The 71,455-nt window shown below is 43.9% G+C and overlaps 2 protein-coding genes across 4 annotated transcripts; one reads left to right on the top strand and one right to left on the bottom strand.

The window, feature by feature from the left end:
• Positions 1-10,135: 10,135 nt before the first annotated feature.
• CETN2 (centrin 2) lies at positions 10,136-14,570 on the bottom strand. The gene is made up of 5 exons (XM_049644444.1): positions 14,459-14,570; positions 13,332-13,490; positions 12,665-12,793; positions 11,164-11,301; positions 10,136-10,714 (listed from the first exon to the last, which is right to left on the bottom strand). The coding sequence occupies exons 1-5, from the start codon at positions 14,555-14,557 to the stop codon at positions 10,625-10,627; spliced, it is 615 nt and encodes a 204-aa protein (XP_049500401.1). The 5' UTR covers positions 14,558-14,570; the 3' UTR covers positions 10,136-10,624.
• Positions 14,571-14,733: 163 nt separating this feature from the next.
• On the top strand, positions 14,734-44,211 carry NSDHL (NAD(P) dependent steroid dehydrogenase-like). 3 transcript variants are annotated; one of them, XM_049644441.1, is made up of 8 exons: positions 14,734-14,869; positions 22,935-23,046; positions 26,516-26,674; positions 34,987-35,133; positions 38,802-38,930; positions 41,199-41,341; positions 42,468-42,570; positions 43,653-44,211. In XM_049644441.1, exons 2-8 carry the CDS (start codon positions 22,975-22,977, stop codon positions 43,983-43,985), a joined length of 1,086 nt encoding a protein of 361 aa, XP_049500398.1. In that variant the 5' UTR covers positions 14,734-14,869; positions 22,935-22,974; the 3' UTR covers positions 43,986-44,211. The 3 variants fall into 3 exon arrangements, with proteins under 3 accessions (XP_049500398.1, XP_049500400.1, XP_049500399.1); XM_049644443.1 differs by lacking the exon at positions 38,802-38,930 and having other exon boundaries at positions 14,738-14,869; XM_049644442.1 differs by lacking the exon at positions 22,935-23,046 and having other exon boundaries at positions 14,738-14,869.
• The last annotated feature ends 27,244 nt before the right edge of the window (positions 44,212-71,455 follow it).

Below are 71,455 nucleotides of genomic sequence, written 5' to 3' on the forward strand. Positions count from 1 at the left end.
CCTCACCCTACACCACACTGTATTTACTGTAGTTCCTTCCCTTTAAACATTCAAACATTCTCAAGTTTCTCCCATTAAAAATCAAAACAAAGCAAAGCAATTCTCCCCATGCCACTTCTGCATGACCACTAGCTACTATTCCTCTCTGACCCTTTTATAGTAGTCTACTTTCTCACCCACATTCCACTCCTAAGCCACCACAGTCTGATTTCCACAGACATTGCTCTAAGATCTGTCTCTTCTCACAGTTTTCCCTTGCTTCTGTGACATTCTTGCCGTCACCTTCCTTATTTTCAGTGTCTTTGCTTTCCCTCACCTTCTCTTCCCATTTCTTAAACACTGAAGCTCCTGGGACTTTGGTTTTGGGCAACTTTCCCTTAGCACACACGATACACAGTTGCCCTAGGAGTGCTCCCCCCATTTATATTATTTATGACATTGGTGATGCTACATGTTCATCAAACACCATTACCTTTTCCTCCTTTATTTGTACCTAGACCACATTTCCCAGAATCCTTTGTGATTCAGTGTACTTATGTGACTGAGTTCTGACCAATGGGTATAGGAAAAAGAGATGTATGACATTTGCAGGTCTGGCCACTCAAGCCTCACACATGGTCCTCCAAGATCTTTCTCTTCACTCATCTGCCAGCCAGATGCAAAGAAGCCAGAGGAGGCCTTGGAGTGTCTAGGGCCTCTGCAGCTACTGGTCAGAAGGAAGCTGGGTCCCTAATAGCCTGCATAGAGTAGAGCCCAACCCCCACTCCACCCACCCCCACTGATTTTGAACTACAACATGAGTGAAAAATAATAGTTTATTGAGTCGGCTCACTGAGACACGAGATTCTTTGATATGGCAGTTAGCCTGCCCCAACGAATACACTATCTCTATGCTAATGATAACCAAATATGTGAATTCCAGGCTTCTAATTCTCTTTGTACACAAAATAATTGACAATGGTGCCCAAAATGATAGGACAAAAAATGTTTTTAAATTTTTTTAGATGTTTATTTTTGAGTAAGAGAGACAGAGCGTGAGCAAGTGAGGGGCAGAGAGAGAGGGAGACACAGAATCGGAAGCAGGCTCCAGGCTCTGACCTGTCCGCACAGAGCCCAACATGACACGGAGCTTGAACCCACGAGCCTTGAGATCATTACCTGAGCCAAAGTTGGACACTTAGCCAACTGAGCCACCCAGACACCCTGAAAATGTTTTTTAAGGTAGATTATTAGCAAGTCACAGATATTCATTCATTTAATCAATGCATATTTACTGAGTGCCTACTGTGCACCAAACACTGTGCAAGGCTCTAAAGTTGTAATGATGAGCAAAGATAAATTTAGTCCCCACTCTCATGGAGTTTAGCATGAAGTGGCTGACAACGAATTCCCACATCTCCTTATTATATTCCAACTGTCAGAAACTTGCTCAGCACTTGCTGCTTCAAACACATCATCCATATAACTGAGGCCTCTGTAGTCCCTAGAAGCCACTCTTCTCTCCTTTGTGAAAGGAGATCCCTTGTGTATCTAAATAGTGCAACACTTGTTTTTTGTTTGTTTCTTTCTTTGTTTAAGAATTGTTCAGGTTTTTTTTTACTGTGGTAAAATATATATACCATAATACTTATTATTTTAACCATTCATAAGTGTACAACTTAGTGACATTAAATATATTCACACTGTTGTATAGCCATTACCACTACCTACACTCAAAACTTTTTATCATCCCCAGAAAAACTCTGTACTTATTAAATAACAGCTTCTCCTTCCCTCTTCTCCCAGCCCCTGGTAACCTCTTCTTTACTTTCTGTCTCTATATATTGGCTTATCCTAGGTATATCATGTAAATGGAACTGTATAATATTTGTCCTTCTGTGTCTTGCCTTTTTTCACTAAGCATAATATTTTCAGGATCCTAACACTATAGTATATATAAAAATTTAATTATTTTTATAGCTAAATAATATTCCATTGGGTATGTATACCACATTGTGTTTATCAATTCATCTGTGTATGGACACTTGAGTTTCCACCTTTTGACCATAGTGAATAATGTTGTTATGAACATGGATGTGCAAATATCTTTTCAAGTCCCTAACTTCAATTCTTTTGATAACATATTTAAGAGTGAAAATGCTGGGAGGCTCCTGGGTGGCTCAGTCGGTTAAGGTTTTCAGGGGCACACAATCCAGAAATCGTAATGAAAAAAACTGATCATTTAAATGCACTTACATTAAAAAAAAATTTTTAAAGCGGGGTGCCTGATTGACTCAGTTTGTTAAGCGTCGGACTTCGGCTCAGGTCATGATCTCACGGTTCATGGGTTTGAGCCCCACGTCGGGCTCTGTGCTGACAGCTCAGAGCCTGGAGCCTGCTTCAGATTCTGTGTCTCCCTCTCTCTGACCCTCCCTCGTTCATGCTCTGTCTCTCTCTCTCTCTCTCTTTCTCTCAAATATAAATAAACAGTGAAAAAAACATTAAAGAGTGAAATTGTTGGGTCATATGGTAGTTTAATGTTTAACCTGAGAAACCACCAAACTATTTGGCAAAGTGGCTGCACTATTTTACATTTCCACTAACAATGTATCAGGGTTCCCATGTCTCTACATCCTCACCAACACTTATTATTTTCTGGCTTTTTTATTATACCATCCTAATATGTGTGAAGTGTTATTTAATAATATTTTAAAAATATAAGTCATACTGCGATACAATCTTGTTTTAAGAAATTCAAACCCAGAACAGAATAAGAGGAAGAAATCCATTTCCCATAGCCCACCAAGCACCTTCCTCTCTCCAGAGGAAACCACTATTAAAAGTTTGGTATGCATCTTTCCAGACCTCATTCTCTGCATTTATATTTTACATAGGTATGAATATAAGATTATACATAATGTATACACATAAACTATGTCAGTAATATCATTTTCCATCCTTCTCTCCATTCATTCCCTTTTTCTTTGTGTTAGAGAAATTCCACCTGTGAAATCTGGCCCTATAGCTTATCCCACTGATTATGATGTGGTCTTTGATTTCCAGCAGAACTTTGGTGTCTATCTCATGCAGAAAAATCATGATGTCATTGTCACTGTAATAAGCCTGTTCTGGGGATGACCATTTCCTATCACATATACCAACAGCTCTTTATGCTCCTTTCTCCCTCTGAAGTTACCTTTCTTTTGTCTGGAAGGAAAAAAAGAATTAGAAAGATTTTCTCCTTTTTAAAGAAAACAATTGTCTGAGTTCCAAGTGGGAAACAGACAATGTTTGATGGGAGATTGCCCTCTGCTGGCTGTATTAGTTAGAGTTCTCCAGCGAAACTGAACCAACAGATTATACATATACATATAATTAATTATATCTATCTATCATCTATCTATCTAGACAGAAACAGAGAGACACAGAGAGAGATTGATGGATGGATGGATGGATGGATGGATGGATACATGCGTAGATTATAAGGAATTGCCTCACATGATTATGGGGACTGACAACTGTCAAGATCATCAGGATAAATCAGCAAACTGAAGACCCAAGAGAGCCAATGGTGTAAGTTTCTGAGTGTGAAGGTCTAAGAACTAGCAGAACCAATGGTGCAATTCCAGTCTGAAGGCTGGCAGGCTTAAGATCCAAGAAGAGCTGATATCTCAGTTTGAGTCAGAAGGCAGGGAAAAAGCCAATGCCCCAGTTCAACGGAGGAATTCTTTCTCTGTTACTAAGAGAAGGGTCAGCCTTTTTGTTAAATTCATGCCTTCTACTGATTGGATGAGGCCCACTCACATTAGGAAGGGCAATCTGCTTTTCTCAGCCTATAGATTTAAATGTTAATCTCATCCAAAAACACCATCAGAGAAACACTCAAAATAATGTTTGACACCCCATAGCCCAGTCAAGTTTTTACATAAACTTGATCACTGCAATAGCCAAGTGAATGTCTTTGGAGACCTAACCCCATAGTAGGAAGCTGTAATGCATTTAAGTAATTGCCCTGATGGGTGTTGTAGGCAATCAGAATTCTAAGTGAGAAATTAAGATAGAAATCGTGTAAGCCAAACCAGAGAGAAAGAGATAAACCATCCAGCTTCCACTTAAAAGTATTTAAACTCCTTGAAATAAGAATCAAATTGTTTTACTTAGCAGAGTGATAGAGTAGAAAGAGCATGAGCTTTAGAGTCAAACTCTGAGCTTCAGTCTTGGCTTTCATGCTTAACCTTCCTGAGCCTTAGTTGCTTTATATGTAAAATGGGGTAATAATTATCACTGTGCAACACTGATAATACAAAGATCAAGTCCTTTCTAAACCATAAAGAGTTTGGGAAATCCTAAGTCTGGGAGTTATAAGCCACTTTCCCTAGAATGATCTATTAAACCTGACCAGCAAGAGAGAACTGACTGTGGCTGAGAAAATAACCAGAACTTGAGAGAAAATAATAATGACATTTTGAAGTTCATAATAATAATAATAATAATAAACCCATTTGGGTAGACATTAGCTATAAGCTTAGACTAGAGGACCCGAGGAGGCAAATTCTGGGAGGAAACAGGCAGGAAGCTAAATAGCACGGAGTATAATCTGTGATCCCACTGCTAGAGACTCTAGAAGGGAATGTGGCTCCTGAAAGATGGGAATTCTAAAAAGGAGAAATCTGCCTCTAATGATTCATATTCCATAACAAAACTTGCCCCAGAAATTTCTCAATCTCAAATAATCCAAATTAAAAAAAAATGTCTAAGTCAGCCATGTAGCTATGCAGGGAGACCTTTAAATGAGCTCATACTGTGAAAAGATACATACTCTCATAGGCAATTCTCAACACAGCTGCCAGCATGAGACTCCGGTGTAAGGCATGTTACTTTCCTGCTCAGATCCCAGTGCTGACCACCACCCCCATCACCCACAGAACATAACCCTTACTTTGGGGATTTACAAGGCTTTAACTTACCCAACTGCTGCCTCCTTCTGCAACTTGCCATTTTTCACTTTGGTGTGAGTGAGGAACAGCTCACTGCTGCCTCAGGGACTTTGCACTTGGTGTTTCCTCTGCCTGGGTACTCTTTCCCCAGATCTCCACATGGCTTCAGGTCTTTTCTAGAATGTCACCTCTACAAGGAGGTCCTGTCTACCCTGTCTAAAATAGCACCCCTTCAATCCTTCACTAGATTGTAAATCCCATGGGGCTCCTGGGTGGCTCAGTCAGTTAGGCATCCGACTTCGGCTTGGGTCATGATCTCATGGTTTGTGGGTTTGAGCCCCGCATCCAGCTCTGTGCTGTCAGTTCAGAGCCTGCAGTTTGCTTCGGATTCTGTGTCTCCCTCGCTCTCTGCCCCTCCCCCACTCTTGCTCTGTCTTCTCTGTCTCAGAAAATGAATAAATGTTAAAAAAATAAAAAATAAATAGACTGTAAATCCCATGAAGCTAGCAACTGTGTGTTTCTTTTTCACTTCAGACCCTGGGTCAAGGCCTGAGTGCTCATTAAGTATTTGCTGAATGAACAAATGAATGAATGAATGAATGAATGCAAAAGAAAGGAGAGAACAGATCTAATAATGGATTTTAAAAAAAAAGCAATGATGTGGATCCCAAAGAAAAAAAAATCAGGGAGGTTAAAGCTGAAAATGGATTGAAGGTTTCAAAAACTGCTGAAGACAGATAGGTAAACAGCCTTTTAGTCAGTGCAAGTAAGAAAAAAAGCAACTTTCTGAAAGAAAATAAATACTCTTGTTGGCATATTCCTTGAAGAGGATTGATTTTTCAAGCTAAAAAAGACTGGAGGGAAGGGAGGGAAGATCGCAGGAAGTCCAGGTGAGTGATGAGGTTGCTGGGTCCAAGGAGTGACTAGTTGCCAGGAAGTCTAAACAGGGGCAGATACAGCATTGTAGAGATCGCAGGTCCCACAGTGACAAGGAAGAAAGGACATTATAGCAATCCAAATTTGGGTTGAGGTGGTAGTTTCAGAAATGAAAAAGAAAGGGGTGCATCACAATGACTACTACAGGGAAATCTTGGTGACATAATAGACTTTTGGGGCAAAGAGGAGAAAGGAAATGAAAATCACAAGCCTCTAAATGGTAGCTAGCAACCAGAATCAAAAGGAGAAAGGCAGTGGTTACTAGGAGGCTTAGAAGAGATGACTGGCAGTCAGCAGGGAAAAGCTAGAAAAGACAAGTTCTGGTCGTAATATTTTAGAAATGGGCTTGGAGCCTCTGTGAGAGTCTTAGGGGCCACTGATGGAGATTTGGGTCACTAAATATGTCTGATATGTCACAGCATGGCACACTAGAATGATGTCACTGTTTCACAGCTGTGATCAATGCAGAGTGATTACTTTTGCTACAGCTGAAGATGTGCAGTAGTCCAGTGGCTTCTAGAATACAGCCACTAGAATACAGTGGCTTCTAGAATACAGGGGGCGCCTGGGTGGCTCAGTCGGTTGAGCATCCGACTTCGCTTCAGGTCATGATCTCACAGCTTGTGAGTTCAAGCCCCACATCAGGCTCTGTGCTGACAGCTCAGAGCCTGGAGCCTGCTTCGGATTTTGTGTCTCCCTCTTTCTCTGCCCCTCCCCCGCTCATGCGCGCGTGCACGCGCGCGCTCTCTCTCTCTCTCTCTCTCAAAAATAAATAAACATTCAAAAAATTAAAAAAAAATTTAATTAGAATATAGGATGTTGAGCAGAGCAAGTTCTGAGACATGGAGTGGACGAGGGAGCCACTTGCTACAAGACACTTATCACAATGGCCATGGAGGGCTCAGAAACACATAGCACCTAGACTGTGGGCGAACTTGGCTTCGTGAGGGAGCATCATCAGGGAGCAAGCAGTTCTAGTCAAAGCGATATATCAATGCATAGTGGGATGGCTGTGGAGATGTGACAGAGTTGTAATTGTTGGTAAAGTGCTGCTTTGAGTGTATTACTCCCTTCGAGTGTGCTGCCAAAACTCAGTATTTGAAAGTGTGACCAAAACAAGCATTTAAAATCTGATAGGAGGTGAACAGACCCCAGAAGATGCCCCCAGGCAGCCAATGTATATTTCTGCCCTTTGATGTCCCGTCAACATCCTGGATCCAGCAGCTCTTCCATGTCTGAAAGATGGGGACTGAGCTACCTCCTTTCTTTAAACAACTTTCTGAGATAGATTTTACTTATATCAAGCCTGAGTATGGCTATTGATTAAGACAGCTGTTCCTAGCAGTTGGAATGCTTTGGAGCAAAGAAAACACTATTCCACTGGAAAGTTCCTTCAAGGAAATCCAGTATATCCCTCAGTTAGTATGGAGGCCCACAAGGCCCAACAGGAACTGGCTTTTTTTTTATCCCACCCATCTCCCCCCACCCCAAAGCCCCCATTCCCACCATCTCCCTGGATCTCTCTGCTGGATTCTCGTAGGAAGTGACCCCAGCTCCCTCTCTATCCTCACCCCTCCTCCTCCCTCCACCTGTCTGCTCCAGCTCCATATGAAGATACTTCTGATCCCTCTTTATCTACATGCCTGCCATCTCCCTATGACTCTCTCTTGTCCATCTTACATCAACCAACTTCAGCTCCCTCTCCTTTCCAATACCCAGCTCAACATGAAATGCCCTCTCTTGCTCTCCATCCTACTACACCCCTACATTTTTCTACTACCCCCTAACATGAACTAACCTCTGCTCTCATTCCCCTCAGCTCCACATGAAGGAATCTCGCCCCCCACCTCCCCTTCCCAACTCTCATGAACAAATCTCTGTGCTATGTCAAATCCCACTCCACTCCTCTACAGCTCCCTGGTCCAGCTCCACATGAACTGACCTCTGCTCTCCCCATCACCCCCAAGCCCCTACATAGAAACTATGGGCTGGGCCATGTACATGGAAACTATGGGCTGGGCCATCTACATAGAAACTAATTCTTGCTCCCTTTCTCTCCCCTTTCCTCCTCCCCCTACCTGAATCACTCTTTCCTGCCCTCATAGACTGACTTTGGGCCCTCTACTTCCCAGCCACCTCTCCTCAGGATCTAATTCATCCCCAATTGAACTGACCTCTCCTACCTCTCCCATTCCACCCTACCCTACTCTCCATACATCTCCATCGTTGGTTCCTGTTCCCTTTATCTCCCTTCCTATCTTCCTTCATTCCCCTCCAACTCTGTAGACCCTTCCTGTGAACTGTCCTATGCTGCCTTTCCCTCCCCATCTACCCTACACCCCCCAAGTCTTACCTAACTACTTTTCCTACATTTCCCTGATCCAGCTTCACAAAAACTAGCTTCTACTTCTCTATCCCCACCCTCTGCCATCTCCCCTACATCTCTTGGTTCAGCCCCACCTAAGCTGACTCTGCACCCCCTCTGTCACCATCACTCTCCACCCACTCTACATCTCTGCATCACCTGCACCTGCACTGACCTCTCCTACAATTTCTTCCCCATCCCATCCATTCCCTTCAACTACCTGGTCCAGCCCTATATAAACTGACTGCAGTCCTCCCTCCATCCACATTCCCCTACCCCCTTGTAGTCCTCTTTTCTGCCTTCGCATGAAGTGGTCCCAGCTGCCTCTCCGTCTTCATATTCCTGACCCTCATGTGACTCTCTGTTCCAGTCTCACACCCACTGATTCATGCTGCTCCCTCTGTCCCCATCCCCTCCACAAACCTATTTTAAAATGGCTGGCAGGCACCAATATAGTGAGTACCTCGTGCTTGTTTTTATCCTTAAGGATAACATGTTACGTACCACACTCTCCCTTCCCCCAAGATTCCTGACTGTATTTCATTTATGAGAACATTAAGAAGGAGGAGATAAGAATGTTTCCAGGGTGACAGTTAACAGTAAAATGGGAAGTAGGACCCAGTCTTCCCGCTCCTTTCCATTATCGTATGTCTTTTATCAGATCACATGCCTCTTATTAGAAAACAGAAATATGACAAAGGTCAAATCCTCCCAGTAAATGCTGTCAACTCAACTTTGGAGGACAGTATACATTAAAAACTTCATGGATGCACATCTAACAAAGCTATGTGACAATCACACCAAGGAAATGACATTGAGAACAAACAGTTCTGAAATGCCCTCTTGGCCCTTTGTGTGAGTCTGCATTGTGCCCTCAGAGAGTCAGACTTAAGCACAACTCTTCTCCCCACTACACAGACAAGGAACCTGAGGCACTTGGAGAGGGAGCTTGTCCCAAATTACCCAGCCAGAAACTGGTGGAGCCCATGAGAGAACCCAGGTCTGAGGCTACTCTGGGTTCCCCCACCACATCCCCCCAGTGTTTCTCAGAGTTATGCCCCTGTAGACTTGTCTGGGAGTGGATCACCAAGTTGTTCAGGATGCCAGTGTCCAGGGATGAGGCCCAGGGTCATGCCTCTTTACATGTTCTCCATGTAGGGTTACCACTTGAAATACAGGAAACCCAAGCAAAGTTAAATTTCAGATCAACAGTGAATAAACAACACAAAGTCCAAATGGGACATACTTGTACTAAAAAAAAAATTGTCTAAAATTAAAATTGACCTAGGTGTTCTCTTTATTAGCTAAATGAGGCAACCCTATCCTGGGATTAGGATGCCCCCAGAAGTTTGAAACCCATTCTTTTCCTCTCCACGTGTGGGTGAATGAGCATTCCATCACTGTTGTTCATTTTCCACTTCCCCTCCGCCTTTCTTGTTCCCCACCCTCAGCCTGGGGCAAAGACTTTAATATTATCTGCCATGGCTTCTCTTCTAGGTTATCCCATGTAGGGTGAAGAGGGGGCTAGACAAGGTCATTCAGCCCAATCTGACACAGAGATTCTGAGACACCATCCAGCAAATAAACTGACCAGAGGTTGGCTGAATTCAACCTACTGTCATAATAACTTGCCTTTCCCCAATTTGTCCAAGCACAAATTACCAATAAGACTCTCAGACTAACTGCGCCCAAACTATTTTTAAGGCATCGTTTAGGCTTAGGTGAAATGGAAATTCTACTAGTTTTACACACTGATGGATTCCCAAAGAAACAAACAATTCAAGTCAGTAGTAAAGGATTAATTTTCTGTCCATCGGCTGGGAAGGAGTTGGGGATCTACCAGGCTGTCTTCAACACAGTGGTTTAGAAGATGAACTCATATTCAAGGTTAAAGAACTCACCCTTAGAGAACAAAAGCTCAAAATAAAAAAGGCTTTATTTTTAAGACAAAAAAATAGCACAAACACACATCCAAATGCAAGTGAATAACTTCACTGGGTTTTATAAAAGAGAAAGCTGCACTCAGGTATCAATTATAACTGGAAACCTCAAAGAGAGGCCCCCTGCTTCTGGTGACATGGGTACAACATGTGCTAGTCCAAGAAGTCATTCTGTGGTGGCATCAATGTGGAAATGCATGACAAGAGTGAGGTGATACAAGGCAGAACTGCAGGTGGGTGAAAGCTTTAAGACCCTTTTCTCCACTCTAATATGCTCTCATTTTGCTTTGGGGAACTAAAGTAACCAGCAGGTCACCTTACAAAGAACTTTAATGTCTAAGAACACTTTCAAATACCTAAAAGAGATTCAAGGTTGTTACTAAAGTTATACAGGGAGGTCAGTGGGGGAAAATAGTTTGTGTTCTCAAAACCCAGATTTCACACAATATGAAAAGAAGACACTGATCTTAGTAAAGGCTGGTCTTTTTCATGATGCGCAGGAACTCCTGCTCATTGACTTCTCCATCTCCATCTCGATCAGCCTCATCGATCATCTCCTGTAGAACAATAAGGATTCAACTTAGATTCATTCATAAATGAATTAAAATGACTGAGCAATGGCTTTCATAAGGTTACATGAATAGACAGTTGTGGTCCACCCATTGCAAATGTGCTGCTTTTTAGAATAGCTTGGTTCCCAAAAACTTATTTGAAAATCAAGCAATACTTTGTCATACATATCATCCAGAAGAGAGCCTGAAAATCATCCTGACTAGGGGGATTCTTAAAACCTAAAATAGGAGGTAAAATTTTACGTGTGCATTTTTCTGGGAGCAAGGCCCATAGGCTTGTCACACTATTAAAGGAGAAATTAAGTGGTCAAGAGAGGGACAAGAGAACACTAGTTTTCCTTCAAAGTGGGGCTCACATCAGAGAAAATGTTATTCAGAAAAGTCACACAGGGGCTCCAAGCAGGAGCTAAGCTCAAGTCCGATGCCTTACAAACCTGCAGCTCCTCATCAGTGAGGTTCTCACCCAACTCCTTGGCCACACGCTTTAGATTTTTGAATGATATCTTCCCAGTTTCATCATCATCGAAGAGCTTGAAAGCTTTCAGAATTTCTTCTTTGGTATCTTTCTCAGACTTAGCAAGTAAAACAGATAACACAGAAGCAGTTACTTATGCAGCAGCTCACCGGCACCTAACCCCTCTACGTGGTCTTGGTGATGGCTTTCATGACATAGGTCCTAGCTCACAGGAGATCAAACGTCATCCAGGGTAGAAGAGGACAAACTCAATGACATTATTATAAACAGGCTAAAAAGGAAATATAAAGGACTGACTTAAAATATTCTTTCTATACAAAGCAGAGAGAAACAGGAATAGAGGGTAGAGTTAAAGCTAGAGGAAATATAGTGCTTGAGCTGGCAGAAGAGGGGTCCTCTCGGTGGGGGACTGGGGGTGCAGGGAGGAAAGTGAGGGCTATTTAACTTGTTATGAGATAACAGAGTTACTGGGATCCCAAGTACTCCAAAAGAGGAAGAAAGGAAAATCCCCCAACAGCTCAAACTCCAGAAATTCCTGAAAGGTAGCGAAAGATACACAGAACCTCTCTAATAAGAGCAATTTCAGAACCCACCTTTAAGGTGGGACAGCTTTACTAGGTGGTTACAGAAGGTTAAGCTTCCTGATCACTTAAATTAGTACACAAAGAAAAATACAGGTATCATTAGATGATTTCAAAGCCACAGAATTATTAGAGTAGGAACAGACCTGTGACCTGAGATACACATGGAGTTACTTTTTACATGCTACTAAAGCGAAGATAAGCCTCACAAAAGGGGAGCTGGAAGGCCAACGAATGAGCAATGGCCCAATGGGAACATCAACATACATCCTGGGTGGAATGACACTCAGGGGAGTGAGGTGTATTGGTCAGGTGACACATCTTTCTTGACCCCCTGGGCCCGTTAAAATGGTGACACCTGAGGGACTAGAGAATGGGTGCATTCAACCTTGAAAATGCTAAAAGACCAAATTCCCAGGGCAGTGAAAAGCTAGGCTGTTGAAGTAACCTGCCCTCAGGCTAAGGCTGCCCAGAATAACAAATGAGAGAGAGAAGAATTTTGACCTTTAAAGTATAGGCATTTCATCTTGTCAGGCACTGTAATATTGCTGGTGTTTATAGGTGTTACTGCTTGTGGTTATCATATTGAGAAATCAGTTGAGAAAAATAATCACAAAAGAGTGACAGCAGTAGTACTTTTACGACTTTACAGAGGGTAAACTTTACAGAGGGTAAAACACTTTTCCTGTGATTTGAGTGGCCTTGAAGAAAGCCAAGAGGAACCTAAGCATTCTAATTTTCAGTCATAAATACCATCCTTTATCAGCTGAACCCTCCAGTTTGTATTAACTTTTCTTCAGTGAAGACATTTTCATATCTAGATTCAAATTTGTTCACCATTATGGGTGGAAAATATGCTGATTATTCCAGCTAACTTACCATTTTCTGAGTCATCACAGTCAAAAAGTCACTAAAGTTCATTTTTCCTGTCCCTTCCTTATCAATTTCGCTTATCATTTTCTTGATCTCTTCTTTCTTGGGTTCAAAGCCCAGTGCTCTCATTGCCACCTACAATGAAAACAGGATCATCTCAATATGCACATCTAAACCGTTAACAGGAACAAAAATGACAGCATTGAGAGTATTAAGCCAGCATCTGACACAATTTCATTAAAATGATTGGGAGGGGCGCCTGGGTGGCTCAGTCTGACTTTGGCTCAGGTCATGATCATAGTTCGTGAGTTTTGAGCCCTGCATTGGGCTCTTTGCTGACAGCTCAGAGCCTGGAGGCTGCTTCAGATTCTGTGTGTGTCTCTCTCTCTGCCCCTCCCCCACCCGTGCTCTGTTTCTCAAAAATAAATAAACATTAAAAAAAATTTTTTAATGATTGGGAAACACTAGAACATTATGCAGATTGATATTTGTGCTCCATTTTATTTAATAACACTTGAGGTAAAAAAAAAAAAGATAGGAAAACAGAACACAGTGCATCCTCCCCTGTTACTTCTTGCAGAGAGATGAGGGAAAAAGAGGTACAGTGGTGACAGGGAAACAAAAAGATGTAGAGGAAAGGCAAGGCTGGGGAGTTGGAATGTAAATGGCTTGCCTTAAGTTCCTTAACATCTATGGTTCCAGTTCCATCAGCATCAAAGAGATCAAAAGCTTCCCGGATTTCCTGTTTCTGCTCTTCAGTAAGCTCAGGCTTAGGACTCATCCTTTTTCGCTGGGCAGATGTTGCCATGCTTGCCTTCTTAAAGTTAGAGGCCTTTACACGTTTTACAAACACAGAAGCACAGTATTATGTAATATAATCTATATTTTACATAAAATAGTTACAGACAACAAATTATTTTAAAATTGTTTACACCAACCAATTCCGAAGCTTTGCTTAACAGAAAAGATAACAGGGTTTACTGGAAAGAACAGTGAATCCTTCCATGCACCTCTATCCCTCCCTCTTCTTTATTTACTACTGTTTCTAGAAGCAAGAAGACCCCTTGTTCGTTTGGACATCTCTGATTGAAAATCATCCTAAAAGAGATCTAGCCAAGGAGCTGACTGCATAAACGTACAGATAACCAGGTGACCTTGATTTTGGGGATCCTAATGATTATCTAGAAACGTCCTTACAACACCCACTCGCGGTACTCCGCTTCCCTCTATGCAGTCCGACTTTAAGAAGTAACCACGCTTCCAGATTTGGCCAAATATTACTAGGTTGCTAAAATGTATATTCTGCCAATATTAAACAATAAAACTCAATCCACTTGACACATCTGTCCCTCCTGCAAGGAGCTCAAAACATGTCCCGAATATCCCTGTACTTAAATTTCAGGATGCATGTTACCAATCAAACATAATAAATCTCCTCCCCAGTTCTATGGGTAAACTTTGGTAGAGCGAGGCGGCCAGGTCAGGATCTGAGAAGTCAGGGCCTGCAGGTAACGTCAGTTTTCTTTGTCCAGGGGCGGTCACCGAGGGGGCCAGCAGGGGAAGATCAGGGGAGCCTAAGGGATGGGTGGGCGCAGCGCAGACTGGGTGAAGGGGAGCAGCAGCGAATCACAGGCCCAGCTGGGCGGCAGGCGTCTCTACACTACGCTTCCGGGAAAGAACTCAGAGGAAGGAGGGGCACGCCAAAATCGAGAACGGCGCAGGAGAGCTGGCAGGGCCAGACGAAATCTTGGAAGGGCTCAGCCTCTGGGCGTCGGGCACCAAAGGACGGCCTGCACTCACCATTGCCGACCAACTCCGCCGCCCGTTGTTACGGCAACCGACGTATACACTGACTCGGCGCCTTTCCCACCGCCCCACGCGCGCGGCCCTGCTCCCCATTGGCGGCCCACTAGCCGCCGCCGCTTCCCATTGGCGCAGGGCTGTGGTGGGTGGGGCTAATCGGACAAAGGCCTGGCCCAGGGCCTGGGGGCTGTGCACTCACAGCTAAGACCTGGCCTCATTGGGCAGGATCACGTTGTGAGCGCCGATTGGCTGAACCAGCGCCAAACTAAGCCAATCCCGTTGGCGGAGGAGTCTCGGCAGATCCTCTGCTCACGCGGGCGTGGAGAAACCGGTGCCCGTCGGCGGCTGCAGGTCTTTGGGTGCTAGCTGGGGGAGCGCTGAGGCTGACCAGGGGATCGCCTACGGACGGTAAGGGTTACGACCTCGCCCTGGGAGGCTGCCTTCTATCGGCTACAAGGCAGGAGGGCAAGGGGCTGGGTGAGGAGGTCTGGTCGGGAGGTTTCTGGTCTGGCCTAAGACAAAATTAGGGTCAGAAGGGCCAGAGAAGACCGTGACCTTGCGTGTTACAGCGGAGACTACACAAGGAGCAACTGAGACCCAGAGAAGTGAAGGGGAATGTTGCAGAGGTTTGGACGGCTGGGACTTAGAAACCGTGTCCCGCTGAGGCTATTTCTTCGAGAGTGTCCATTCTATAGCACTGCCTTCCCCCCCCCCCCCCCCCCCCCCCCCCCCGCGCCCTGCCCGCAACTGATTTTAAAAGTGGATCACTTTGGTTCCTTCCTGGCTAAAAGCAGCCAAGGAGATGAGGTGGGAGCCTGGGAACGGACTTTGAAGGAAGTGAAGGAGATATGAGCGAGCATGAGGGGAGAGGTCGTCAAAATAGACTTTTTTGATAGTCACTCAGGCGGATAGGGGGGAGAATTCCAGGCCCAGACATTGCCATGAGCAAAGTCACGGAGGACTTTGAAGTGTGAGGGGTGCTTGGAGAGTGTGGTTTTAGATTTTCTTTTATTTATTTTGTTTTTATCATGATAAGTGTAGTCTTTAATCCCCATCACCTATGTAACTCATCTCCCCACCTATTTCCCCTCTGGTAAGGATCAATTTGTTCTCTATAGTTGAGAGTCTGTTTCTTGGTTTGCCTCTCGTTTTCGCTTTCCTCATTTGTTTTGTTTCTTAAATTCCACATATGAGTGAAATCATATAGTATTTGTCATTCTCTGACTGACTTATTTCACTTAGCATTATACTCTGTAGCTCCATCCATGTCATTGCAAATGACAACATTTCTTTTTTTTTAATGGCTGAGTAACATTCCATTGTATATTTATACATCTTCTTTCTCAGTTCATCCATCCATCAAAATATGGGCTACTCCCAGATCTTGGCTATTGTAAATAGTACTGCTATAAACATTGGTGTGCATGGATCCCTTTGAATTAGTATTTTTGTATCCTTTGGGTAATACCCATTAGTGCAATTACTGGATCATTTTTAATTTTTTGAGGAACCTCCATAGTGTTTTCTAGAGGCGCTGCACCAGTTTACATTCCCACCAACAGTGCAAGAGGGTTCCCCTTTCTCTGCATCCTTGCCAACATATGTTGTTTCCTGAGTTGTTAATTTGACCCACTCTGAATGGTGTGAGGTGGTATCTCAGTGTGGTTTTGATTTTTATTTCCCTGATGATGAGCGATGTTGAGCATCTTTTAGTGTGTCTGTTGGCCATCTAGAGGTCTTCTTTGGAGAAATGTCTATTCATGTCTTCTGCCCATTTTTTAATTAGATTATTTGTTTTGGGGGTATTGAGTTGTATCAGTTCTTTATAAATTTGGATACTAATCCGTTTTCAGATATGTCATATGCAAATATATTCTCCCATTCAATAGGTTACCTTTCAGTTTTATTGATTGTTTCCTTCGCTGGGCAGAAGCTTTTTATTTTGATGTAGTCCCAATAGTTTATTTTTGCTTTTATTTCCCTTGCTTCAAGACACACATCCAGAAAAAAAAGTTGCTACAGCCAACATCAGAGAGATTACTGCCTGTGCTCTCTTCAAGGATTTTTAGGGTTTCAGGTCTCACATCTAGGTCTTTAATCCAAATTTTGAGTTTATTTTTTTGTATAGTGTAAGAAAATGGTCAAGTTTCATTCTTTTGCATGTGGTTGTCCAGCTTTCCCAACATCATTTGTTGAAGAGACCATCTTTTTCCCATTGCATGTTCTTTCCTGCTTTGTCAAAGATTAATTGACCATATAGTTGTGGGCTTATTTCTAGCTTTTCTATTCTGTTCTATTGATCTATGTGACTATTTTTATACCAGTACCGTACTGTTTTAATTGCTACGCTTTGTAATATAACTTGAAATCTGGAATTGTGATATCTCCTGTTTTGTTTTTATTTTTCAAGATTGCTTTGGCGAATCAAGGTCTTTTGTGATTCCATAAATATTTTAGAATTGTTCCAGTTCTGTGAAAAATGCTGCTGGTACTTTTCATAGGGGTTGCAGTAAATATGTAGATTGCTTTGGGTAGTATGGACATTTTAAAAATATTTGTTCTTCCAACTCATAAGCATGGGATGCCTTTCCATTTCTTTGCCTTATCTTGGATTTCTTTCATCATTGTTTTATAGTTTTCAGAGTACAGGTCGTTGACCTCGTTGGTTAAGTATATTCCTAAATATTCTGTCGTTTTTGGTGCGGTTGTAAATGGAATTGTTTCCTTAATTTCACTTTCTGCTGCTTTATTATTAGTGTATAGGAATGTAACAGATTTCTGTACATTGATCCTGTATTTTGCGACATTACTTAGTTCATTTATCAGTTCCAGTAGTTTCTTGGTGGAGTCTTTAGGGTTTTCTATATATAGTATTATGTCATCTACAAATAGAGTTTTACTTCTTCCTTACCAGTGTGGATGCCTTTTATTTCTTTATGTTGTCTGATTGCTGTGGCTAGGACTTCCAGTACTATGTTGAATAAAGTGGCAAGAGTAGACAACATTGTCCCGTTCTTGATCTTAGCAGAAAAGCTTTCAGTTTTTCACCGTTGAGTATGATGTTGGCTGTGGGTTTTCCATACAAGGCCTTTACTGTGTTGAGGTATGTTCCCTCTAGACCTACTTTGTTGACGGTTTTTATCATGAATGAATGTTGTATTTTGCCAAATGCTTTTCTGCATCTAGTGAAATGATTATATGGTTCTTATCCTTTCTCTTATTGATGTGATATATTACGTTGATTGATTTGTGAATATGGAACCAGCCTTGCATCCCAGGAATAAATCCCACTTGACTGTGGTGAATGATTTTTTTGAACGTATGGTTAGATTTGGTTTGCTAATATGTTGAGGATTTTTGCATCTGTATTCTTGAGAGATATTGGCCTGTGGTTCTCTTTTTTTTTGTGGTGTCTTTATCTGGTTTGGTATCAGGGTGACACTGACTCATAGAATGAATTTAGGAGTTTTCTTTCTTGTATTTTTTGGAATAGTTTGAGAAGAATAGGTATTAACTCTTCTTAAAATGTTTGGTAGAATTTGTGGAGCCGTCTAGTGCTGGAGTTTTCTTTTTTGGGAGTTTTTTGATTACTGCTTCAATTTCTTTGCTGGTAATTCATCTGTTCAATTTTCTATTTCTTCCTGCTTTAGTTTTGGTAGGTTTTATGTTTCTAGGAATGTATCCATTTCTTCTAAGTTGTCCAATTTGTTGGCATATAAGTTTTCATAATATTCTGTTACAATTTTTTGTATTTCTCTGGTGTTGGTTGTTATTTCTCCTCTTTCATTAGTTATTTTGTTTAGTTGAGTCCTCTCTCTCTGTCTTTTTTGATGATTCTTGCTAGAGGTTTACCAATTTTGTTGATCTTTTCAAAGAAGCAGCTCCTGGTTTCATGCGTGCTTGGAGAATTACAAGGGTGTGTGTGCAAGGGTATGGGCTGAAGCATTGGAGCTGGAGGTCCAGGATCTGCCCTCCACAGCTAGCCTAATGTAAGAGGGCTCTCAGTCCTTACATGCTTCCCCTCTGGGCATTGGGGCATTATTTAGGGAGGCAGGGCATAGAGCATAAGCTTCTTAGGCTGAGAAAGGCATGAGATATATTAGCATCTATTAAATGAACGTCTTTGCTGACCTTCTACCCTTTTTTCCCTTCCTTTTTCAGCATGAACCAGGTCCAAAACCATTCAGTCATATTTGACTCTTTTCCTGTCCCCTCCGCATTAACCAGCCTCTAGGTTCTATCCGTTCTCCCCCTTAAAGGCCATTCCTTTTCTCTTTTCCACCTCTGCTGCTCCTCTTCCAATTCAGGCCTTTGTCAGCAGTCTCCCAACTCCTACCAGCCAGAATTCTCACCGTGGTCTGCAGGGCCTGGCATAGCATGCCCTTTCCTTTCTCCAGGCTCATTCCAGCTGGGACACTAGGTTCCTTGTTGGGCCTCAAACACACAGGCACAATCCTCAGAACTTTGGCTCCCACTGGCCCTTCTGCCCACTTGCTCCACTTCTTTCCCTCCTCCAGGTCTTTGCTCCACTATCACCTTCTTTCTTAGTGAGCCACCCTAAGCACCCTATTTGTTTAGCACTGCAGCCCCCAGCATGCTTGAGCCCCATATCTTGCTCTACTGTTTTCTCCTGGTACTTGCTTATTTTGTTCTTTATTGTCCACCCACTAGAAGGTAAGCTCTATGAGGGTAGGCATCTTTGTTTTGTTCACTGCTGGTACTCCAGTACCCGGAACAGTGAAGGGCACATATTAGGTACTCAGTAAAACTTGTTTGAATGACTGGTGAATAATGTCCCTGTGCCTGCTTCGCACCTGCCTAGTCTACCTGCTCTGCCAGGTTTGTCTTCCTGGTGAACACTCTGGTCAGGTCATCCCCCCTGCTCTTAAACCTTCAGAGGCTTCCCATGACTACAAAGTCCAGACCCAACCTGGCATCTGAGCCCCCTGCCCAGTTTTGCCTCTGCTGGTCCTTATATGCCTTGTCTTCCATACCCTACTTCCCAGTCTGCAGGGTGACAGCCTGGCAGAGTAGAAAGAACAGCCACAAAGTTCTGCCTTGGCTGTGTAAAATCTGTGTGGTGCAAGTCACTCGATCTCTGTGCCTGAGTTTTTCTTTTGTTGAATGAGACCTAACTGGGTGCTTTAGGGATCTTAATGGTGTAATATACTTAGATGTAAAAAGACCTGGCATTTGGCAGTTTTTCGAGCAATGTTATTTCTTTTCTCTGATTTGCTCTTGTCATCTCCCCTACCCTGCATGCCCAAAACTTTAGACTTGGGTAAAATCCCTTCTCCGCACTGCAGCCAGTGATCCTTCTGATCTTAACACTCACCCTGCTTACAACTTCCCAGGGCTTCTCCCTCTCCTCTTAGTGTAACCTTAACCTGACACACAGTCCTTTCATATTCTCAACTTTGCTCCCGATCTTGCTTCATACTCACTGTGACACAACTTGTCACAGTTGCCAGAACATGCTGGCTCTGTGCTATCACCTGTCCTTCCCACCCCTGGCCATGGAAAGGCTTTTAGGACACCCACCCCGTTTGACTCACTCCTCCATGGCCTTGAGAACTTGGCTCAGGGATCGCCTTCTTGGGCCAGCCTCCCCGTTCTGGGTTTACCTTCATGAGAACTCAGAAGCATTCCACAACTGTCCACTAAGTCTGTCTCTCACACTAGATCGTGGGCTCCCTGGAGGTTGGTGCTGTGTGTTAACGCGGGTTCTGCCTGGCAGTGGCCGGCATTGGGTGAGTGAGCCAAAACCTGGGTGATTGCTCTTTTACAAGTTGTAGCTCCACTTTTATCCCCGAGCCTTGTTTGAGCCCCATAGCAGCTCTGAGGTCAGCAGGGAGGATCACTGCTCTACAGAAGAGACCTCTGGGAGCAGCTGCAGGAGAACAATACAACCCCTGCTCTGTTCCAGGCTCTTTGCTGGCCCTCAGGGGGCTCACAACCAAGTAGGAAAAAAAAGGTATAATTGAGTGTGCTGAGTATTAGAACGGGAGCAGACAAGGAAGGAGCTGACTGTCCCCAGGGAGGGAGAGGAGGTTCACAGTAGTGACAGTTGAGCTAGGCCTTGAAGGATAAGGAGGAACTCACCAAGGAGAGGGAAGGTATTCTAGGTGGAGGGGATAGCATAAGCTCAAGCTCGCTGATGGGTTTCTCGGGGGCCACTACAAATCCAAAGCCAGGGTCTTTCTGTGTCCTTAAAATAGACAATCAGAGAGACGAATGACTAACAGAAACAACCAGACGCCTCAGGTCTATGAAAGGACAAGATTTGGCTGATTGAGTCCTTTGGGGAAGTGTGTTTTGCCTTGACTCCTGTTTGCAGTTTTCTTGCATACACAGACATTGTCTGTCCACAGACTAGACCGGTGAGCTTGTGGTAGCTACATCTTACCTTCCTGCACTGACTCCATGGAAGACAGCAGGCCGGGCCCCGACTACCCCCACACACCCTAACACACCCCTCTGAATTGCTCTGCATTACCCCTTTACAAAGAAGCTGATCTCCCATGTTTTCAAAGGAGGGAATACTTTTTCTTTCTATCTGGTTTGAGGTGGACAGACTGTCCCTTCCTTTTGCCTCCAGGACTTAGTTTTTGGGGACTTTCCCCAGCAAGAAGATTAGGCTCACTTGCTTGTCTTCTTATATAATCCTGTCAGCAGCCTTTCTCCCCTTGCCCAGAAGTTGAGCAGGGCACTTAGATTTCACCAGTAGAAGGTGGATCTCTTCCTAGTTTGTTTTTTTTAGTTCAAAGCTTTGTCTCAGTATGAATATACTGGTTTTTAATGGATTCAAAGAACTAACATTTTACAGGAGAAAGACTTGAGGCTTCTGATGTGTGAACCTTAACAATCCCAGCCCCCTGAATGTTGCTCTTTAGGGTCTTATTTTCCCATTCAGAGCTATTCTGAGCCCACTTTTAAGAGTACGGTCAGTGGCATTCATTTCACATTGTTGTGCAACCATCCCCACCATCCATCGCCAGAAGTCTGACTCTTGTAGAACTGAAACTCTACCTAGTAATCGCTAAGTCCCCAATTCCCCCTCCTCCCAGCCCCTGGCACCCACCATTGTTTCTACATATATGAGTTTGACTACTATACATATCTCATATAAAAAAGGATCATACGGTATTTGTGCCAGGCTGATTTCATTTAGCATAATATACTATGTGAAAAGTGAAGTTTTAAAATGTATTTTCCTGATAACTTCCATTATGATTTCAGAAACATGTTTCCGTAAAATGGCCCCATCAGACACAGAGGTTCATAATATCCATTTCAAGGCCATTTCATCCAACCACAAAATCATTTCCTACAAGAACGTGTGTGTGTGTGTGTGTGTGTGTGTGTGTGTGTGAGAGAGAGAGAGAGAGAGAGAGAGAGAGAGAGAGAGAGAGACTAGAGGTGTGGAATTGGATCGGAGCAGTCATGGTGTTTGAGACCCTGGTGTTGGCTGCCTGGCAGCCACCTTCTCACTGATAAGTGTTCTGTGAATCTAGCTTTTTGCACGCAGTTGGACTGTTTTCTTTGTCACAGATTTCACCATCTCCAGATGTTAGGAGATCCATGACTTAAGTAAATTGACCACTACCAAGAAAACAGATGTAAGACCAAATACATCTAACCCAAAATTGAATGCTTCTCTTTGTTTGTGAGTCAGTATTATGGGTGAATGAAGAGAGGAGCATATCCTAAGGGCTGTCACAAAAACTTGTCTTATAAACTACTCGTCTGTTTGGTGTTACGGTTCTTCCATCAGCTGGTATGCTTCATTGTGTCTTGGTTGTGAAGTGCTCAGTCCCCACCATACTCTGACCACTTCCTGAAGGCTTCTGACAACCCCAGACAGAGTTCTTCCACACATAGTCAGGGTGGCTTTAATTTCACCACGAAGAGCTCTGTCTTCTATTATGCTGTTCCACTCCCAACACCCCCTGCCCTAGCATCATGGGGATGAGCACATAGTCCCTTTTATTCACGGGAAAACTCAGCTGCAGCAGAAAGACAGGACTGGAGTGGATTTACCTAGTTTGTCGTAGGGCTGGCACCAGAACCCAGCACTCCCTGCGTCTGTGCATTTTCCCACTGCACTCCCACAATGTAATGATCAACACAAGGAAAATCGAGAATAATTGAAATGTGTGAGTGCCATGGAAAAAGCTACAATGCCAAAGATGCTCCTTTTGTTGTAATTGACGAGAGAGGCCATTTAACTGGCTTCCCATTTTGCCTCTAATCCAAGAATGCAGTGAGTTATGGGCCCAGTTACACCTTTTCCTCAGAAAGAAGCCTGTCACAGGAATATTAAGCGGAGGGCTTCATTTAATAGCTACCACTGTGGTTCAGCTCTTTGTGGAAACTTGACAGGGGAATGGCATCCACACAAAAACACTAATGCCTAAAAAATGTTTCAGTTTATATTATATAAATGTCTGTCTCTAAATATGTCTTTATGAAGAGAAAACTTCATCGCAAACATAACGGTATTTGGAGCTGAAATGGAACGAGCATTTGGTGAGCCAATGAGAGACCAGGTCACACGGACACATTTGACAGAAGACATTCCAAATGTGAGTACTGACACACAAAAAAAGGTTAACCAAAACCAGATAAGGGGAAAGTCGAGCACATATATACCAGGAAGCCACTGATATTACCTGTGGATTAAAAATTGTATTTGGTACATTTATCAAATCAATTAATGTTGAGTTTATACACATACACACACATATATACATATATATTCAAGGTTTCAGTTACTTATTGCTATGTAACAGTGTTAGAACATAGTGGTTTAAAACAACACCATACCCATTTCTTTGTTCTTGATTCTGTGATTCAGGCTGGCCCCACTTGGGAGTCCTTGGCTGGTTTCCTCTGGGTTTACCCACCCACCTGCAGTCAAGGGGACCCCCCCCCCGAGGTGTGAGTTCCAAGCGGCCTCACTCACATCCCTGGCAGTAACTGCTGGCATTGGCTGGGTGCCTCAGTTTGCCTTCACGTGGCCTTCAACAGGCTAGACTAGGCTTTTGGTTGGAATGGCAGAAGGCTTCCCTAGCAACCACACTGGCAGTAGCAAGGACTCCTAAGATCTAGCATTGCAAGTATCAGAAAGGACTTTAAGGAATTGTCAGGGCTCCTGGAGGTTCTTCATGTAGGTCTGCATAGGTTTGGTTTGATTCATTTTTAATGAATGCTAATGTTTCAGAAATGAAATCACGTCAAGATAAAATGTGTTTATATCAAATGTTAATAAATTAAAGATGCCCAGGAGTTTCCCCACTAGATCACACTTGTCTTGGTGGGTAGCTCAGAATAAAGCCTCCTCTGTGCCTCTATAATAGAAGGTTAATGTGAGATTCTAATGTTCAGATGAACCATCAGAGTCCCTTGCCATCTGGTTCCTTGTTTGTATAAATTAGGATTTTACTGATACTCAGCAACCCAAAAAAATTACATTTCAATGGTTGTGTCATGGTGTTCTTTCTCACTGGTTGCCTTTATAAGAAGTATAAGTTAAAAATTTAAAAAGAACACTTTCATCTTACCTTATATATATGTTCTGTGTAAGACTTCTCTGAAAAGAGGCCCACTGCTAGAGACAAAGGAAAACAGAACAGGTTAAAAGAAACCCAGGGGCCTAGGTCATTCTCTTACCTCAAGGTCATATTGCAATTAAAATCATTTAGATGGCTTTCTTTTCTGTTCTTAAAACTCTCTCCAAGATGTTGATTTTATAACTTCTCTCAGTAACGCATTCTTGAGTCTCATTACCTGTTTACAGTCCAGAGTTTTATTCTTGTTAGTACATGTTCCTTCTTGTCCACTGTGCCCACTTCCTCTGCATCATCTTTCATGGCCATAAAACGTAAGTGGTTATTTCATATGATCTCTAACCATGTGGTATTATAGGTGTGATTAAAGACGTTGGCCCATCACACACCTGACTTTTCTGGGGTAAATGTCAGTTCAGTTCTCATCACTACAGAACTCTCTGTGGAATAGCCATTGGCCCACTTGTTCCAAGCAATATTGGTGCCACATTTCAAAATAATAATAATGATTTAAAAAAAAAAAAAAGCGGGGGCGCCTGGGTGGCTCAGTCTTGATTCTGGCTCAGGTCATGATCTCGTGGTTCATGGGTTCAAGCCCCACATTAGGCCCTGCACTGACAGTGCAGAGCTTGCTTGGGATTGTGTCTCTCCCTCTCTCTGCTCCTTCCCCACTCATGCTCGTGCTCTCTCTCTCTCTCAATATAAATAAACTTTAAAAAATAAATAAATAAAATCATGAAAGGAAATTGCACTGGACATAGTAGAAAGGTTATTTGATTTTTTAAAATAATTAGACCATCAAACTATGAAACAATTATAACTAGAGATGCTAGATAACAAGAGAATCTGAAATCCTTTGGAATACTGTCAAAACATGTCTAGTTTGAACCTCTTTGAACTAAGGCAAGCTTTTAGCAAACCAAGAAAAATCAGTTTGGGGAGCAGGGAGGCTCAGAGTTATTCTAAAAAACCTACATTTACCTGTACAGCTGACTTGAGGGAAGGAGAAGGTATAGCCAAAATGAGGATCAAATGGGATTTGTGTATTTAATTTGCCTGTGTCCTGGGAATATCTTAGAAATTCCAGTCAAGGTACGAATTATTTAGCATGGTGTGATTACACGTATATGAGAGTAATCAAACAAAACCTAGACAAAAATGGGTTGAAGAGATCATTTTGTTGGGGATGGGGTGCGGTGTGGAATAGTGAAGCTGATTACATCAGTAGGTTACACGTGCCTGAACAAATGATGCTTAAGCTCCAGAGCCATCTCTGGGTGGCCCAGTGGACTCCAGTAAAAATGCCAGTCCATGGGATACTAGGTTGGGAGGGGCGAGTCTGTAGTAGGGGCCCTGACACCTCTGAAGTCTCCTGCATTAACTCAATTGTATAGATATTTAAGGGATAAATAGAGGGGTTGTTTGTTTGTTTTCTAATCAGGATCAGAATTTCTTTAATATCTTTAGTTTCCACATTCCCAACTTTGATTTACTGTACATGAGCTTAGGGAAAATGGGTGTTTGTCATTTTCAGGAAGCCCAGATACAGTTTTAGAAAGACCCCAGGGAGGATGGATATCACTGGTCCTCCTTTGGAGACTGTTGGGGCCAGCTTAATCAGTGTGCAACAGACAGTTTTATTCTCCCTGGCATCAGAATATTGAAGTGTCTGCATCTGGTGCTCTGTCCTTCCATTATCCCCAGTTGTCAGATTTGGAATTTAGCCCAGAAAGTGCACATGTTGCAGAAGGTGAAATGTAAGCACCATAGCTCTTCCCTGATTCGTCGGTTTGCTCAGAGCTCAGAGAAGGGAAAGCAAAGCCGAGGGCCTGGCTGATTAACAGTTTACTGATCCTCCCTGCAACCCCTCCAGGAGATCCCATCAGACAGCAATAGTCTTGGATATACTAAGGTGGGAAGGGATTAGGTGACAAATCCAAAGTCACACAGCACAGCCCTGTAATGGTCAGTTTGAGGAAAAGAGGCTGACTTTCTCCTGCGAGCATAGACACTTTGCTTTCTTCTTACTGATATTTTAAGTCGACATTGTCAGTTGAGTGGGTGGCATGTTGTGTTGTGTTTTATTTTGTTTCTGTCTGTTCTAGAAGTGCCCAGGGCTCTGTTATTAGGAGCAAGAAGGTATGACTTTGGGATTTTTTGTATTGTCCAGTTTTGATCATACATAGTTTCATTTTTTCCAGAGGTGTTTCCTGCTCCTTTCGTTAAACACACAGCATGTGTGTATCAGATCATCCAATCCAGCCAAAGTCTATCTCAGTATCATTTGCTATCTCTCTTTCCTCCTTACTTATCTCTGGAGAGGAGGGTGCCACTGGCTATAGAACACCAGAATTATATAAAGCTTCCAACTTGACTCAAAAAGAATTTCAAACAAACAGATGGACTTGCTCATGAACATGTGAGTCAAAGTTCTTTATAGCTTCAAATTCTCATATACCCTCTGCCCATCCCTCTCTTTCTGCAGGCCAGTAAGTGCACAGTGATCGGAGGCTCTGGATTCCTGGGGCAGCACATGGTGGAGCAGTTGCTGGCAAGAGGCTACGCTGTCAATGTATTTGATATACGGCAAGGGTTTGACAATCCCCAGGTGCACTTCTTTCTGGGTGACCTCTGCAACCAACAGGTAATGGACCACCCAGCCTTGCCAGTTTTCCACAGGCCCCCAAAGGGAAACTACCAGGCTTACCCTGCTCAGAGGTCAGCCAAATTGTTTCAAAAAAATTTCTTTTGAAAAAATTTAAAGTTACATGAAAGAATTTAACACATACCCTCATTTCGTCAGTACAACTGCACTCTACCATGGTAGTGCAAAAGCAGCCATGGTCAGTACATAAAGGAATGGGTGCAACTGTGTGCCAATAAAACTTTATTTACAAAGTTGTCCACAGGCTATACTGTGCTGACTACTGTTCCAGAGTATTCAGTTGATCTTAGAACAACATGGGTCAGAGGCACCGACCCTCCGTGTACAACTTTTGACTCCCCAAAAGCTTAACTGCTAGTAGTCTACTGTTGACCTTACCGGTAATATAAACAGTCACTTAACACACATTTTGTATGTTGTATGTATTATATACAATATTCTTACAATAAAGTAAGCTACAAAAAAGGAAATGTTGTTAGGTAAACCATAAGGAGTAGGGCACATGGGTGGCTCAGTCACTTGAGCATCTGACTTTGGCTTAGCTCTTGATCTCACAGTTCGCAAGTTTGAACCCCACTTTGGGCTTGCTGCTGTCAATGCAGAGCCCACTTTGGATCCTCTGTCCCCCTCTCTCTGCCCCTGTCCCTCTTGTGCTCTCTCAAAAATAAATAAGCATTAAAAAAAGAAAACCACAAGAAGAGAAAATACATTCATGGTCCTGTACTGTATTTACCTCAAAACCGCATATAAGTGGGCCCATGCAGTCCAAATCCGTGTTGTTCAAGGGTCACCTACGTACCCCAAAGTGCAGTCGCTGGTTTTCAGGGTTTTTTTATTGGTATGTTTCACATTCCATAAACTTCATATTTTTAAAGTGTACAATTCAGTGGTTGTGTAGTCAAAAAGTTGTGTGACCATCACCTTGGTCTCATTCCAGAACATTTTCATCATCCCAGCAGAAAATCCCAGGCCCATTAGCAGTTGTTCCCCTTTTGCTCTCCTGCCCTCCCAGCCCTTGGCAACCCACTCATCTCCTGTCTCTGTAGATGTGCCTGCTCTGGGCATTTCATATAAGTGGAATCATGCAATAATATGTGTCCTTTTATGACTGGCTTCTTTTACTGAGCACGTTTGCAGGCTTTACTTGTGTCATAAAGGTATTAATATTTTGAGTTTTATTAGATGTTGCCAAATTGCTGAACAAAGCTGCTATATCAGTTTTCTGTTCACACCAGCAGTGTGGTTGGTAGGATCCGCATCGTTCTACGTCTTTGCCAACACTCAGTGTACTTAGACTTTTTGGTATTGCCATTCCAAAGAATGTGGAATGGTAGTTTGGTGAGGCTTAGAGTCATGTGCCCTCCCTATTCAGGAGGCCAGACTCTGTGCTCTTTGTTGATCCTCTGTGAAGTGCCTGTCAACAACCTTTGTCCATTTGTCTTTGGCTTACCTTGTTTCTCTTATGGATTTAGAATGCTCTATCACAGACAGCTTCCTTCAGCCTGTCCGTGGGCTCTTATTCTTGACTTTGGCGTCATTTGCCATAGTTGTTTTACTTTGAATTTTAAGGACACAGCTTCCCTCGCAGGCTGTCTTCTCTCCCATCCTGCCCACACCTCTGAGCCTGGAGATGGGGTAGAAGTCTTCCTTGTCATTGCCACTTCCTCACTGCCCTAAGATCCCTCTGGCTGTGCAGATGGTGCCAGCAGACTGTACATACCCCAGTGCCTTCCTTGGGACAGTCATCCACAGCCATGTGTTCCCTTTCCCAGGGGACTCCATCTTATTTCTTAGTGATTTTAGCTCCTGGCCGAGGTCAGCCTCATCATAACTGTCGATAAGTTCAGTAATCACACAAATGACCCTGCCAATACCCTCACCTCACCTCTCCTTGGCCTTCTGTCACTCAGCCTCTTGGCTTCCAGGCCTGTTGTCATCCCCCGCCCCAGAGCCTGTTACTGTTACTAAATGTGTCCTCAACATGATCTCACTTACAGGCCCCCCACCACCTCCTATCTTTCTAGTTCGTAACCTAATACCTTCACCTACCAATCCTTAAACCACACCCAGATTTCTGGCTCTTTTCCACTCTCCGTCACCCAGTTTGTGTCCTCACTGCCTTTGAGTCCAAGGCTGACTTACTCTCTTGCATAACACTTATCCCCCTTGCCTCTTTCTTCTTGTCTGTATCAGTCAGGGTTCTCCAGACAAACAACCACTAACGTGTGTGTGTGTGTAGATAAAGAGGAAGAGGGAGAGAGAGATGGAGAAAGGGATAGAATAAGATTTAATTAAATAAATTGGCTCATGGGATTGTGGGGCTGGCAAGATTGAAATTTGCAGGGCAGGCCAGCTGGCTGGAAACTCATGCAGGAGCTGATGCTGCAGTCCTGAGGCAGAATTTCTTACAGAAACCTCAGGGTTTGCTCTTAAGGCCTTTCAAGTAATTGGATGAAGCCCACACAGAGTATGGAGGATAATCTCCTGTACTTAAAGTCAGCTGATTATAGATGTTAACCACAGTCATAAAATACCTTTATGGCAACACCTAGACAGGTATTTGATGGAATGATGGGACTGGAGCCTCACCAAGTGGACACATAAACTTCTACATCAGGTTATACTTCCTAGGTATAACCCCAGTCCTGGTTAAATCTGATTCTCCCTCCTCCCTTGGGGCCTCTGGGCACTGAACAGGGCCGAAGAAGAAAATACAAGGTTTTTTGCCTTGTTCTTCATGGCCATGGCCTTCAAGCTGGTCCCATGGTACCTCATGGCACCACATACACAGACGTGCCTGTGACCACATCCACGCTCTGCAGGTGCCTTATCTGTGCCAGCTGGAGCCCCTCTCTTCCTACCCAGTGATTCAGCTAGGGATTCTGGCCTTTCTCTCCTGCATCAGCAATTGATCCCTTTCTGCCCAATCATAGCCATCAGCACACAGACATATTGCAGGCTCACCCATCGTAAGAAAGCAAAACGCCCTGATGGGAGATCCCACTCCAGTCTCTCTTGTGTCATAGGGGGAGCTCAAAGAACCATTTGCACTTGTCGCCTCTGATTGCTTCATTCCATTGTCTCTTACAAGTACTCCAGCTAGGTTGTCACCAACAGCCCCCTGTCACAGCCATCGGGGGCCTAGAGGAAACCAGATCCAGTGGCCAAGCCTAGGACACCCTACTTGCCCATTTCTCCTCTTGCCATTCTGTCTCATCTCTATAATTTCTTTTTTCTGGTTCTTGTTCTCCTTATCTCTATAGTTTCTAAATGTGGCAGGCTCCAGAGCTTATTGCTTAGATCTCTTTTCTTCTCTGAGCACACTCAGTGTCCACGTGAATCCCCCCTCCCCTGGTTCACCGATGAAATACAGTCTAGGAGCTGATGAGCTCCCAGCTTGATATCTCCAGCCTGTAGCTCTCCTGGACTGTATCTGTCCAGCAGGCAGATATCTCTATTTAGATACATAACAGACATTTTAGACTTGCCATATCCAAAATTCAGCTCCTGGTTCCCTGCTACAGGCCCCCTCTCCCACTACAGCAAGCCTACAAAAGTCCTTTCCATCTCAATAAATGACCCACTCTGTCTTTCCAATTGCTTTGGCCAAACACAATACATTTACCTTTGATTCCTTTCTCTTGTACCCTTCATCACATTCATCATCAGATCTTTTTGACTGCACTCTCCGAATAGATCCCCAATTCACCAACTTCTTATTCCTTCATTTGTTACCATGCTTCTCGAAGCCACCACCCTTTTAATGCATAAATCAAATCTTGATACCCCTCTGTTCAGAAGTCTCCAGTGATCCAGTTATGTTTAGAGCAAACATGTAAGCCCTTATAGTCACCTATGAGGTCCTGCATGATTTGCCCTCACTACCTCTCTGGCCTAACCCTCTCTTGTATTACTCTGCTCATTGCTCTGCTCCAGGCATACTGGTGTCTTTACCACTCCTCAGACTCACCGAATTTCTGCCTCAGGACCTTTGTACTCACTGCTCTTTCTACCAGGAATGTTCTTTGTGAACCACCAACCTTGCTCCCTAAATTTAAGTCTCCGACCAACTTATTATGCTAAGCCACAAGCCACTCTAGATCTCCTTTACTCGGTATTATATTTCTGTATAACACTTGATACTAGCTGATATACTCTGTATCTACTTGTTTATCTGCCCACCATCCCTGGAGAAAGGAAGTTCCATGAAGGCAGGGATATTGTCTCTCTTGATCAATGCTGTGTACTCTCAAAGGAGATGAGACTCCTTAGCAAACTTCAGCTTCCTTCCAAACTGCCCTCTCAAGTCTCTACTACTCCTGTGATATGGTTGCTAGTCTTTTATTTACAAAGTTTTTTTTAAACACAAACTTAAAGCAAGACCCGCCAGCATGGTGTATTCTCCAGCTACACTCAGCTACTCAGGCACCAGCAGGGAGAAGGAGAGAGTTGCATTTAACCAGGGCTGCAGTTTGCCAGACCAACTTGATAAAGACAGACATAAGCAAGGTCAAGATTGCAATGATGGATCAAGAAGTCCAAGCTAAAGAGGATGTGAAGAGGGTGAAGGGGTTTAAAATGGGTTTGAAAGTCACTACTTAGGTTTTGTGCCATATTCTTGAATTCGTTCATCAGTACTTCTTCTCTCCCATTTCTTTCTAGGTTCCTTCCTCTTCCTGAAATGTTTCCTTTAGCATCCTTCAGTGAATATTTGGGCAGAAAACTTTCTATGGCCCTTGTATGCTTGAAAATGTTGTTATGTCACCCTTTCTCATAAGTGCTTATTTGCTGGGGGTGGAATTGTAGGTTCATAACTATTCCTTCCAACACTCAATCTGATCATTCCTTTGGGGGTCAGCTGGGTTTTCCTCTCATGCCTTTTAGGATTTTCTTTTTTATCCTGTATACTCTATGGAAAACATGTCTAGGTCTGACTTTTCGTTTTGTATTTAAATCCTACTCAACACCTAGTGGGCCGTTGGACTCTGAGGATGGAATTCCGTCCTCATTTCTGGAAAATTCTTCAAATACTGACTCTACTTCCATTCTCTTTTCTTTCTGGAAACCTTACCAGACATACATGGAGGGAAGGTGGGCGTCCTTAATTATATTCTACATGTCTGTTAGTTTCTCCTTCATGTGTTCTTTCAAGTTCTGTCTTTGTAATATTTCATAGATTTCCTCTGTATCATATCCACTCACAGACAGTCTTGTTTCACCTATATCCCCACCCCACCCTCAGATTGTTTTGAAGCCAATCCTAAACACCATTATCATTTTTATTCCTGTAAGTATTTCAGTATTTGTCACTAAAAGATAAGGAGCCTTTTTAAAAACACAGTTCCACAACTACATCTAAAACATGGTGACAATTCCTTAAGTTCCAGCCTGTGTTTAAATACCCCTAAATGTCTCATAAGTGCTTTTAAATTGATTTCTTTCCAAGTAACGAACTAAGAAGATTTCTTTCCAAATAACGAACCAAGAAGATTTCTTTCCAAATAATGAACCAAGAAGATTTCTTTCCAAATAATGAACCAAGAAGGTTAAGATACTGAAGTTGATTGAGCTAGTTAAGTCTCTTATAAAAGTTCCCCTTCACATTTCATTTGTTGAATAACTGATATTTATTTAGAACTGTATTTATTGTCCTGTAGCATTTCCCATGGACTGGATTTTGCAGATTGCATTCCCATGGTTTTGTTTGACATGTCCCTCTGTTCTCTAGGGTTTCTAAACTGGTAGGTCTGGGACTGCACTGTCCAGTAAAGCAGATGTAGTACAGAAAAAGGGAATATACATAATTAATTAATAATTCTTATCTGGATTACATATTGAAATGATAGTATTTTGGATATATTAAATAAAATACATTATAATTATTTTCATCCATTTATTTTTACTTTTTTGATGTGAGTACTACAAAGTTTAAAGTCAGATCTCTGCCTTATATTTCTAGTGGACTAAGAGCTGGATCTGATTCTGGTTCAGTTTTTTCCTTTGGGGCACCAATAGCAATATGTACATCTAGTGCTCAGATTTTGATTTCTGTATGCTATTGCCCATAAAAGGACCAGGGTTCCTTGGGAATATAGCCTATTCAGGACTCTGAGCAGGGGTAATACAGTGAGCCTGAGACATTTTCTTAGGACAAAATTAAGAAAGTGCTCAAAACCTAATAAGAATATGTCAAAAGGACATAGGAACCTGGGGTGCCTGTGTGGTTCAGTCAGTGAAGTGTCCGACTCTTGACTTCGGCTCAGGTCATGATCTCACAGTTTTTGTGAGTTTGAGCCCTATGCCAGGCTCTGCTCTGGCAGGTTTGGAGCCTGCTCAGGATTCTCTCTCTCTGCCTCTCTTTGCCCATCCCATGTGCCCTCCCCACCATCTCTCTCTCTCTCTCTCTCTCTCTCTCTCTCTCTCTCTCTCGATATATGTGTGTATGTGTATATATATATATATATATATATATATATCTTTCAATAAATAAATAAATAAACTTTAAAAATTTTAAAAAAGAAGGACATGAACCAACTTGAAGAGCTTCCACTGGCCAAATTTGGGACATTTAAACCTCACAAAAGGTAATAGTAGTGAATAGTAATGCATTGAATAAAATAAGAATCCATGTGTCCCTGAAAATGATAAAAAGAAAAATTAGGGGGCACCTGGGTGGCTTAGTCAGTTATGCTTCCAACTCTTGATTTTAGCTGAGATCACGATCTCAGCTCGTGGGCTCGAGCCCTGTGTCGGGCTCTAGGCTGACAGCATGGAGCCTGCTTGGGATTCTCTCTCTCCCTCTTTCTCTCTGCCCCTCCCCTACTTGCTTCTCTCAAAATAAATAAATAAACTTTAAAAAAAAGAAAAACTAGTATAGAGGAGGGGGAACATCTACATTACAGAGGAATGCCAACTAATAAAAGTAAAACAAATGCTAGAATTAGGATTTTTACCATTTTGCAATAATGTGTTAATAAGTGTTCCAGGCAAGAATCATCACTGAATGTTCGAGATTGAAAGAGACAGAAGAGATATGAGGACTAAATACAATATGATCCATGATTGGATCTTGGATCCAAATATAAAAATGCCTTTAAAGGACATTACTGGGACAATGGGAGAAATTTGGATATAGACTAATTATTGGATAAGAGTGTCCCATCCTGTTACATTTATTGTGTGTGATCATTAGTGGTATTTAGGAGGATGTCTTTATTCTTAGAATATACCTAATGAAGAGTTTAGAGGCAAAGTGGCACAGTGTCTCAACTTACTCTTAAGTGGTTTCAAAAAAAAAAAAAAGATCTTGTGTGTGTGTACCTACAAAGAAAATTATGGCAAAATATTAATAATCAGTGGATCTAGGCACATAAACTCATGATTGTCTTTGTTTTAGTGATGTCCGTCTGTTGATCATTCCTAGATCTTATTGCTTAATGAAGGTTTTGTAAAATGGCGACATGCCATCATTCTCTCTTTCTTTCTTAATTCAATTCTTTGCACCTTATGCAGATTAAATGTTTGACTGTTTGTTTCCTTTATTAGTTTGTAGAAGGAATTCTTATTCTTACTGGTGATCAAATTGCCCCTTCTTTGGCCAGTGAGAGCCTCTTCAAGTTGACTCTTGAGTCCTTTTAACAGGACCCCAGGAGTCTTGACTAGCTAGCTTCCTTACTTTCTGGCTCAACAAGGTGTTCCTGACTCGTCTTATCTATTTCCTGCCCCAGATCTATAATCAGCCCTTGCTCTCAGGAGCTCTGGTTCCTTTTAGCAGTAAATTAAGCATACCTGTTTTTATTTCCTTTCAGCTCTTGCTGTTCCATATCTATTTTCACAGAAGGGACTACTCCTGTGTATTGGCTGTTTGCACTGCCTTTCATGTTGTGGGACTTTTTCATATTATTCATAATTTGTATCTATGAGCTGGTTTTCCCAGGAGTTTTACCATCAGGTGCCCTGAATTGTCACACACATGCATACATACCCCCCATGGTACACAGAGGCACAGATATTGCCTTTGTCTGGACCCCACAGGCTTCTTTCTCATGCCCTAAACCAGTTTTCCCTGGGGACCAGTCAATGGGGAGGGGCGATTGAAAGGACAACATGGTTTCTATCCTATGTACTTCTGTATTATTTGAATCTTTTACAATGAGATGTATTTCCATGTTAATTAGACTTATGAAAGGGCAAGACACCTACATGCCATAGATTGGAGAGTGGGAATGTGAGGAGGCTGTTTACTTGTCTAAAGCAGGAATAATTTCTTTGGTCTCTGTTTGCTTTTCTAGGATCTCTACCCAGCTCTGAAAGGTGTAAGCACGGTTTTCCACTGTGCATCACCCCCACCATCCAGTAACAACAAGGAACTCTTTTATAGAGTGAATTACATTGGCACCAAGAATGTCATTGAAACTTGCAAAGAGGCTGGGGTTCAGGTAAGGGGAAAGCTGGAGTGAGTGCTATCAGGAGCATGTCGTGGCCCCTTCTAAGTGTGTGGGAGCCAGGGTTCTTCTTGCTCTCTTCCTGGGTCTAGCCAGGCTTGCTTCCTAAAATATTGTGAAGATCCTAGAATCAACCCTAGGAGCTGCTGGGCCAATTTGAGCTATAATATTCTAACTGCATCTCAGTAGACCATCTGAGGATGCTAAGGCTTATCAGTCTCTGGTTAAAGAGCTGTAAAATGTCTATTGCTTATATTTTTTATTATGATGTCATAAAATTTACCATTTTATCCATTTTTTAATTTACAGTTCAGTGGCATCAAGTACATTCACATTGCTCTGCAAACATCCCCACAACCCATCTCTACTTTCATCTTCCCAAACTGAAACTCTATCCCCATTAAACAATAGCACCCCTCCCCCTCCTATCCAAGCCCTTGGCACCCACCATCCTACATTCTGTTTCCATGAATCTAGAGACCGCATAGAAGTGGACTTTATATCTAGCTTCTTTCACTCAGCATAAGGTCTTCTAGGTTCATCCATATTGTAGCCTGTATCAGAATGTCTTTTTTTTTTTTTTAACCACTGAATAACATTCCGTTGTGTGGAGAGGCCACATTTTGTCTAGCCATTCATTCATCAGTGGACACCTGTTGCTTACATGTTTGACTATTGTGAATCATGCTGCTAGAGGTGTAGGTGTATAAATATCTGCTCCAGTCTCTGCTTTCAGTTCTTTTGGGTAAATACCCAGAAGTGGAATTCCTGGATCATACCCTAATTCTATGTTTAACCTTTTAAGGAACTGCCATACTATTTTCCAGACCTTGCTTACATTTTCAAAGAAAAATTAGCTGTTTACTTTTTACCAATAGAAACCTGTTATAATTCAGATCTGAGGGCATATGAATTTCCACCCTGTCATAGCTTGCTGCTTTGTTATAAATCCTGGTTCTCAGGATCATCACCCTTAATGGGCCACCCAGCATCATCAACTGACCCAGCAAGAACAAGTGGGTGCCTGGTGGCTCAGTCGGTTGAGCATCCGACTCTTGATTTAGGCTCAGGTCATGATCTCACGGTTCATGGGATCAAGACCCATGTCAGGCTCTGCACTGATAGCATGAAGCCTGCTTGGGAATCTCTCTCTCCCTCCTTTGTACCTCCCCAGCTCATGCACACAATCACTCCTGCTCTCTCTCTCTCTCTATCTCTCTCAAAATAAATAAACAAACACCAATAAATAAAAAAAAAATAAAACATTAAAAGAAAAGAACAAGTGGATAAGGAGCTCTTCAGAGGTCAGTGCCTGGAAAGGTTGGATCATAGTAATAGTGACCCCTTATACTTTGCAAATGATAAGACATTTTGCCCTGTAGTTGTCACCTGATTTGCTTCTCAGTAGGTAACCAGGAGCTACTAATGTCTCTTAATAGGTGAGGAACCAGATTTGGAAGGCTAAATGATATCTCTTTGCCAGTAATGAAAGAGGTGGGATTAAAATCACCCTCTGATGCCAAATCCCAGACTCCTTAGTCTATACCATGCTTGAGCTCTGTGAATTTCACTGCTGCTGTTTTTTTTTTAATGGAATAAACAAATAAGAATAATATAGTACTCATATAATCATCACAGAGTATAAGTAACACTACTGGTGAAGTTGAAGCCCTGTGTGTTTCCATCCTCAATGCCATTGCTGTCCTTCCCCACCCATGGAGAATGACTGTCCTGAACTTGGGTTTATCATTGCTCTTTGCTCCATGTGCAGCCAATATAAGTTATCAGTTTGCATGTTAAAAACTTTATAGAAATGATATAGTGAATATATCTTCCTGCAACTTGCTTTTTCTCCCAACATGTTTTTTGAGATTTTTCCATCTCAATATATGTATATGGAGTATATTCACTGAAGTGGCAGAATAGCTTAGTGGGCTGCAGTGCAGAAAATGGCTTTTCATATTATATTTAGGAAACATTTCCTAACACTGGAATCAAGAGACTGTTTAATGTGGGTTTTCTCCCCAAAGGTTTAAAGTGTTATTTTGCACATTCAAATCTTTAACCCACCAACAGTTTAAGTTTGTATGTGGTCTGAGGTAGCGATTGAATTTTTGTTGTTCAGCATCATTTATCATGTGACCCATCCCTTACCTGCTCTTCAGTGCCCCCTCCAGCACATCTCAGATGTAGGTGCCTTCCACGGGTCTCTTCCCAGCTCTTTCCTCTGCTTCATTGGCTTCCGCCTGTGCCCATGCTACTGTGCTCTGCCTTCAGTAAGCAAGGCTTAAGGTCAATCTCAGTATGTGCTAGAACAACTCACCCCCTAGCCATGTTCTTCAGAATTTGCGTGGCTGTCCTTAGCCCTTTGCTCATCCATGTAAATTTTAGAATCAACTTCTCGAGTTCCTTGATAAAGGCTGTTGGAGTTGTTATTGTCATTGCATCAAATTTAAAGGTAATTTGGGAGAGAATCGATACCTTTCCAATGCTCAGTCTTTGTATCCATAAATACATGATAACATCTCTATCTCTCTCTTTAATGCCTTTTAATAGAGTTTTATCCTTTACTTTAGAAAGATTTTGTACATCTTTTGTTAAACTTATCCCTGTGTTCTTAATTTTGGGTTATTAAAATAATATCTTTCATATTATATTTTTTAAAAAAAATTTTTTTTTAACGTTTATTTATTTTTGAGACAGAGAGAGACAGAGCATGAACGGGGGAGGGTCAGAGAGAGGGAGACACAGAATCTGAAACAGGCTCCAGGCTCTGAGCTGTCAGCACAGAGCCCGATGCGGGGCTCGAACTCACAGACCGCGAGATCGTGACCTGAGCCGAAGTCGGCCGCTTAACCGACTGAGCCACCCAGGCGCCCCTATATTTTTAATTGCTAATGACAAACACAATTTTTGTATATTGATTTTGGACTCCCCAACTCTACTGAACTGTAACTATAATATTTTCTGTATGTTTATAATGTTTTCTGTGTAGACGTTTCCAACATCTGTGAATGGTGATAGTTTTGTTTCCTCTTTTCAAATTACTCCTTATTGTTTGTCTTAACCCACTACACTTACTAGGACTTCCAGTACAATGTTGAATAAAAGCGGTAAAGATACGATTCGAGCTATTGGTGTTCAGTTTTGGACGTGCTGCCTTTAACCAGAGGGCTGGAAGCTGGGACCCTTGTAAGAAAGCATTTCCTTTCTAATAGCACTTCTCAAGTGGGTATGGTGCACATGCGCTTGTGTACCTGTGCTGACATGCCAGGGTTGGTACCAGAAGCACCAGGCATCTTTTTCAGACAGACATCTCCCTCTAAGTTTGGGGGCTGTCCTTCTCCCTTGAGGAATCATTCCCACAGTGAGATACCTGTTCCACCTCTCAGTAGTGATAGAGAAAAAAACGTGAAATCCACTGTTTTAGAATGCTATAGAATGTATCTCGAATCCACGTAGCTAACAAAAGATGCTGATCTTTGAATTATTTTAAAAATACCTGAATAGCAAAGCATTGCAGTAAATAATTTGTGCGGTGCCTTGCCTGTGAGGGTTGTGAACATGTTGTTTGATTCTCTTTCATGCATGACCATCAGATTGTTTAAATAACGATCATTTCTTACTTTTATTTTTTTTAACCTTCCTTTCTCCTCTGCCAGAAACTCATTTTAACCAGCAGTGCTAGTGTCGTCTTTGAGGGTGTCAACATCAAGAATGGAACCGAAGACCTCCCTTATGCCATGAAACCCATTGACTATTACACGGAGACAAAAATCTTACAGGAGAGAGTATGTACCTGAGAACTCATTGAGTGACAAGCGAGTTCCATGAACATCTGTAAGGTTTAGATTTTTAAGAAAAATATTTATGAAGTTAGTGTTCTCAGGCCTGAATACCTAACTTGGGAAGTAAAATTCATGGATGAAATTCGATTTAAAAAATAATAACAATAGCTTAATGTGAGTGTTTTACAGGAACTTTCTCATTTTAACTTCACAATGACCCTATAAGGTGGATATTATTATCATCACCAGGTTACAGATGAGGACAGTTGATGCACAGAGATTCACTTTCTTCCTGAGACTCTGCAACTAGTGGGTGGCTAACCCCATGCACTCAACCTTTACGCTATGCAAGGTTACTCAGTTGCCATAGAAATCAGAGGCAATTTATGATAATTCCAAGCATTCAAGCAGAACTTGGGCTTGACACACAAGTGTTTTCATTTGAACACACCTTCCTAGTGGCACTCTTACCCCCTTCCCATATTCTTAAGCAATGAAAGGATCTTGCTTTATTTTAAGGAAAAGTACGATGCAAGGCACTGGTTTCCACTTGGCAAACTAGCTTCGCCCAGGAGCGCCTGGTTTTAGCAGCAGTCCGAGTTGAGTAACAGGGCCAGTAAGCCTTTGGACTCCAGGGCTACAGGGACCCTGACAGCAGCTAGCTCCAGGACTAATGTCCAAGGAGAATATTACCCTAAGGACATACTTAACTTGAAGGCCATAGATGCTCATTGAGCACAGACAGCTTGCCTTAGCAGGGGAAGCTGTGACCTTACCTCTCCCAGGTGTTTGAAGCATATCATACCCACTGAGGTTGCATTTCACAGCCAGCAAACTAGAGCTTAGTGCTGGCTTGGCATGCATCCCACTGTGCTGTCTGAGAGCCAGCTGCCTCCCATCTGTTTGGTATTACTCCAACTCAAAAAGTTCCTGAATAACTCATCTGCAGGGAGATACAAGGGCCTCCCCAATCTAGGGGGTGGAAGCCTGGCTTTTTGTAAGCTGCAGTCCTGTCTCCAGCTTCTGCCACCCTCTCCTTGGAGCATGGAGAGCCTCACAGAGCTCCCACCTGATAGGACTTGAACCAAGAAGCACTCTCGTCTAAGGCACTGGGACTCCCCCTGTCTACTGTAAGTGGCAGCCATGCCTCAGACCATCGGTGCCTCACTTGCGTTGACTTTTGGCTGCTCAATTAGAAGTAAGCAAAGCCTATAAATGCCTGCAACATTGACCTTCCTGGAGCCCCATGGCAGCCCCTGTTGGCACACATCTCGCTGTTGATTTTCAGACCTCTCAACTGATGATAAACTCAGTCAACTCAAAGTCAGCCTAAACTCACTGGGAGGAAAACATGTGCAAGAATTTTGCCACCATAGAGTAGAAATCCTAGGTGAGGTGGTACAATAAGTACACATACCAGGCACATACCGAAACAGTTGACGTGGGTCACCTCATTTGGTCAGTGCACAGCCCCATCCGGGTAGGAGCTGTCATGGTCCACATTTTTACCAATAACATAGCAAATCATTCGGGATGTTTTGTCACTTTTGAAGCAAAACCTGTTTCTCTGTACTTCAAGTCCTTAAGTTCTAGTTTGTCCACTAAGCCACGCGAAACATATCTTTTCTGACAGTGGATGACAGAAATAACGGCTGCCACTTCTTGAGTGCTTACTAGGTACTAGGCACTGCTCTAGACTTTACCTGTGTTGGATCATCTCTTTAGCTACCCAGTAACTGCACTGTTTCTCCCAGACCCATTACCTTCTCAGTCCCTTCTTCCTGGCCCACTTGGGTTCATCAGAGACCCTTCCCGGGAGGTGGTTCTTAGAACTGACCAGAGCGGCCTGTGACTGGTGGAAACAAGCACGTGGAGCTTAAGGCAGGAGGCTAAAGGCTAACTTGCTAACTAGAACCCTCAGATTTTTTCCACAAACTGCGGCCAAGGCTCATCTTCCCCTGGCTGCAGTTGTGCATTTTAGGCCTTTCTCTTTAATCATACTGTGGTTGTTGTTGTTGTTGTTGTTTAAGTAGGCTCCACACCCAACATAGGGCTTTAATTCACAACCCTGAGTCGCATGTTCCATTGACTGAGCCAGTCAGGTGACCTTGATCATACTGGTTTTGACCCAGCTACCTCTCCTGTGTTTTCAAATTTGGGTGGCATGGGTGGATGGAATAGAGCAGTAGCTTCAAATTATACCAGAGCAGAGGCCAGCCTCCATGTCTCCTGTGAGTCTTGCTACTGACCTGCCCTTTCTGCTCTTTACAGGCAGTCCTGGATGCCAATGATCCTGAGAGGAATTTCTTAACCATAGCCATCCGCCCTCATGGCATTTTTGGCCCAAAGGACCCCCAGTTGGTCCCCATCCTCATTGAGGCAGCCAAGAAAGGCAAGATGAAGTTTGTGATTGGGTAAGTTGGCCCACAATTGGTCTTCTTCATGACCCCTTGACAAGTATCAGTCAAGTTTGTGTAGCTCTCTTCTAATGTGGCCTTTTCTGCCACCCTCTCTGTTTGTCTCCTGGGGCTGCCACAAGTGACCACAAACTGAGGGCCTTAAAACAACAGAGATTAATTCTCTCCCAGTTCTGGAGGCTAGAAGTCCGAAATCAAGGCATTGGCAGGGTTGGTCCTTCTGGAAACTGAGGGAGAATCTCTTCCAGGCCTTTCTCCCAGCTTCTGGTGGTGGCCAGCAGTCTTTGGTGTTACTTAGCTTATAACAAGTCACTCTAATCTCTGCCTCCACATTCACATGAGCATCTTTTCTGTGTGTCTCTATCCCAATTTCCCTTTTAAAGGGATGCCAGCCACTGGATTTAGAGTCCATCCTACCCCAATATGTCCTCATCTTAACTTGATTACACCTTCAGAGACTCTAATTCCAAATAAGGTCACATCCAAAAGTTCCAGGGAGACATGAATTTGGGGAGGACAGTGTTCAACCTAGTACACTGTCAGGTAGCCTGGGAAAATATTTGTGTCCCTGTTGGGAAATTGAGGAAATAGGCTCAAGGGGGAAAAGAGTGGCACAAGGTCAAGGGCCAGGCCTTCAGCTCTCCTTGCATCTAGGAAGGCAGGTAGAGGTGTTCGCATTCCTCATCAAGGAAAGTGCAGGTGGTAAGACCCTTGCAGGTGGTGACAGAGTGTGGCTGTTTCCCCAGTACACCTGGCTTCCTTCCTTTCTTTTTCTTTCTTTCCTCCTCTTATTCCTGTGTCCTGGCACCTTGCTTCTCTGCCTCTTGCTTTGCTTCCTTGCTGCCCTGTCTTCTTGCTTTGAGGGATTAGAAAGAGATGGTAGAAAAGTGTGAGGCCAAAGTAAGCCATTAGCCCAGAGTGTCCCAGGGGGAGTTGAAGACCCTCTACCCAAATAGAAGCCCAGAGCAGATAATACCGGGGTTGGCCTTGCCAGGATAGGGCAGGCTGGGCACTGGGCTCTCAGACTCATTGCTTGGCCCTTACATATCCCACCTCTGAGGGCCCCAGAAACGTTGGCCCCTGCACATCTCTAACTGTGGAACCATTCCCGGCATGCCCACAGAAATGGGGAGAACCTGGTGGACTTCACCTTCGTGGAGAATGTGGTGCATGGACACATCCTGGCTGCAGAGCACCTCTCCCAAGATGTGGCCATCAGTGGGAAGGTAAGGCTCCTGCTCCTCCTGCCCCGTGTGTGTTTGCCCGTCTTCGGATTGTGTCTCCCCATGATTGGATTTGTTGGCAAATTGCCTTCATGTTCCCGTGTCCTGGCCGATCTGGTCCGAGGTTGATCCCCTTTGGTAGGTGGTGGGGTGACATTGCAGTGCCACACAGCTCCAAACAGCCCAAATCCAGGGCCAATGAGCTGGGATTGAATAAACATTCAGGACCTGGTTCTCCATGTTATGTGACCTGGATACACACAGTGGACTTGACTGCTCCCAGCAGGGTCCCACATACATTTGATGGGGTGCTTCCTATTCATCTTTTCTCCTGCTTATTCTGGAAATTTCTCCATTTCTCCCCCATTGCCCACCCATGCTCATGCCTCTCACCACTCCAGAGGGGTGGATATACCTAAATGTCCTGGCATTTGGCACCTGGTGGGCAGGATGGACATGTCAGGGGAGGTGAGCCCTCATGCAGAGAGGGGAGAGCACATTAGGGCCTCCTCAGCCTCTCCTCCCACTCATAGGGCCTCCATTTTCCTGTTTCTCACCACTACCTTTGGAAGTCCCTCTTTGGGCCTCATTTTTCTCCTGGACCTCTGCTGTTTTCCCACTGCTGTAACACTTAGGGTGGCAGGACTAGGGTAAGTGTGTGGCTTTTGGTTTAGACGAAACACATCACATTTGAGAAATGTAATATAACCTGTTTGTTGCATCTGAAGATAACGAGTTTTACCATGAAGAACATTATTATTAAATTAAGTGCAATTAACAAACATACTTTCCTGAATTCAGTCTAAGCTTCACTTAAAAATCCTGGCCCATAGGTAAAACTCCTCACCTTCCCTCTCGACTTTAAGGCTACCTGCCCATAGCTGCAAACCAAAAAAGCCCCTCTGCCGCAGTCTGACATTGGTAGATTGGAGACACTAGGTGGGCAGGCAGGGAGAGCCACTAGCTTCCTAAAATACTGGTCCCAGGCTGAGCCAGCAGCGTGTGGCTGAGCTCCCAAGTTCCAAGTGTGGTCTTCTCACCTCTGCAGCTGGGGAGCATTTTCTAACTTCTTGTTCTCTCTCCAGGCATTTCACATCACCAATGACGAGCCCATCCCTTTCTGGACATTCCTGTCTCGTATCCTGACAGGCCTCAACTATGAGGCCCCCAAGTACCACATCCCGTACTGGGTGGCCTACTACCTGGCTCTTCTGCTGTCCCTCCTGGTGATGGTGATCAGTCCTATCATCTGTGTCCAGCCCACTTTCACACCAATGCGAGTCGCACTGGCCGGCACATTCCACTATTACAGCTGTGAGAGAGCCAAACAGGTCATGGGCTACCGGCCCCTGGTCACCATGGATGACGCCATAGAAAGGACTATACAGGGCTTTCACCACCTGCGGAAGGTCAAGTGAGGCACCCCGGATACTGGGCCCTCTCAGTGCATTCCCCAGCCACTAACTGTCCCCTGTGGATCAATAAACTAACCTCCTTCAAGTGAGTTTCCTCTGAGTTTAGGTCTCCTCCTGCCAGTTAGATGAGACCACACCCAGCTCTTCTGCGACCACAAGGGTGGAGAAAGCAGCAGACATTTCTCCCTTTGTAGGATTGGATTTGACTTTCTTAAAGCAGGCAGCTTCATATTCTGCTGTTTGGTGTTCTCGTTCTTTCCCTCTTCCTCTCTGCCACCCCTCCTGAGTCCTGGGTTACTTATCATTCCAGTGTGCTTGTGCATAATCAAGGAAGCTATAGGGGAAAAACAACCCATTTGCTAATTGATGATGAGAAAGTACATTTTCTTCCATGTGAACTGATACTAGAGGAGAAGCCACAAACTGTTCGAGGAGCCACATAATACAGATATACTAGAAGAAGAGCAGAAGTTATAAACACATGGTGAAACTTCAAATGTACATTTCAAATACACACAGAAGTTAGAGCAAAAACTTAAAAATTTTAAGTAATTGTCACCCCACCACCAGCAATCTCCAGAGGGAAGAGACCGCTTGTTGGTCACCTCCATATATGCGTCCAGGTTCTCTCTCAGGTGTAGCTGGTGTGCCTGCCTGCATTGTTTTTTCATAAAATGTTCTTTCATGGACAAATGTCTCTTTAGCAGCAGAGCCCCATTGTCCATTTTAGTTGCAAGGTGGTAGTGTGCCCCAGCAGCCTGCCATTTCAGCTGTGTAGTTCCTGTTCTAACATGGGACGTGGGGCCACTTGACAGTCTGCCACTGAAGAGGTCAGAGAGAAGTACCTCCTGGATCTGCTTGGAGTTTGGGCAGAAACTCCACGAGATGATGCAGAAAGGGCTGTTTCTCTGCAGCTCATGTTCATAGAACCCTTCGGCCAGTTTCCAAAAGGCAAAGCACATATGTTTCGGTGCTCTCTATTTTCTGGTGATATTCTGCTTACAGAACCTGCTTTCTTCCCAGACTCATTGAAATGTAATGTTAAAGATTTCTGCTTTCTTCTCTGCCTTTGTCCAGGGGTGGAGAGGCAGCAGGAGAGACTGGAGTAAAGTGAAGGTCTTGTACATGCCATGAGGTATGTGTGATAGGAACGTCACCCCCGCCTGGGGGTAGACTGTATGAAGCTGATGGGGCAGGGGAGCACAAGCAGAAATAAGACAAGGTCTTTGCCCCGGAGGCACTTAGAATAGAGGAGCTTGATATATGTTCACAAGCCAGGGTGCCTGGGAGACAAGGTGGTGTAATTTCAGGGGAAGGAGACATGGATTCCAGGCAAGACCATCAAAAAGGCTTCCAACGAGGAGGCGACAGCATTGAGTTGGACCTCGAAGGATGGATAAAGGGTCCATAGGTGTAGACCCCTAGGTGGCATTTCAGGCTGAAAGGCCAGGTTCATAAGCAATGACTTGTCATAAGTTCATTAGCAGTGTGTTGTCTTTCTCAGATTCAGTGAAGTACAGAAGTGACCGGCCTGGCTTGGGTGGGCGGGGGGGGGGGGGGGGGGGGCGGCGTGGAGCAGTGGGAGGTTGGTTTGGTTGAAGAGCTAAGTAGGGCTGAGGATACCAAGCCAAGGGGCCTTAAACTTTGTCCCGTATGCATGGGAAACTGTTCAGGGTTTACACAGTGGAGGGCAAAAATCAAGAAGCTTATATCACCACCCTGTGTGGGGCCTGGGAGATAAATAGGAAGTAACAAAAGGCTGAGCAATGCTGTAGCCATGGAAATAGAAATGAAGCCTTAGTGGGAGCACCTGGAAAGGACTCAGCTTGCTGCCTGATTTCTTAGGCGGAGTGGGAGGGAGGAGGAGGCCACGGCATAGAACTGATGGACTCTGCTTTCAGAGCTGTGAGGAGGAGACTCAGGCCTAGAAGAGGGAGACTGGCAGACCAAAGTGCCCACAGCTTTGTCCTCCCAGCTTTCTTGGGAAAATGCTACCAGCTGCCCCTACAAAAGGTGTCCCTCACCGAACTTTCCAGAGTTCGTACGTCCTGTCCATCCGTATCTACTGCCTCAGGGAACCTCTGGTCTGCTCACTTGTTTTATTCACCCATTCATTGTACACGTTTTTTGGGCACTGCCTGGGCTTCAGTGGTGAATGAAACAGGTACAACCTGGAGCTGACATTGCAGTGGAGCTACCCTCCCTGCCGCAGAGGGCTTTTATGACTCCTTGCTCTGCCCTGTATTCCTGACTCAGACCTACATCACTCCCCACCCCCACCCCCATCCGTTTGGAGAAAATCCAACTGCCCGGGAAGGCTAGCCTTGGCGTCCCTATGGGGATTGTTAGAAATGATGGGGCCCCACCTCAGACCTACTGAGCAGAGACTCCGTGAGCCTGCCACTCTGCTTACGGGCTCCACGCATGGTTCCTCACCACTGAAGGAGACTCCCACCAGGTCACCAAGTCCAGCTAGAACCTTGCTTCAGTTATTGCAAGACTGAACTTGTCTTGCTAACCAGCCCGAGTCCCTGGGCCACCCCAATCTGTCCCTTTCCTGATGGCTGATAGCCTTGTAGTACACCTCCCTAAAATAACATCCTAGAGAACCAAGCTAGGCCTGCGCCTCTCCCCCATGGCATATCCATCTGTAAGATCAGGCTGGAGGGAAGGCAGTTCTCTCCCAGCTTGAGGACAGCTGAAAGTCCATGTCCAGTTCTGCATGTTCATTGGGGAGGTCTCTCATTTCAGTCCCTCCTCCCTCCCCGTTGATACTGACCTAGTTCAGCACCTGGCCCTCTCTGTACCTGGATCGGGTGTACTGGGACAGCCAAGATGATCTGTCTGCCTCCCCTGATCCAGACTTTATGTATCTCCAGGTCATCCTTCCTAAAAGAGACCTAGATCTGTCCCTCCTCTGTCAAAAACACTTCAGTGGGTCCCAACTTTCTCTGGAACACATTCTGCAGCCAGTTTTTCACAACCTGTCCTCAGCCTGCCTTTCCAGCCTTTTCCACTGGGCTTCACACCTACTGCACTCCAGCCAAACTGCTCATGCCTTGTCAGACGTCCCCTTGCTCACATTGCCCTGGCTGCCTGTCCTGTCCTCTCCCTGTTATGTCCCCAAATCCAAAATAGCCAGATCCCTTCCCTGCAAAAAGCCTACCCTCTTTCTCCCAATTGGAAATCATCCACTTGCTCGGGACTCCCAGCCTGTAGCTCTCAATCTTCGCTTTATTTAATGTATTCCCTCGGTGTACTTCCTCCCACCCCTACCACGCTAGGAGCTCCTTGAGGGCAGAGCCAACCAACATCCCCACAGCACCAAGTGGGTGCTCAAGAAATGGGGGTAATTACCTGCCTGGCTTGAAATCCTAGAGTAACTGTAGCAATAGAAGGAAACAGCCAGTGGGACTGGTTGGAGCAGGGGTTCCAGGCCTGGCATTCATGCGTGGAATTGGGAGGTCTGTGAATTCTATGAATTGGCCACAACCTTTGGGACATCCGTGAGTATGTGTCTTTTGTCAGCAGAGGGCACAGAGCTGTCAGCTTTTCAAAGATGACTATGGCCCAATACAAAATCCAAGCTGGTGGGATGGGTGCCAGCAGCTGTAGGGAAGCCTGCTTTTGAGGAAGGGTCCAAGAGAGACAAGTTGACAGGGAAGAGGCCAGAGTGGAGCTCCCAGGCCTCATTAGCATCTCCATCTGCGAGTGTTCGTGGACCAAGAGGTGGCTGTGGCCAGCTGCTCTGCCTGTAGGTCCATGACTTCAAGATAGAGAAGGACTGGAAGCAAGGTAGAAGTGGACTTGTCAGATGGGACAGAAATGCGTTAGGCCTCTGGCCACAGCCCTTCAAGTGCTGGTGTGCATTTCTATCCACTGACTAGGATATCCTTGCCTTGCTGTGTGATAATAGCCCTTGCTGGTAGAAAGTTCTCCCTTCTGCTGAACTGAAATACCTCTCTGCAACTCCCCTTGCCTTCCCTCTCTCCACCCAGCACCAGCAAGCTAGCCTATAAGCTCCTCATGGCTCCTCAGCTGCATTCTGCTCTGCATCGCTCACCTCAGGGTATCTGGTCCTGCTGGGCAAGCAGCCTGTTCTTTCAAACTTTCTTTCCAACATCATTCACTCCTCACAGCTTTTGCCCTACAGTCTCTCTCTCCTGGCTTCCTACAAAGCCCAGCCTGCACTGCCATCAGTCATTGGCTCAGCTGCCCGGGTCTCCTACAAGCCGCTACACTCCTCAAGGTCCAGGGACTTTGGACTTGTTTCTCTGCCTCTGAAGTCCTGTGCAGTGGCTGCTCCTGGGACCAGACTGAAAGGGTATTTAGAGGACAAAGCTACTAACACCCACTTTGACCAGCTGGGGGAGCCCCAGAGAGAAGAAGCCATGGCGTAGGGCACTCAGGCAATTAGCCGAGCCAGGACTAAACCACAAGCTCGGAATCCCCTAGGTTAGTGCACCCCACATTATCCACCAAGATTCAGGCAGTTTACACAGCAAAGGTGCCCATCTGGGGAGGAAGGGACACAGGCTCTAATCTGAGGCTTTGCAACATGAAGGGCTCAAAAGGCACAAATAAGAGGAATGGAGACCAAAAAGAGGTATGTGGAGAAACACTAGAACCTTCCATCAGCAGCATGCACCTCTTTACCCCAGCACTGCCTAGTTTTCAATTGTGGAAGACTTCAAATGATAATGGACCCAAATTAGAGCCTACGCTTTGCCAGCTCTTTCACCCACTCAGCCCCAGAAGGTTTGTTCACATTAGATCCTTCAGCCCAGAAAACTTTCTAGCATGAACTGGGTAGGGGAGAAAAAGAGGGAAGAGAGTGAAAGCCTCTCAGCCCTTGCCCTGTACTGCAACTCTTGGGAGACACCTTCTCTAGTAGGTACTGGTAGACATACACACCACTGGCTTTGTTCTCTGTGGGGAGGGGTGGGGACCATCAATTCAGAAAATATTAACTGAGCACCTGCTAAGTCCAAAGGGATGCAGAAGTGACCAAGATAGAGCACTTACCCTCAGAGAGTCCCACAGAGAAAGTAATATCCCAAGTGCTCTTTCCCTTAAGAGCAAAGGTCCACAAACTGAACTTGGGGTTGAATCCTGTTTGTCTGTGTTTAGTCAGTAAAATTTTATTGGCATACAGCCACATCCATTTGTTGACATGTCTGTGGGTGCATCCATGCTACAACGGCAGAGTTGACCAGTTATGACAGATCTGTAACTCACAAAGCCTAAAATATTTCCTGTCTTCCCCCTTACAGAAAGTTTGCCAACCTCTGCTTAAGAGTGACTAATAGGCCAACAGGTACTTGAAAAGATGCTCTCAACATCTCTAATGGTTAGAGAAATGCACATATCAAAACTATAATGAGATACCACCTCACACCCATTAGAATGGCTACTTTTAAGCCAGGCAGAGAAAGACATACCATATGTTTTCACTCATATGTGGATCTTGAGGAACTTAACAGAAGACCATGGGGGAGGGGAAGGGGGGAAAAAGTTACAGAGAGGGAGGGAGGCAAATCATAAGAGACTCTTAAGGATTGAGAACAAACTAAGGGTAGATGAGGGGTGGGGAAAAGGGGAAAGTGGGTGATGGGCGGGGAGAAGGGCACTTGGGATGAACACTGGGGGTTGTGTGGAAACCAATTTGACAATAAATTATATTTAAATAAAATACATAAATTAAAAAAATACAAAGCACTGTAAATCTGAAAGATATAGAATATATTTTAACCTGTTTTATAAACATACTCCATTTAGGAATATTAAAAATTATTGACCTCTTATTCATCAAATATTTTTACACTAAAAAAATAAATACATACATACATACATATAGGGCAAGCCCACTTTGGCCAGCTGGAAAAGAGAAGGAATGGCCTTCTAGCTTCCAGGCCAAGGGAAGCACTGTGGTCTGTGCCTGGAAATGGTAGGACGTGAGGTTGCAAGGGTCAAGGAACTTGGACTTGATTGCCCACTGAAGAGTGACATGGTGGCCTTTGTGTTTATATGATGAAAAGAGTGCAAGGGGGACCAGAGGCAGACACCACTGTAAGCGGTGGCTTGTGGCCCCTTCGTCCATCATCAGAGTGCATTGCTCCCATCTCCACTTCCCTCAATACATCTCAAGGGGTGGACATTTTGGGGGGGCAATTACTCAATCTACCACAGTGGCCAGTAAGGTACAGCCTCCAGCTGGAAGGGAGCCAAAGGACAGACAAGTCCCAACAGGCTCAGCAGCCATGAATCTAGGGAAAGTCATCCCCTCACCAAGGTGACAGAGGTAGGTCCCTGGGTAAAGGGCCGATGCTCCAACCTCCTGACAGGCCACGGGCTTCAAACAAACTGCTGGATCCCTGCAGCCCTGTCTGCCAAATACTATTCAAATAACTCACTGGGCTAGTTTGGCACTGACTGATGATTGCAAATCCTGTACAGAGGTCACTAATATGATGGTGCAGGTTTAGAAGGTGCTGAGAAATGTGGGTGGATCTGCAGGGCGGGTTTGGAAAGGCCTAAGAATCCAGTGGCCCAGGTGAGCAAGTGTTAGGTCTCAGCACTGCCTCAAGGCCTGGGACTGGTTCTCATGTCCTGGCAGGAGAGGAACTAGGATTTGGACATGCCTCTTTGTGCTATATTTGGGGCTGGGATTAGTGTTTGGGGAAGTGAAGCACAGGCTAAGCTAAGGCCACCTGAAGACCATCTAGCCATAGCCAACCAAAAGGGCTTTAATACGGGCCCAGGTGGTGCTGAGAGCAAGCCTGCAGAGACTGGGCCTAGATGCAAAGCCCCAAGGCACTGTAGGCTGTACAGGACAGGCTGCATTGAGGTACCGCAGAACCAAGGGTCCCGACGTCCTTGTCCTATTCACAGTCAATTGTCTGATTGCTTCCTTCATCAAAGTCAGTTCTGGCCAGGCCACTGAATGCTAAAAAGCTGCCTTCAGTGTTGAGCCCAAGATAACCTTTGACATCTATGGCCCCTCTAAACCAGGGACCCTGCAGGCAGTCTGATCTGGAGCTTTAAAGGGACTCCCACTGGACTAGGAAGCCCATTGCTCATGGCAGCACATGGGGGCCTCTCCCCAGAATGCCTTCTGCTGTCCTTGCCTGGCTGACTCCTACAAGTCTTTACTGGGCTGGCAGCCAGGCCAGGTGAAGCTCCTGCTGTACTCTCTCCCAGGCTCCCACTGTGCCTGCCTGGGGCTTCTTCCACCCATGACTCTAGCCCAAGACTCCTGGCTTGTGTACCTGCCTCCCTCCGCACTAAGAAGTACTTCAAGGCAGGGCCTGCCTGTGATCCCTGCAAGGCCAGCACAGGCATTGGCACTCTGGGGCCTACCTCTCTCCACCCCAGCAGGAGTGCTCCACAGAGCCAGAGAGAACCCTGCAACAATGAGAAAACAGTAATGACCCATTTTCAAATCCAGTCACATTTACAGGCACTGGGAATTAGGACATCAACATATCTTTTGGGGGGACATAATGCAACCCATAACAGGACCCATCATCTGATCTCCAGTGCCCAATGAGTGCTTCATTCCTAAGAGTTTCCCTCCCTCACTCTTTCTTCAGCACTGGAACGTGGAGGTGACTGAGAGAGCCAAAGTCTTCTAGAAGTGGGACTGAAGACTCTAGGTGTGCCACTGTTCTCAAAATGAATTTTATCATTTACATTAATATGGGGTCATTCAGGTGGGCCCTAATGCAATATGATGGCCTTTATGAGAAGAGGAAATAGAGATACGGACACAGGGAAGACAGCTATGTGGAGGACAGAGGCAGAGATTGGAGTGATGTGGCCCTGAGCCAAGGAATGAATGCCTGGGGTAATGCCAGAAGCTGGAGGCTGGAGGAGGTAGGAAGGATCTTCCCCCCCTGGAGGGAGCATGGCCCTGCCCACAGCTTGATTTCAAACTTCTGGCCTCCAGAACTGTGAAAGGATAAATGCCTGTTGTCTTAGTTTCCCCCACCCCCACCCCCCACCACCACCGATGTGTGGCACTTGATTGCAGCAGCCCCAGGACACTCCTACAGACACTTGCACAAATGTCCCCTAGCTCCTCACAGCAAGACAGAAGCAGAATCCTTGCCCATCTTCCCATTCTAATGCCAGCACCCCCTTGTGCAGCCTCTCTGAGCTTACCACTTCCACCTTAATTGTGAATAAACAGTGCTCCTCAGCTTCAAAGCACTTTGGACATACTAATTAACTCTCAGTTAATTGGATGAAATAACGTGAAGCTCTAGTGACATCATTTCCATTCCGTGCCCAGATCTAGCCACAGGCAGTCTGGTGACTGCTGGGCTGTGAGCCTGTCTTGTGGTAACATGTTGTGCCTTTTGCAACCGTCCCACAGAACACTGATCTGGGAGGGCCCTCTACCCTCCTCCACTCCACAGGCTTTAGAAAATGACCAGCTATGGGCACTCTTGGCCAATAAAGTACACATGACACAAATGGTTCTGTGACTGTGTGTGTCTGTGTCTGATCTACACACCCCTGCCCTGTTCCACATCACTGAGATGCTCTTACTGGAATTTTTAAACAAAAGACTACAAAAACTCAGATGTATCTTCAGATATCCCAGAAATAACCCTGTGGGGCTCTTTCTTTCACCCTCAGAGTCTGTGTATCCCCCTTGTGGAACAAAGGAGAAGAATCCCCTTACTCTTTCTATTCAGGACCCCAACAGATGAACAGTACTTGAGCTGGGCAAATAGCTGTTTGCAATGCCTGGAGGCAGGAGCCTATTCCAAGTTAGGGTGGGGAGACATTTAGACCACAAGGATCATGAGGCATGGTGGGGAGGGGCAGGGCTGCAGCTGTCCTTACCACACCAGGGTCCCCCGTGGGTAGATAGTAGATGTGCTATGGTGCACAGAGTCAGGGGACTGGTTTGATGTCCTGTCTTCAACTATGCCACTGATAACATGGATGATGTCAACAGCCTCGTCCCAGGTCTCCCTGACTCTATTTGGGCCTGCCTTTGTCTTCCCCCCAGCAGCCAGGGTCTCCATGAGCCAGGCAATCTGCTCTTGCCAGTCCCCACTAAATGCCAGGCAAAATCTGCTCATTTCCCTCACCCCGTGTGTCCCAGCACATAGGCTGGAACATTGTCAATGGTACTTGTAACAAATAAAGAAAGGCCATTCCTATTCAATTCTCTTCCAATCCTGCAGACTACTGGGGGCAGGGGGAACCCTTCAAATTTGGTGCTCTTGTGTTTTTAAACTGTATTGAAACAAGACACAAAAGAATATGCATATTATGCATATCATATATAAGTGTACAGCTTGAAGACAGCTCACAAAGACAGCATGTCTGTATAAAAGCACTCAGATCAAAAAACATAATATGACCAGCACACCACAAGCCCCTTCTCTTGGTCCCCCCTACTCACTATGTGTCTGTGGCTAACCGGTATCCTAGACATCTAGCAGCAGAGATTAGGTTTGCCCATTTTTATATTTTACATAAATGGAACCACACTGTATGTGCTCTTACACATCTGGCTTCTGCCCCTCCACGTTATGTATGAGAGCCTCATCCATATGTTTGCAGTTGGAGTTCATGCTCCACTGTTGTGGACATGCCATGACTGACTTGTTCTTTCTACTTTGATGGGCATTGGGGTTGCTCTTGGTTATTATAAATAATGCTGCTATGGATATTCCTTTTGTATGCCTTTTGTCGAACATGTATATGCAATTGTGTTGACTATATACCTGTTTTAGTTTGCTCAGACTACCATGAAAAAGTACCACAGATGGGGTGGCTTAAACAACCGAAATTTAGTTTCTTACAGTTCTGGAGACTAGAAGTCCAAGATCAAGATGTCAGCAGCTTCACTTTCTTCTGCAGCCTCTGTCCTTGGCTTGCAGACTTCTCTTCTCCCTGTGTCTTCACATGCTCCCTCCGTGCATGTCTGTGTTCTAATCTCCTCTCATTATAAGAAGTCATATTGGCCTAAGGCCCACTCTGTTCCAAGTGGGACTCTAATGACTTCATTTTTACTGAATAACTCCTGAAATACCCTAGTTCTAAACACAGTTACATTCTGAGGTACAGGGCAGGGTAGAAGAATTCAATATATGAATTTTGGAAGGACACAATTCAACTTATAACAATAATGGGGTTGTTGGGTCAGAGAACTCATATATTTAGCTTTAATAGATAAAGACAAGGAATTTTCCAAAGTGGTTGTACCAAATTATCCTCCCATCTGCAATCTGCGAGTGTTCTAGTTGCCCCCATATCCTTGCCAACATTTGGTGTTCTTTCTTTTAAATGTGACATCTTATGGCCTTAATGTGCATTTTCCTGAGAACTACTGAGACGGAGTACCTGTTCTGATCTTTACCTGCTTTCCTATTAGCTCACCTACCCTTAGTGTTGATTTATAGTTGTTTATTTGTTTGTTTCTTTGATATATTGTGGATGAGTATTCTGTTAGATTTCTGTATTGTGAAGATCTCCTCTCATGTTTGGGGTGGATTTTCATTTCAACAGTATGTTTTCATGAACAGAGGTTCTTCGTTTTCATTTATTCCACTTATCAAATGTTTATTTGATATTTAGTACTTTTTGTGTCATGGTTGAGAAATTTTTCACCACTCAAAGTTCACAAAGATATTCTCTTGTTTTTCTTTTAGAAGCTTTGTTGTTTTACCTTTCATATTTAGACCTGCAGTCTGTCTGAAACTAATTTTTTGTATCATATGCAGTAGGATCCAAGGACATTTTTTTCCCACATGAGTACCCAATTAAATGATGTTGTGTCCTTGTAAGGGTATCATCTAGATGATATTAATTTTTTTTAATTTTTTTAAATTTACATCCAAGTTAGTTAGCATATAGTGCAACAATGATTTCAGGGGTAGATTCCTTAATGCCCCTTACCCATTTAGCCCATCCCCCCTACCACAACCTTTCCAGCAACTCTATGTTCTCCATATTTAAGAGTCTCTTATGTTTTGTCCCCCTCCCTGTTTTTATATTATTTTTGTTTCCCTTCCCTTGTGTTCATCTGTTCTGTGTCTTAAAGTCTTCATATGAGTGAAGTCATATGATATTTGTCTTTCTCTGACTGACTAATTTCGCTTAGGGCATAATACCCTCCAGTTCCATCCACGTAGCTGCAAATGGCAAGATTTCATTCTTCTTGATTGCCGAGTAATACTCCATTGTATATATATACCACACTTTCTTTATCCATTCATCCATCGATGGACATTTGGGCTCTTCCCATACTTTGGCTATTGTTGATAGTGCTGCTATAAACATTGGGGTGCATGTGCCCCTTTGAAACAGCATACCTGTATCCTTTGGGTAAATACCTAGCAGTGTAATTGCTGGGTTGTAGGGTAGTTCTGTTTTTTCAATTTTTTCAGGAACCTCCATACTGTTTTCCAGAGTGGCTGCACCAGCTTGCTTTCCCACCAGCAGTGCAAAAGAGATCCTCTTTCTCCACATCCTCACCAACATCTGTTGTTGCCCAAGTTGTTAATGTTAACCATTCTGACAGGTGTCAGGTGGTATCTCATTGTGGTTTTGGTTTGTATTTTCCTCATGATGAATGATGTGGAGCATTTTTTCATGTGTTGGTTGGCCATCTGGATGTCTTCTTTGGAGAAGTGTCTATTCATGTCCTTGTCCATTTCTTCACTGGATTATTTGTTTTTTGGGTGTTGAGTTTGATAAGTTCTTTATAGATTTTGGATACTAACCCTTTATCTGATATGTCGTTAGCAAATATCTTCTCCCATTCTGTTGGTTGACTTTTAGTTTTGCTGATTGTTTCCTTCACTGTGCAGAAGCTTTGTATTTTGATGAGGTCCCAATAGTTCATTTTTGCTTTTGTTTCCCTTGCCCCCAGAGACGTGTTGAGTAACAAGTTGCTGCGGCCAAGATCAAAGAGGTTTTTGCCTGCTTTCTCCTTGAGGATTTTGATGGCTTCCTGTCTTACATTTAGGTCTTTCATCCATTTTGAATTTATTTTTGTATATGGTGTAAGAATGTGGTCCAGGTTCATTTTTCTCCATGTCACTGTCCAGTTTTCCCAGCAATACTTGCTGAAGAGACTGTCTTTATTCCACTAGATATTCTTTCCTGCTTTGTCAAAGATTAGTTGGCCATATGTTTGTCGGTCCATTTCTGGGTTCTGTATTCTGTTCCATTGATCTGAGTGTCTGTTTTTGTGGCAGTACCATACTGTCTTGATGATTATACCTTTGTAATACAGCCTGAAGTCCATAGATGATGTTAATTATTTATTTATTTTTATTTTTTTAAATATGAAATTTATTGTCAAATTGGTTTCCATACAACACCCAGTGCTCATCCCAAAAAGTGCCCTTCTCAATACCCATCACCCACCCTCCCCTCCCTCCCACGCCCCCCCCCCCCATCAACCCTCAGTTTGTTCTCAGTTTTTAAGAGTCTCTTATGCTTCGGCTCTCTCCCTGTCTAACCTCTTTTTTTCTTCTTCTTCCCCTCCCCCATGGACTTCTGTTAAGTTTCTCAGTGGATGATGTTAATTTTGATTACCCAAAGTGATAGCCAAGTTCTCCCCTGTATAGTTGCATTCCCCCCATGCAAATAATTTTCATGTAACTTGCCCCCTCCCATAGACTTAGCATCCATTGATGATTTTTTTGCAATGATGATTGCAAAATGTTGAGAAAAGTGTTTTTTAATGTTAGGTTACAGATAATGTGTATTGGAAAGTCCATCCTTTGCTTACTGCCCTGCGCTATACTGCTACCATTTCATTAGATTCTCAAACACTTGGTAAATTTTCTACTTTAACAATAAGAGAACAGGCCTCAGTCTTAAACCATTCATAAAACCACAATATTTTCGTTAATATGTCATATTATTCCCTTTTTATTGTAATGTTTCTTTTTATGGCTCCCCTCTATTTATGGCAAATGACTAGTTTTCCATTTGGAATAGTAATATAAAATTTACCTTTTATGTAAATATGTATGACTTTGGAAGAATGAGTCAATTTAAAGAACACATTTTAAGTAAATAATTGTATATGTAGTACTTAGATATGGCAAAAATTGGTGAAGATAGCATGCAAGTAACTAAAGTGTGGACAATACTGACTCCCAGTAACATGTCCTAGATCCACAGGGAGACACTAGCTCCATAGTTCAACTCTCAGTCACTTTCCTGAGCTCACCTGTGGCAACCGTCCTTATCAGACACATACTATAAATGAACTACGTTTACTATGTTTAAGGAAATGAATTAAAAACTCAAAAGATATCTACAGGGAACAGGATTGAAATCATATAGAGTGTACTCTCTGATAATAATGCAATTAAGCTACAAATTGATAATAAAAGCAGCTGGAAATTTTAGCATGTTTGGAAATTAGGCAACATACTTCTAAATAACTATAGGTCAAAAAATCATACTGGAAAGTTGAAAATATTTTCAATATTAAAAAAAATTAATGTTTATTTTTGAGACAGAGAGAGACAGAGCACGAGCAAAAGAGGGGCAGTGAGAGAGGGAGACACAGAATCCGAAACAGGCTCCAGGCTCTGAGCTGTCAGCACAGAAACTGATGCGGGGCTTGAACCCACAAATCACGAGGTCATGACCTGAGCTGAAGTCGAACGCTTAACTGACTGAGGTACCCAGGTGCCCCTATTTTCAATATTTTAATAAGGAAAATAATACACATAAAAATTTTGTTTGAGGGGAGGTGTATCAATCAGGGTCAACCAAAGAAATCAATAATAGTTATATAAACAAGTTTATTACCAGGAAGTGGCTTACATTATGCTGGGGGCTGACCAGGAAGCCATAGGACAGACTAGGAAGAAGGGCAGGCCTCCTGGGAATGGCAACTTTAGCTCCTGTGAGAGAGTTCCAGCTCTGTTCTTAAGGCCTTTCAATGGATTGAATCACACCCACCCAGATTATCCAAGGTAATTTCCCTTAAAGTCAATTGATCACAAGGGCACCTGGGTGGCTTAGTTGGTTAAGCATCCAACTCTTCATTTTGGTTCAGGTCATGATCTCATGGTTTGTGAGATGGAACCCCATGTTGCAAGCCCTGTGCTTTCTTGGGATTCTCTCTCTTCTCTCTCTCTGCCTCTCCCCTGCTCGTGTGCTCACTCTCTCTCTCAAAATAAATAGTTGGTTTCTAAATGGAAAAAAAAAAGATAAGCAGCAATGAATAATAAATGGAAATTTGATGGAGGCTTTCAAAATGCCTCATATTTGATATCTGTAATCTATTATTTTAAAATGTATCTTCAAAAAAAATAAATGTTAAGTCCCTTACCAAAAAAAAAAAGAAAAAAGAAAAAAAGAAAGCTAATTGATTATAAGGCTTTAATCACATCAATGAAATGCCTTCACAGCAACACCTAGAAGAGTGTCTGATTGAGTAAATGGGGAGGGTAGCTTAGTCAAGTTGACATGTAAAATCGACTATTATGGGGCAGGGGACTTTTAATTGCTGATTCAATTTTTAAAGGGTTATAAGACTATTTGGACTTCTCTAAGTTGCATTTTTTTCTATGAATTTGTATTTTATTTCAAACTTCTAGATTATCCTTCAATTGCAAACCAAGTCTTGCAGCATCAATTCATATTAATGTAAGTGATAAAATTCAATTTGAGAACAATAACACACCAATAGTCAAACTTTCTAAAGAAATGCATTTTTTTAAGGAGGCTTCATGCCCAGCGTGGAGCCCAACATGAGGCTTGAACTCATGACCCTGAGATCAAGACCTGAGCTGACATCAAAAGTCTGCCACTTAACCGACTGAGCCACCCAGGTGCCCCAAAATGTATTTTAATTTTTTTTTAGTTTTTTAAATGTTTTATTTATTCTTGAGAGAGAGAGAGAGACAGAGTGCAAGCTGAGGAGGGGCAGAGAGAGAGGGAGACACAGAATCTGAAGCAGGCTTGAGGCTCTGAGCTGTCAGCACAGAGTCCAATGTGGGACTCTAAATCACTAACTGTGAGATCATCACCTGAGCCGAAGCCAGAAGCTTAACCAACTGAGCCACCCAGGCGCCCCCCAAAATGCATTTTAAATAAATGTGAACATCCTTCAGTTACCTTCATATCTTTGGTATCCTTAATACCTTCATGCCTTAGGACCCAAAGCTGACAAACCAGGTTGAGGAAGTTTCCTTGGCCACACAATTTTTCTAGCTCCACCCCTGCTTTACTCTCCTGAAACTCCCCACCCCGCCCTGCATGCCTTACTCAGGAGCCACAGTCCTTAATCTTTGGAGTACATCTGAATCTCCAGGGACATTTGTTAAAAATGAGAATTGTCAGACCTTATCTCAAAGAATTAGGAGCTCTAGGGGTAAATCCTGGACATGTGTATGTTTCAAAGGTTGTCTCTTCCCCTCCTGACCTGCACCTTCAGGAAGGTTCCTCTCAAGGTGAGCTTTGACCTCCAGCCTGGCAGAGGAAGTAGAATCTGTCAAATATAAAGTCCCTCAGCACCCCATCCACACTGGAGGTATGCATCCACATGTGTGTACTATCCCTTTTAGGGCTTTCAGAACCAGCAAACTGAGTCTCCTGGGGGAATTTAGTGGTACCCAGCAGAGAGATTTTTCTGAAGGTCTCTGGCTGCCTCAGATTGCTCTCCAGACTCAGCCACTCCTGAGTGGAGTGGCCTTGGGCAAATGACCTCATTGCTCTGAGTTTCAGTGTCCTAATCTGGACCATGTGTAATTCTCTCTCTCTCCTTTCAAGCAGTCAGATAGTCAAGGTTAGGCTGCCCAAATACAAGTCATTCTCTGATCTTTCTAGAAATATCTTGCTAAAAGCCAATTACATGCTTTCTTTCAAATGTGACATTCTGTACAGGTGTTTAAACTCTGGCATAAGCAGCAAGTTGTATCAGCCTCTCTTCCATTTAAGGCCTGCACAATTCTAGTAATTTAATTTTGACCAAAAAAAGAAAGTCTCCTTAGGAAGTGTTAGAAAAAAGGGAAGACAAGTCCCTCAAGAGAATTTTCCCAAGACATCTACTAACAGAGGCTGTTAGCAATATGTCTGGCATATAGTAACCTTTTAATAAGTATTAGCTTTGCCATTGGTGAGACTAGTGTAGCTCCCACAAATGCCCCCAACCCAGTTCCACATGTACTGAATAATTGAGCTAATAACAGTGGAGGTTAGGAGTCCAGCTCCACTTGTTAGCTGTGTGACCTTGGGCCTTTGCCTCCTCATATGTAAAATGGGGATAGTCCTAGTGTTTCCCTCAGAAGGCTGCTGTAGGGGTAGACCGAGATGATTTCTATAAAGCTCTGGGCACAGGGTCCAACATAGAAGGCATTAAAACCCATCAGCTATTTAGGTATCTCTAATCACTCTCTTCAGTTGAGCCATGTCAAGCAAGGCATGCCCATTCATTAATAGCATCTCAGGCAGGTTTTAGAAGCTTGGTTATTGAAATAGAGAGCAGATTAAAATGTCAATCTCAGACTTGATTTAACTCTCCCTTCCCCTAGTGCAGCCTCCTTGAGGCCCTCACACCACCACACCCTCTTCAAGAAAATTAACGGACACTAACTCATGGGAGAGTTTTGAATTCTTGAGGGTTTTTTGGGAATCTCCACTGTCAATCCCCTGCCATGCACAAACCAGCTCCTACTCTCCTTCCTTCCCTGGTAGGGGGAGGTGTGGGAGTGGCAAGGGGTGGCAACAGTGGCTAGTGACAATGGTAAGGTCTCTGTTGCCATCTTTTGTACATCCTGGGCATTTTTAGCTGGTGGCTATAGTAGTCCTTGGCTCTTAGAGTGAACAAATCATTTGGGAGCAAGCAGTTCAAACCTAGTGGGCATCCTGTTCCCTCTATGCCATGCTCACTTCCTCTGCTCCTTGCAACAGGATGAGTCTTGGAAAATGTGACTCCTGATGCCTGATCTCTGACCTTTTCTTCTCAGGCTCCTTCCGCATTGGGGATTCTTTTTGGTGGAGCTGGGCAGGGCTCCTCCCTGACTTTCCTTAACATTCTACATGCACTCAACTCTTACCATACTGCTTAGGTGATGCCATGTCCTCTGTGGCTTCCAGGGGTCATTGAAAATTGCCTTTACCCCAACACACTTGGTCTCCATTCTGGAAAGTCCTTCTGAGGCCCAGCCCTATAATATCCTGCTGTCGGCTCATCTTCTCCACTTGGATGTCACATGAGCTCTTCAGTCTCATTCTCTCCCAAACCAGTTTCATTACCTGCCCCTCAGAATGGCAGTCCTGAAGACTAAATTCCTACTCAATCCCCTTTCTCAATTATTTCACATGAATAAATCTAATTCCTGAGTAAAAGATTTGTCCAAGTAACTGAAGCAAGTAGGCACCCTCTTTCTTTCTCATTCCTAGCCCAAACTCCCTCCAGGTTAAGCTCATTCCTTGTTCTAATGAACACCAAACCCCTGTCCTATTTGTGCACGGGCCAGTTTAACCCCTCCAGACCAAGGGACATGAGGTCTAGTGGGGTACTGCCTGTGGAACCTGGGAGTGGTGGCCAGGGAAAGGGGAGATGAAAGTATATCCCCGCCATATAGGAATGTTTCTGCTGGTGCAAGAAACTTGCATCAAAGTGGCCACAAATGAGCTAATAGAAGACAGACAAATGTGAATCCACATTTACTTAGCTTTATGTGGAGTCCTGACTTCATAGGGTGGGGCCCTGCCTGTGCCAGTTTCCTGATCCCTTCCTCTTCTTCCCAAGCTCATGGAGCAGGAAGCCCACTCCTTCCCCCACCCCCATTTAGGGTTGGCATTTTATATTATTATCTTTTCCATTATTTTTTTCTTCCTTCTATTATCTTGAAGCACATGCTGACCTTCTCTCTCTACCCTGCTTTTTTCCCTGGAGAAATATAATAAATGAATAAAGATTTATTCATCTCGAAAAAACTTCTGTGAATCGAGCTTTTACGCATATGGAATGAGCTGTAAAGAAACTTGATTGATGGTGGCATTTCACTCACAGGACATTCTCTCCTTCCTTCCCACTCTCCCTCCATCCTTCTCCTTTTTTGCAAGCATTGACAGAGCAGCCCGTATCCCCTGTGGGCATAGCCAGGGGCTGAGACCTGTGACCTGAAAGAGCTCTCAGCTACCCCAAGAAGACATGACTTCCACTTTCCACCTCTGCCTCCTCCTTCCTTGAGGCCTGAAGCTCTAAATGGGTATGGTCTCTGCCATATTCAGGCTCCCCTCCAGGCTATTCTTTCCACCACCAACTCTTTCCATTTTTCCCCCAATATCATTCTATTTCTACCCACTGACTCCCACCACATTCCAGTGGCTGGTCTTGCCTCAGAACTCAGTGACTTTTTAAGCCTCTTAGGCACTTTTGTATCCCCTACCAGACAGAGCTACCTGGGACCAAGGCCTGGCTCAAGGCAGACACTCAGAACATGTGTGACCACCTGAAGCCTGCCTCTGGATGTCATTTCCCTCTGTCTGTATCACAGGGAGAGAAGCAAGGAATGGAGCTCAGGGAGCACCTTCTGGAATGACTTCATACAATCCTATACAATTGTGATATTTTAGAGCAAATATACATGAATTTTTTAAAAAAAACCTTTAAAAAGCAGAATTTAACCTGTTTTAAAAACACACCGAGTATTTACTGGGCTCCTACTTGTGAACAAGATTGTGACCTGAGCCAAAGTCAGACACTTTACCAACTAAGCCACCCAAGCACCCCTTTTATGGCAGTTTTATTAAAGAGAAAGTATACATTCAAAAGACTGTCACCTCTTCCAAGCCAGTTCCTAGAGAGGGACCCACTTGTCCAAGGAGGCTGTCTTGGTTTAGAACTCAACAGTGTGAGCCAAGCTCTGTGTGTTACTGGCTTGATGGGCATACTGGGCCCTAGCAGATTGGGCAGTAATGCCAGGAGGTATCCAGCTATGACTGTCTACTTTCAGTTTTGAAACATGGGCATTTGCAAAATAGCATCTTTGTTTTCTTTCTATATTGAGATGATCCCATTCCATTGTCCCAACACTTGCTGAGTACTTTGTGTGTGCTAAGCCTCATGCCTGTTAGGAAGAGGCAGGAGAGGAATGGGGACCAGTTTCTGTCTTCTGGAGCTTGTGAGCTGTGGGGGAGACAAAGGAAAATGAATGATGACCACATGATACACTCCACGAAGAGACTGAGCTACATGTGTTGATGTGGTAGTCACTCAGAGCTCAGAGGGGCTGATGTGAAGAGGAAGCATCTCTCCTTCTGGTGGCTTTCGAGAAACTACAACTGTACGCAGTCCCATTGTACATCCAGTTCATGCTGTGTGAAGTCTTTGTTTTAGATCAAATTAATTCTTTCTCAGTTGGGGGAGATTTCTGATTCTAGCATCCAAGTGTGTCATAGATGACTTCACATTCACCATCTCTACAAACTTCTGATTTTGTAGAATTTATTTCTTCCAACCTCTGATCTTTATAGACTTAAAAGTGCTTTGTTAGAGACACTGATTTTCATTATTGGAGCTTGCCCGCCTCTGACAGTCAGCTCCTTGGCTGTGTTAATGTTTCTCTCTGTGCCCTCTGGGGGGCTGGCCTCTCCTTCCACCACAGAGGGTGTGGGAGCCCACAGGCACAGGCTTTATGGGGGTGACACATTGCTTTTGGCTCAAGGCACCACCCAGAAGCAGGAGGAACTCTTTCTTGGGCAACCCAATGACTGGCCTTGGCTCCAAAGCTTGAAAGCTCCCTGGCCAGAGGAGGTCTGGCACAACTTAAGTGGGTTCCTTGTGAAGTCTCTGGAGCCTCAGCACAGCTAGGTGGGCCGGGCTGGCCTGGCAACAGCAGGGGCTGGCAGGGCTGGCTTGGGTGTTAAGAATAAACTCTCTTTTCTTTTTTGTTTTTATTAGTGTTTTTTTTTTATTATGAAAGTAATACACTGTCATAAAAATCAAAGAGTACAGAATGGAATAAAGAGAAAACTCAAAGTACCTTCCCACTCAGCCCACACAAACCCATTGCCTAGAAGCAGCCATTCTGACCAGTTTCATGGGAAACCTTCCAGATACTTTCTATTATATACAAACATAAATATCAGAATGTATTTTTTTCAAAATCACTCTTTTAAAGAAAAAGGAGATATGCACACTTAAAAAGAATTGACATTACAGAAAATTTTAAAAAAGAAAGTAAAGTAACCCCGAATACATCTAAAGATAACAAGTATTAACATTATCCAAGGTGTTTCTCAATTCCTTTGAACAATTTTACAGAAATGAAATCACACTCTACATGCTGTCATGTATCTTAGGTAAACTTCTTTTCCCCTCTTGTTTAACAATATATTATAGGCATTTTCCATATCCATAACTAGAGACCTATAATCATCATCCTCATCACTCACATAGTATCCTGTGGTAAATTTTGAAAGTACCTATTGATGGAAACCTAGATTGTTACCAGTTTTTAAATGTCATAAACAATGTTACAATGAGTATACTTGTACTTATGTCCCCCACCCCATATCCCATGTATTTGCCACCTGAAGATAAATACAACTCAAAACCACAATGAGCTAACATTTTGTATGTACTATGTTGGTAATACAACAGGTCTGACAACATCAAGGGTTGGCAGGGATGTGGATCACTGGGAACTCTCAAGCAGTACTGAAAGGAATAGGAATCAGTGTTCTGTTGTCAGATAGAACACGCATGAATCCTATGACCCAGCATTTCCACTCCTGGGTATAATACACCCTAGAGCTATGGATCTCCGAGTGTAATTTCTGCACTAGTAACATCAGCATCACCTGGCATCTTCTTAGAAATTCGGATGGATTCCAAACCAAATCAAGAACTCTGGGGATGAGGTCCAGCACTCTGGGTTTTAACAAGCCCTCCAGAGGATTCTGATATTCACCAAAGTTTGAGAACTGCTCATCTGCGGAATCTCTTGCCTGTGTGATTAGATGTATAAGGGAATTTTCAGAGCCATGTTGTTCCTAACAACAAAACAACTATCAACTCACCAAATAGTAGAGATGGGGAGAAGTGGTCAGATTTCTGCATCTATTGGAAAGGTGGGGCTGAAGGATTTCCTAATGGATTAGATGTAAGGAGTGAGAGAAAGTGAAGAGTCAAAGATCACACCAAGGTTTTCAGCCCAAGCCACTGGAAGGATAGTGTGACCACCAACTTTGTAGGGACAGCTATGGGAAGAATGAGTCTGGAAGAAAAGGCTGATAAGGAGTTTGGTTTGGACACCAAATACAATGCCTAATAGATATACAAGTGGAGATATTGAATAGGTCTTGTGATACAGGAATCTGGAATTCAGGGGAAAGGCCTGAGTTGGAGATGAAAATATGGGATTCATCAGCCTTCATATGGTATTTAAAGACATGAAAGTTCTGGGTTATTCCAAAGTTAAGTTAGACAGGGTAGGAGTGAAGAGAAGAGGTCAAAGGAAACTTAAAAGGAGCTGATAAGGTCTAAGGGAAGCCAGGAGAGTAAGGTGTCCTGGAAGCCAGGAGAAAAGTGTTTCCAGAAGGAATGTTTCCTATGTCAAAAGCTGCTGACATATCTGGTAAAATGAGAACTAGAAACTGACCGTTTGATTTAGCAACATGGAAAGCAGTGGTAGCTTTGATAAGAGCCATCTCTGTGGAATGAGATAGAACAGAATCAGTCACAGGGAGTGTGGAGGGTTCTTTCCAGGATTGTTACTGAGAAGGGGAGAAGGGCAATAAATGGAGAACAGCTAAAGAGAAAGATGTGATCAAGAAAAAACTTTTTGGGGCGCCTGGGTGGCTCAGTTGCTTAAGCGTCCAACTTTGATTTAGGTCATGATTTTGTGGTTTCCAAGTTCAAGGCCCACATTGGGCTCTTTGCTGTCGGTGCCGAGGCCTGAGGCCCACTTTGGATCCTCTGTCTCCCTCTCTGTCTGCCCCTTCCCCGCTTGCACTCTCTGTCTCTCTCTCAAAAATAAACATTAAACAAAAGAAAAAACTTTTTTATGGTGGGAAAAATTATAACACATTTGCATGTTGATCAGAATGATCCAACCAAGAGGAAATAATTGATGACCCAAGAGAAAGGGCAAAATGTTAGTGGGATGTTCCTGAGTAAGTGGCAGGAGATGGGATCAAGAGCACAAGCAGAGACATTGGTCGTTCATCCCAAGCCAGGACAGGTCATCCTGAGTACCAGGACTCAGGACAAAAGGCTTAGACAATGATGCTGGCTAGTGGGTACATGTTTACCTGCATCACATTTTATATAATTTACATATATACCATTACGTGTGTGTGTGTGTGTGTGTGTGTGTGTGTATATATATAAAATAAAGGGAATTTTTAAATGTTGGTATTGCTGGGTCTAAGGGAGTCTTCCTCTTTCATTTTGTTATATATTTCTAGATGACCCTTCCAGAAATGTTACAACAATTAATACTCTCACCCCTAGGATACCCATTTTCACTTTTCCATATCTGAGAGAGGGATAGGAATTTCTGACTACATTTACATTTCCTTCATATGTTAATGAACTTCTTTTGTGAATTGTTTGTTCCCTTCTTTGCTGCCTATTTTCCTATTTGCTTGCTTTGAAAGGAGCCCTTTTTTATTTTAGGATGATTAAGACTTTCCCTGTCATATGTGGTACAAATAGCAAATAACTCTTCCTCGTTTGTCATTTGTCTAATGACAGTTACAGTGGGTTTTGCCATGCAGAAGTTTTCAATTTCTCTGTCTTTTATTTTATGATTTCTGGTTTTCATGACATACTTAGAAAGACCGTCCACACCCCAGGATTCCTTCTAGTACTTTTATGGTTTCAATTTTTTTACATTAAATTTCTGAGCCATCTGGAGTTTATTTCAGAGTGTGAGGTAGGAAATCCAGCTTGTTTTTCCAAATGGCCAGTTGTTCCAATATCATCTATTGAATGATACACCTTTAATCTGCTGATATGAAATGCCACCTTGATCATACACACTGCATTTGAAATGAACCTTTATCCTTTCCTTCATTTATTTGTCAAATATTTTTTGTGTACCCACTCAGGCACTGTACCAAGTGCTTGGGTGAGTGGGCAAGCATGAGATGTGTTTCTTACTGTATCCAGGCAGAAGGAAGGAGTGAGACAGGAGACAGTGACTTTGCAGAGTAGTGAGTGCTGTGGCAGAAGGGCAGCCCAGGAAGAGACACTTAACTGGGTCTTGGAGTGGGAGAGGGAAAGAGTAGTATCAAATGGCACCCCAGTTTCCAGTTTGGACACCTGGGTGAATGGAGTTACCTTATCACTCAGACCGAGAGCATAGAGGATCATGGCTCTGGCTGACTTGTGGTCAGTACATGCAGCAGGGTAAGACTGGAAGCTAGGAGACGTTGATGAGGTGAATGAAGACACTGGCTAGGACTAGCCTGGTCGTGGCAGTAGAAGTGGTTAGAAGTGCTCAGGATCTGGGTATATTTAGAAAGTAGAGCAGCAATCAGGACTTATTGATTGGTTAGATGTGGAGATGAGGGAAGAAAGAAAAATCAAGTTAGCCTTTGACTTGCACATCTGGGAGGTGCCACTGATGGGGATTAGGGAGACCTAGAGAAGAGAGATTTGGATGGGATGGAGTGATGGAGTTTTGTTTGGACATGTTTAGCTTGAGTGGACCTTTATACATTGAAAGGGAGGACAAAGATTTCCTGAATCCTCTTAGGGTCTTTGGTTGGGTCTTAAAACTAGACTGACAGAGACAGATTAACAAGAGAGAAGCATACACATTTATTTAATATAAGTTTTATGTGATATGGGAGCCCTCTAAGGAAATGAAGACCTGAAGAAATGGTTAAACCTGAGTGTTTTCATGCTAGGTTTGGTGAAGAGTGGAGAGTTGTGAAAAGATATGACAAGGTAAAGAGTTTGAGCTAAGTGTAATAAACTGGGGGGAACTTAGCAAAGCCTGTTTGTTCAGCTACTTCTTGGCATTCCCCTCCCCCTTGGATGTTCTTTTCCTAAGGGTATAGGTAGAGCACCTCTTACATGAGGGTCTTATGATCTGCTTTAGGGGGGCGGGCAGAGCAGAGGGAAGGTCAGAAACCTTCCTGCTTATGCTGTTTTGTCAAACTCCTTCATCTTAAAATATTGAATATACCATGGTACCATGTTTTGGGGTAGCATGTCCTAAAGCCCATCAACAGCCATATGGTGATTTCATTGAGCATCTCTCTATGTAACAAGCTCTATTCTTAGTACTGTCCATATAACCTTTACAATGAGGCAGATGCTGGTATTCTTACCTCTGTTGTACAGGTGAGAAATGGAAACCCAGAGAGGACAAGTAACTTGCCCAAGGTCACACTGCTATTTATTGGCACAGCCAGGATTTTCACCCAGACAGTCCAGTTCCAGAGGCTGTGCTCCTAACTTTCAACACCTCCAGATAAGTAGAGTGTCATAGAGACCAAGAGAAGCATGTTTTTCTATAATTAAGGAGTGATCAACTATGGTTAAGAGGTTAATAAGTAAGGGCAGAGATGTGACCACTGGGCTTGGCAACATGGAGATCATTTGTAACCTTGACAACACTTTAGTGAGTGTTAGGGTTGAAATCCTAACGGAAATGGGTTTATGAAGAATGGGGGAAGAAGTAGAGATAGTGAGTCTAGATACCTCTTTCATAGAGTTTTGCTCAGTAGAGCAGCAGAGAAATGGGACACTAACTGGAGGTGGGAGTGGGTTAAGTGAAATTCTTCTTTTATTTTGTTAATGTTGATGGGAATGCTCCAAATGATGCAAAATAGAAAGGGATAATTACTAAGAAGGGAGTTCTTGTGAATGTGAGAAGGGGTAGGATCCAGAAATTTATATTGATACTATTTTGCATAGTTCTGTGACTTGTGCCAGTACTATCACTGCCTTGGGGCAGGCATGAAGAAAGCAGATGTTTGGATTTGTCCAGATTTGATGCCATGTCAGGTGGAGGTGACAGACAGTGCAATAAAGGAGATTCAGATGTTGACAAGAGAGTTGTTGAAGTGATGGGCCATTGTCTCTAAGCTGTATAGGGCGAGAAGTGAACAGAGAAAAGGGTTAATGGATGGGAGGAAAGTAGAGGAGCAAATGCATGGGAAGTCCCCATGACCTGGAAAAATAGTTGTTGCTATCTTTCATAGAAGGTCAATGAACAAGCCTGCTAGAAAAAGAGGAGGTAGGGGTCAGAACGTGGAAGGGCTGCAGTGAGATTCCAGAGGTGACAGGATGCAGACTGCCTGTTGGAAGAGGAGGTTGCAGTGGAATTGACAGGATCTTCAGAGATGTCAGGGTCAAAGACCTGGGAGGCCTGAAGGGTGGTGGCAAATAGTCTACAGGCATGGATGCTGAAGTCACACACTTATTATTCCACCTCCCAGTCACTTTCTCACATCCATATGATCTGGGTGGAAAAGCAGGATGAGCCAGATACAAAGACTTGCCTGAATGTTGGATGGTGTATTAAGCAGTTGGCCTGAGCTGCTGAAGAGGAAAGGTTTTCAACCAAGGGCAAACTAGTCTATCCAGAGATAGATGGGGTATGGTAGAAGGAAGAGGCTTACAGAGTGGAGCTGCAGGAGGACTTGTCAGTTAAGGAGGAAATGGAGATATTCCCTCTAAGGAGAATTGGAGCAGATAGAGTGACACTGTCTAATAGAACTTTCTGCCATGATGGAAACATTATCTATACAGGATCTGCTACCCACATGGGGCTATTGAGCACTTGAAATCTGGCTATTGTGACTGAGGAACTGAATTTTCAATTTTATCTAACTGCAATTAATTAAATTTAAATAGCCACATGCAGCCAGTGGCAACTGTACTGGCTAGTAGAGCTCTACAGAAATGTGCTGGTTAGGGAGCTGCAGTCCTCAACATCACAGCTGGGCAGCCTGGGGAGGAAGGGAAGGGTGCAGGACACATTGCCAGTGAGCCTAAAAGCAATTGGTCAAGGTACAGGTATAGGTTACTGGGGCCAAGTGGAATGGACAGGGAACAGGTGTGCCCCACATCCTGGCTTTTCTGATCCCTTGTGATGAGAGCTAGACCCTTCCCTCCATGCTCACAAGATGTGAGTTTCTGCCAAAGGGGACTTTGGCCAACAGCTCCTTGGTCCCGCTCAGATGGATGAAGAGGCAGCCTCTGAACTGTTCCCTCCAATCTCTCAAAGGCTGTTTCCCTTGAGGAGCTTAAGGCAGCTAAGCACCCAGGAAAGTTTCCAGAGACTAATAGAGAAGCATACATCCTACAAGAAGTGAGTCACAGTAACCTGGTTCTCCAGTGTAAAAGAGTCTCGGGGATCCACTGCATTTCCCCTTCCCAGGTGGGCATTTCCCAAGTGCAAGGGCAATGCTTAGCTAAAAAGAACAAATCAGAAACTCTTGGAGCTGGACAGACCCTCAGGTTGCTATAGCCTCATCTCTACTGGCCAGTGGTTTAGCCAGGCCAGGCTTAGCAGGGTCCCTGAGTGAGAGGTCCCACCCTTGCCAGACAGATCTAACTATTACGAAGTCAGTTTTCTCTTGCAGCCTGTATCCCCCTGCCAGGTCTTCCACCTCAGGGTGCTAGTCAGGTCAGAGGCAGTTACACACACCCCAACACTCTGGCCTTCCTGTTTTTTGAGCAGGTGGTAGCTTCCACACCTTGTCAGTTCTGGGCCAGTCCTCACAGTGCACAGTGGGAATCAATCTTTCAAGAGGGTTCTGGGAGTCTGAGCTACTTCTGTCACCACCCCACCCCCCCACCCCCCCCTCACCCCCCCCACCCCCCACCACACAGGGCATCCAGGGAGCAGGGCTTGGGAGTAACTTGGGGGAGGGACTCCCAGCACGGCCAGACAGTTTCCAGATTCCCCCGTCACTGAGACCCTCAGCGCGGCCCTTTGCCCAGAGTGGCTGAGCTCAGGGATGAGGGGGCGCTGGGCAGGGAGCCCACTGTCTCCTCCTCATGACTTCCCTTCCTCCTCATCCCAGGAGCCTCCTTGCCGGCCAACTGTACTAAAACTCCGGAAAACCATGGCGGGGAGGTTTTCCAATTAGAACATTCTTTTTCCGATCTGTGGATGATTCTTAAAGCAGCAAAAATCCATTCTTCAGGGCATGCGGGGATTTATCTGCCAGCGAGGCCTTGGCTCAGCTTGTGCACTCGTGCTCTGGAGGCCTGGCCTGGGGCTGCTTCAGAGCCAGAGACAAGAGACAGTCTGCATTTTGGGGCATCAGGTCACACAGGCCAGAACCAATGGCAGAGTGTTTCGTGAAGTTATTCAAAATGGTAGATTCAAAAAGCAGTGGAGAGTCCAGGCTGCAGGGATGGGAGATGTCAATATGACCTGGGGAGGCCCGCCTGCATGACCTGACCTCCCTGATCCCAGGGAGGCCACTGTCCACAGAGCAAGAAATCCCAAGGCATGGATTCCACCCCTTGGAGCTGCACTGGTCTGCCATTC

Source organism: Panthera uncia, chromosome X (genome assembly GCF_023721935.1).
Source record: "Panthera uncia isolate 11264 chromosome X, Puncia_PCG_1.0, whole genome shotgun sequence".
In the NCBI taxonomy this organism is placed as follows: Eukaryota; Metazoa; Chordata; class Mammalia; order Carnivora; family Felidae; genus Panthera; species Panthera uncia.

Excerpts from the sequence above, each read along its gene's own strand:
- NSDHL (XM_049644441.1), top strand. The coding sequence starts at position 22,975 with ATGGAACGAGCATTTGGTGAGCCAATGAGAGACCAGGTCACACGGACA. Across the intron at positions 26,675-34,986 it reads GTGACCTCTGCAACCAACAG|GATCTCTACCCAGCTCTGAA; the intron begins GTAATGGACCAC and ends TTGCTTTTCTAG. Across the intron at positions 38,931-41,198 it reads CAAAAATCTTACAGGAGAGA|GCAGTCCTGGATGCCAATGA; the intron begins GTATGTACCTGA and ends TGCTCTTTACAG.
- CETN2 (XM_049644444.1), bottom strand. The coding sequence starts at position 14,557 with ATGGGGAGCAGGGCCGCGCGCGTGGGGCGGTGGGAAAGGCGCCGAGTC. Across the intron at positions 13,491-14,458 it reads GGCGGAGTTGGTCGGCAATG|GCCTCTAACTTTAAGAAGGC; the intron begins GTGAGTGCAGGC and ends AAACGTGTAAAG. Across the intron at positions 11,302-12,664 it reads CTGTGATGACTCAGAAAATG|TCTGAGAAAGATACCAAAGA; the intron begins GTAAGTTAGCTG and ends TTACTTGCTAAG.